Below are 72,089 nucleotides of genomic sequence, written 5' to 3' on the forward strand. Positions count from 1 at the left end.
TGGTAGCATTGCTACCTCTTAAGCACTGCGTTGGTTTTCCCCGAAGAGGAAGGGATGATGCAGCAAACTAGCGTAAGTATTTCCCTCAGTTTTTGAGAACCAAGGTATCGATCCAGTAGGAGGCTACGCGCGAGTCCCTCGTACCTGCACAAAACAAATAAATCCTCACAACCAACGCAAAAATAGGGGTTGTTAGTCCCTATAAGGCCACTTACGAGAGTGAGATCTGATAGATATGATAAGATAATATTTTTGGTATTTTTATGATAAAGATGCAAAGTAGAATAAAGGCAAAGTAAACAGCAAAGGAAATAACTAAGTAGTAGGAGATTAATATGATAAAGATAGACCCGGGGGCCATAGGTCTCACTAGTGGCTTCTCTCAAGAGCATAAGTATTCTACGGTGGGTGAACAAATTACTGTTGAGCAATTGACAGAATTGAGCATAGTTATGAGAATATCTAGGTATGATCATGTATATAGGCATCACATCCGAGACAAGTAGACCGACTCCTGCCTGCATCTACTACTATTACTCCACTCATTGACCGCTATCCAGCATGCATCTAGAGTATTAAGTTAAAAATAGAGTAACGCCTTAAGCAAGATGACATGATGTAGAGGGATAGACTCATGCAATATGATGAAAACCCCATCTTGTTATCCTCGTTGGCAACAATACAATACATGCCTTGATGCCCTTACTATCACCGGGAAAGGACATCGCAAGATTGAACCCAAAGCTAAGCACTTCTCCCATTGCAAGAAAGATCAATCTAGTAGGCCAAATCAAACTGATAATTTGAAGAGACTTGCAAAGATAACAAATCATACCTAAAAGAATTTAGAGAAGATTCAAATATTATTCATAGATAGACTTGATCATAAACCCACAATTCATCGATCTCAACAAACACACCATAAAAAAAGATTACATCAAATGGATCTCCACAAGAGAGGGGGAGAACATTGTATTGAGATCCAAAAAGAGAGAAGAAGCCATCTAGCTACTAACTATGGACCCGTAGGTCTGAGGTAAACTACTCACACTTCATCGGAGAGGCTATGGTGTTGATTAGAAGCCCTCCGTGATCGATGCCCCCTCCGGCGGAGCTCCGAAACAGGCCCCAAGATGGGATCTCGTGGATACAGAAAGTTGCGGCGGGGAAATTAGGGTTTTGGCTCCGTATTTGATCGTTTGGGGGTACGTAGGTATATATAGGAGGAAGGAGTACGTCGGTGCAGCAACAGGGGGCCCACAAGGGTGGAGGGCACGCCTAGGGTAGGCAGGCGCGCCCCCTACCTCGTGGCCTCCTCGTTTCTTTCTTGACGTAGGGTCCAAGTCTCCCGGATCATATTCTTCCTAAAAATCACGTTCCCGAAGGTTTCATTCCGTTTTGGACTCCGTTTGATATTCCTTTTCTTCGAAACCCTAAACAGGCAAAAAACAGCAATTCTGGGCTGGGCCTCCGGTTAATAGGTTAGTCCAAAAAATAATATAAAAGTGGATAATAAAGCCCAATAATGTCCAAAACAGTAGATAATATAGCATGGAGCAATCAAAAATTATAGATACGTTGGAGACGTATCAAGCATCCCCAAGCTTAATTCCTGCTCGTCCTCGAGTAGGTAAATGATAAAAACAGAATTTTTGATGCGGAGTGCTACTTGGCATAATTTTAATGTAATTCTTCTTAATTGTGGTATGAATATTCAGATCCGAAAGATTCAAGACAAAAGTTCATATTGACATAAAAACAATAATACTTCAAGCATACTAACAAAGCAATTATGTCTTCTCAAAATAACATGGCTAAAGGAAGTTATCCCTACAAAATCATATAGTCTGGCTATGCTCTATCTTCACCACACAAAATATTTAAATCATGCACAACCCTGATGACAAGCCAAGAAATTGTTTCATACTTTTGACATTCTCAAAACTTTTTCAATTTTCACGCAATACATGAGCGTGAGCCATGGATATAGCGCTATAGGTGGAATAGAATGGTGGTTGTGGAGAAGACAAAAAGGGAGAAGATAGTCTCACGACAACTAGGCGTATCAACGGGCTATGGAGATTCCCATTAATAGATATCAATGTGAGTGAGTAGGGATTGCTATGCAACGGATGCACTAGAGCTATAAGTATATGAAAGCTCAAAAAGAAACTAAGTGGGTGTGCATCCAACTTGCTTGTTCATGAAGACCTAGGGAAATTTGAGGAAGCCCATCATTGGAATATACAAGCCAAGTTCTATAATGAAAGATTCCCACTAGTATATGAAAGTGATAACATGAGAGACTCTCTACTATGAAGATCATGGTGCTACTTTGAAGCACAAGTGTGGTAAAAGGATAGTAACATTGTCCCTTCTCTCTTTTTCTCTCATTTTTTTCTTTTTTTCTTTTTTTATTTGGGCCTTTTCTCTCTTTTATGGCCTCTTTTCTTTCTTTCTTTTATTTTTCGTCCGGAGTCTCATCCCGACTTGTGGGGGAATCCTTGTCTCCATCATCCTTTCCTCACTGGGACAATGCTCTAATAATGATGATCATCACACTTTTATTTTTCTTACAACTCAACAATTACAACTTGATACTTAGAACAAAATATGACTCTATATGAATGCATCCGGCGGTGTACCGGGATATGCAATGACTCATGAGTGACAAGTATGAAAGAATTATGAACGGTGGCTTTGCCACGAATACTATGTCAACTACATGATCATGCTAAGCAATATGACAATGATGGAGTGTGTCATAATAAACAGGACGGTGGAAAGTTGCACGGAAATATATCTCGGAATGGCTATGGAAATGCCATAATAGGTAGGTATGGTGGCTGTTTTGAGGAAGGTATATGGTGGGTGTATGATACCGGTGAAGGTGTGCGGTATTAGAGAGGCTAGCAAAGGTGGAAGGGTGAGAGTGCGTATAATCCATGGACTCAACATTAGTCATAAAGAACTCATATACTTATTGCAAAAATCTACAAGTTATCAAAGCAAAGTATTACGCGCATGCTCCTAGGGGGATAGATTGGTAGGAAAAGACCATCACTCGTCCCCGACCGCCACTCATAAGGAAGACAATCAATAAATAAACCATGCTCCGACTACATCACATAACGGTTCACCATACGTGCGTGCTACGGGAATCACAAGCTTCAACACAAGTATTTCTCAAATTCACAACTACTCAACTAGCATGACTTTACTATCACCATCTCCTTATCTCAAAACAATTATCAAGTATCAAACTTCTCATAGTATTCAACACACTCATAAGAAAGTTTTATTGTTAATCTTGCATACCAAACATATTAGGATTTTAAGCAAATTACCATGCTATTAAGACTCTCAAAATAATCTAAGTGAAGCATGAGAGATCAATAGTTTCTATAAAACAAATCCACCACCGTGCTCTAAAAGATATAAGTGAAGTACTAGAGCAAAATTATATAACTCAAAAGATATAAGCGAAGCACATAGAGTATTCTAACAAATTCCAAATCATGTATGGCTCTCTCAAAAGGTGTGTACAGCAAGGATGATCGTGGTAAACTAACAAGCAAAGACTCAAATAATACAAGACGCTCCAAGCAAAACACATATCATGTGGCGAATAAAAATATAGCTCCAAGTAAAGTTACCGATAGAAGTAGACGAAAGAGGGGATGCCTTCCGGGGCATGCCCAAGCTTTGGCTTTTAGGTGTCCTTAGATTATCTTGGGGGTGCCATGGGCATCCCCAAGCTTAGGCTCTTGCCACTCCTTGTTCCATAATCCATCAAATCTTTACCCAAAACTTGAAAACTTCACAACACAAAACTTAAAGTAGAAAATCTCGTGAGCTCCGTTAGCGAAAGAAAACAAAAGACCACTTCAAGGTACTGTAATGAACTCATTCTTTATTTATATTGGTGTTATACCTACTGTATTCCAACTTCTCTATGGTTTATAAACTATTTTACTAGCCATAGATTCATCAAAATAAGCAAACAACACACGAAAAAAAAAGAATCTGTCAAAAACAGAACAGTCTGTAGTAATCTGTAGCTAGAGCAAGATCTGGAACCCCAAAAATTCTAAAATAAATTGCTGGACATGAGGAATTTATCTATTAATCATCTGCAAAAATAATTAACTAAATATCACTCTTCAAATAAAAATGACAGCAGTTCTCGTGAGCGCTAAAGTTTCTGTTTTTTACAGCAAGTTCAACAAGACTTTCCCCAAGACTTCCCAACGGTTCTACTTGGCACAAACACTAATTAAACACAAAAAACACAACCAAAACAGAGGCTAGATAATTTATTTATTACTAAACAGGAGCAAAAATCAAGGAATAGAAATAAAATTGGGTTGCTTCCCAACAAGCGCTATCGTTTAACGCCCCTAGCTAGGCATAACAAGCAAGAATAGATCTAGGTATTGCCATCTTTGGTAGGCAATCCATAAGTGGCTCTCATAATAGATTCATAAGGTAATTTAATTTTCTTTCTAGGAAAGTGTTCCATTCCTTTTCTTAATGGAAATTGGAATCTAATATTTCCTTCCTTCATATCAATAATTGCACCAATCGTTCTAAGGAAAGGTCTACCAAGAATAATAGGACATGAACGATTGAATTCTATGTCAAGAACAATAAAATCTACGGGCACATAATTCCTATTTGCAACAATAAGAACATCATTAATTCTTCCCATAGGTTTCTTAATAGTGGAATCCGCAAGGTGCTAGTTTAGAGAGCAATCATCAAAATCACGGAAACCTAACAAATCACACAAAGTCTTTGGAATCATGGAAACACTAGCACCCATATCACATAAAGCATAGCATTCATGATATTTAATTTTAATTTTAATAGTTGGTTCCCACTCATCATAAAGTTTTCTAGGGATAGAAACTTCCAATTCAAGTTTTTCTTCATAAGATTGCATCAAGGCATCAACGATATGTTTAGTAAACACTTTATTTTGATTATAAGCGTGAGGAGAATTTAGCACGGATTGCAACAAGGAAATACAATCAATCAAAGAGCAATTTTCATAGTTAAATTCCTAGAAATCCATAATAGTGGGTTTAGCAACATCTAGGGTTTTAATTTCTTCAATCCCACTTTTATCAAATTTAGCATCAAGATCGACAAATTTAGAATTCTTGGAACACCTTCTAGGTAAAGGTGGATCATATTCAGTCCCATCATTATCAAGATTCATATTGAAAAACAAAGATTTAATAGGGGACACATCAATAACTTTTAGATCTTCATCTTTATTTTCATGGGAATCTGGTTTAGCGGCCATCTTATTAACTAAGGTAGCCTTCCTATCCGAAATTTCAGCAGTTAATTTCTCAAGATGAGCAATTTGGGATCTTAAACCATCAAATTCTTTAGACATATCATCAAGCTCTTTATTCATAAAACTCATAAAACTTTTCTGTTCTTTAAGCTCGTTTCTGAAGAAACTATTATGTTCAAATTGCAAGACCATGAAACTCATGACATTGCTTTCGATCTCTTCTAACCTTTTAAGGTGAAGGTCACCAAATTTAGGTAGAGCCATCGTGACAAGCAAGTAAACTAACACACAAGCAAACAAAAAGCAAGCGGGCAAAAAGAGGCAAATAGAGAAAGAGAGGGAGGATAGAGAGAGAGGGCGAATAAAACAGCAAGGGTGAAGTGGGGGAGAGGAAAACGAGAGGCAAATGGCAAATAATGTAATGTGGGAGATAAGGGTATGCGATGGGTACTTGGTATGTTGACTTTTGCGTAGACCTCCCCGGCAACGGCGCCAGAAATCCTTCTTGCTACCTCTTGAGCACTGCGTTGGTTTTCCCCGAAGAGGAAGGGATGATGCAGCAAAGTAGTGTAAGTATTTCCCTCAGTTTTTGAGAACCAAGGTATCAATCCAGTAGGAGGCTACGCGCGAGTCCCTCGTACCTACACAAAACAAATAAATCCTCGCAACCAACGCAAATAGGGGTTGTCAGTCCCTATAAGGCCACTTACGAGAGTGAGATCTGATAGATATGATAAGATAATATTTTTGGTATTTTTATGATAAAGATGCAAAGTAAAATAAAGGCAAAGTAAACAGCAAAGGAAATAACTAAGTAGTAGGAGATTAATATGATAAAGATAGACCCGGGGGCCATAGGTCTCACAAGTGGCTTCTCTCAAGAGCATAAGTATTCTACGATGGGTGAACAAATTACTGTTGAGCAATTGATAGAATTGAGCATAGTTATGAGAATATCTAGGTATGATCATGTATATAGGCATCACGTCCGAGACAAGTAGACCGACTCCTGCCTGCATCTACTACTATTACTCCACTCATTGACCGCTATCCAGCATGCATCTAGAGTATTAAGTTAAAAACCGAGTAACGCCTTAAGCAAGATGACATGATGTAGAGGGATAGATTCATGCAATATGATTAAAACCCCATCTTTTTATCCTCGATGGCAACAATACAATACGTGCCTTGCTGCCCTTACTGTCACCGGGAAAGGACACCGCAAGATTGAACCCAAAGCTAAGAACTTCTCCCATTGCAAGAAAGATCAATCTAGTAGGCCAAACCAAACTGATAATTCGAAGAGACTTGCAAAGATAACCAATCATACATAAAAGAATTCAGAGAAGATTCAAATATTATTCATAGATAGACTTGATCATAAACCCACAATTCTTCGGTCTCAACAAACACACCGCAAAAAGAAGATTACATCGAATAGATCTCCACAAGAGAGGGGGAGAACATTGTATTGAGATCCAAAAAGAGAGAAGAAGCCATCTAGCTACTAACTATGGACCCGTAGGTCTGAGGTAAACTACTCACACTTCATCGGAGAGGCTATGGTGTTGATGTAGAAGCCCTCTGTGATCGATGCCCCCTCCGGCGGAGCTCCAGAACAGGCCCCAAGATGGGATCTCGTGGATACAGAAAGTTGCGGTGGTGGAATTAGGGTTTTGGCTCCGTATCTGATCATTTGGGGGTACATAGGTATATATAGGAGGAAGGAGTACGTCGGTGGAGCAACAGGGGGCCCACGAGGGTGGAGGGCGCGCCTAGGGTAGGCAGGCGCGCCCCCTACCTCGTGGCCTCCTCGTTTCTTTCTTGACGTAGGGTCCAAGTCTCCCGGATCATAATCTTCCTAAAAATCACGTTCCCGAAGGTTTCATTCCGTTTGGACTCCGTTTGATATTCCTTTTCTTCGAAACCCTAAAAAAGGCAAAAAACAGCAATTCTGGGCTGGGCCTCCGGTTAATAGGTTAGTCCCAAAAATAATATAAAAGTGGATAATAAAGCCCAATAATATCCAAAACAATAAATAATATAGCATGGAGCAATAAAAAATTATAGATACGTTGGAGACGTATCAAGCATCCAAGGAAACCCGCTCTAAAATCAGAGCGGCGAAGGAGGAGCTTCGTCAAGCCGGAGATATCACGGCTAGGAAGCCCTTTTTGTTACGGACGAAGTTTGGAGATTCGAAGTATGCCCCTCTGGATCAATTATGGAGTGCTGCAGACGCATACTTGGACTTGGCAACGAGTGCTGCTGATGCGACTGAGTTTTTCAGAGATCAAAAAGATCACGAAGTGGAAAAATTGTTCTGGTCGCAGTTCAGTGCTCCAACGCGTCCGCTGCTGTTAAATGAGAAAATGGCCGAGTGGGCTGAGCTCCATAGGTTGTCCGGGCTTGCCATGAGGTCTGTCGTGGATCATCTTTGGCCGAAGGGCCAAGGCCGAATAGTTATTTTGGTCTAGTGCAACGATTCCTTGGTGTTGTGCCGCATATCGACGCTGTAAAGAGGTCGGTGTGCATAGAGGGTGCGCGGATGGCTCTTGCCCGTGTGAAGACATACTCGGCAGAGGTGGATGCTACCGCTATTGCAACCTGGGGTCCGGCCGTAGGCCAGGTCTCGGCCGAGCACTATTTTGAAGAAGTCCTAGAAGGCGCTCGGTTAATAGAGGCTCGGTGCTCGAAGAGTATCATGTAGAGTGACATGTATCCCAATTGTAAAAACAATGCTATTTGGATTATAAAGGCTGTGTTTATAATTTTGCCTGAAAGTATTATGATGCCTCCTGTGCGGTCGTTTATGTATGTATATAACCTGAAAGTTTGCAGTCGGCGACTTCAGCCCCCACGCATATAATGTGGGGGTGTTCGGAAAAGCGCGTATTCACACTTAATCCAACGTCTTGGTCCATTAAGGAGGTGATGGTGTGGCGAACAAGGCAATCATACTATATAGCTTTGACACTTTCACTTAGCCATAGGAGTTTGACGGTGGGGCTACTATATATCCCATGGTACTTCCGCGCTCATCCGAATACGGGGTGCGTGCATACATGACCGGGAAACCGGCCCTTCGTTAATGCGGAGGAATCACGAAGATTCCGCTGAGTCATCGAGTGGTTGATCAGTCTCGCGCTTTATCATGACAGTCAATTTTCGGCTTTCTCTACTGAGGTGCTCGTCCAGATGAACCAGGGCACAATAGCAGTAGTTCTCCCGGTGCCACCTTAGCCGATAGAGTGGAACGTAAGGTAGCAAAACACGGGAGCCGGGCAAACCCAACTATTGACCAAAGACATGATTCGGAGCTGATGCGTATAAGGACAAACTCGCGACGCCGAACACTCCCTAATGTATTCGGTATTTACAACGTATACTGGGCTGAGTAATGCCCTCGATAATAAGCCCTAAATCTCTAGGTACGTGCATTAGTCTGACATGACGAAATGCCAATAACACCAGCATCCCACTTGGTTATGTTGAGTATCCAGAGGGTGTGAAGCAACAAGAGACAGTAAAAAGGTTTACACAGGGTCTTAATCTAAAAAGAAACCTTTGAGCGGGGCCCTGCTGCACGTCTGTGCATGTTTCTCCGTTGTGCCGTATCCTGGAAGGGTGTAGCACGATTATCATCTGTACACGAGAAAATCCCAGGTGAAAATCTTCGTGCGAAAAATTGGTTATTCTTAATAAACCATCAAAATTTAATCTAAATAAGGTCCAGCCGAACTATAGTTCTTTTTACATGCGGGAAGCCCCTAGCACCACCTATGGGGGTATATCCATCGACCCAATTGTTGGGGAACGTAGTAATTACAAAAAAAATCCTACACACATGCAAGATCGTGGTGATGCATAGCAACGAGAGGGGAGAGTGTTGTCTACGTACCCTCGTAGACCGGCAACGGAAGCGTTGACACAATGTAGAGGAAGTAGTCGTACGTCTTCCCGATCCGACTGATCCAAGTACCGAACGTACGCCACCTCCGAGTTCTGCACACGTTCAACTTGGTGACGTCCCTCGAGCTCTGATCCAGCAAAACGTTGAGGGAGAGTTTCGTCAGCACGACGGCGTGATGACGGTGATGATGTTCTACCGATGCAGAGCTTCGCCTAAGCACCGCTACGATATGACCGAGGTGGAATATTGTGGAAGGGGGCACTGCTCACGGCTAAGGAACGATCACGAGGATCAACTTGTGTGTCATGGGGTGCCCCCTTGCCTCAGTATATAAAGGACGGAGATGGGGAGGTGCGGCCAGCCCTATGGGTGCGCCTGGAGGAGTCCTACTCCAACCGGGAGTAGGACTCCCCCCTCTTGCCTTATTGGAAAAGGAAGGAGGAAGGGAGAAAGAGGAAAGGGGGGCACCCCCCCTTCCTTGTCCTATTCGGACTAGGGGAAGGGACGCACGGCCTGCCCTGGCCGTCCCTCCTCTTCTCCCTTATGGCCCATGTATGCCCAATAACCCCCGGGGGGGTTCCGGTAACCCCCCCCCCGGTACTCCGATAAAATCCTGATTTCACCCGGAACGTTTCCGATATCCCAATATAGGCTTCCAACATATCAATATTTATGTCTCGACCATTTTGAGTCTCCTCGTCATGTCCGTGGTCACATCCGGGACTCCGAACAACCTTCAGTACATCAAAACACAAAAACCCTAATTACGATCGTCACCGAACTTTAAGCGTGCGGACCCTACGGGTTCGAGAACTATGTAGACATGACCGAGACATGTCTCCGGTCAATAACCAATAGCGGAACCTGGATGCTCATATTGGCTCCTACATATTCTACGAAGATCTTTATCGGTCAGACCGCATAACAACATACGTTGTTCCCTTTGTCATCAGTATGTTACTTGCCCGAGATTCGATCGTCGGTATCTCAATACCTAGTTCAATCTCGTTTCCGGCAAGTCTCTTTACTCGTTCCGTAATACATCATCCCGCAACTAACTCATTAGTTGCAATGCTTGCAAGGCTTATAGTGATGTGCAGTACCGAGTGGGCCCAGAGATACCTCTCCGACAATCGGAGTGACAAATCCTAATCTCGAAATACGCCAACCCAACAAGTACCTTTGGATACACCTGTAGAGCACCTTTATAATCACCCAATTACGTTGTGACATTTGGTAGCACACAAAGTGTTCCTCTGGTAAACGGGAGTTGCATAATCTCATAGTCATAGGAACATGTATAAGTCATGAAGAAAGCAATAGCAACAAACTAAACGATCAAGTGCTATGCTAACGGAATGGGTCAAGTCAATCACATCATTCTCCTAATGATGTGATCCCGTTAATCAAATGACAACTCATGTCTATGGTTAGGAAACATAACCATCTTTGATCAACGAGCTAGTCAAGTAGAGGCATACTAGTGACACTCTGTTTGTTTATGTATTCACACATGTATTATGTTTCCGGTTAATACAATTCTAGCATGAATAATAAACATTTATCATGATATAAGGAAATAAATAATAACTTTATTATTGCCTCTAGGGCATATTTCCTTCAGTCTCCCACTTGCACTAGAGTCAATAATGTAGTTCACATCTCCATGTGATTTAACACCAATAGTTCACATCACCATGTGATTAACACCTATAGTTCACATCGACATGTGACCAACACCTAAAGGGTTTACTAGAGTCAATAATCTAGTTCACATTGCTATGTGATTAACACCCAAAGAGTACTAAGGTGTGATCATGTTTTGCTTGTGAGAGAAGTTTAGTCAACGGGTCTGCCACATTCAGATCCGTAAGTATTTTGCAAATTTCTATGTCAACAATGCTCTGCACGGAGCTACTCTAGCTAATTGCTCCCACTTTAAATATGTATCCAGATTGAGACTTTGAGTCATCTAGATCAGTGTCAAAACTTGCATCGACGTAACCCTTTACGACGAACCTTTTGTCACCTCCATAATCAAGAAACATATCCTTATTCCACTAAGGATAATTTTGACCAATGTCCAGTGATCTACTCCTAGATCACTATTGTACTCCCTTGCCAAACTCGGGGCAGGGTATACAATAGGTCTGGTACACAGCATGGCATACTTTATAGAACCTATGGCTGAGGCATAGGGAATGACTTTCATTGTCTCTCTATCTTCTGCCGTGGTCGGGTTTTGAGTCTTACTCAACTTCACACCTTGTATAAAAACAAAGAACTTCTTCTTTGACTGTTCCATTTTGAACTACTTCAAAATCTTGTCAAGGTATGTACTCATTGAAAAACTTATCAAGCGTCTTGATCTATCTCTATAGATCTTGATGCTCAATATGTAAGCAGCTTCACCGAGGTCTTTCTTTGAAAAACTCCTTCCAAACATTCCTTTATGCTTTGTAGAATAATTCTACATTATCTCCGATCAACAATATGTCATTCACATATACTTATCGGAAATGCTATAGTGCTCCCACTCACTTTCTTGTAAATACAGGCTTCACCGCAAGTCTGTATAGAACTATATGCTTTGATCAACTTATCAAAGCGTATATTCCAACTCCGAGATGCTTGCACCAGTCCATAGATGGATCGCTGGAGCTTGCATATTTTGTTAGTACCTTTAGGATTGACAAAACCTTCTGGTTGCATCATATACAACTCTTCTTTAATAAATCCATTAAAGAATGCAGTTCTGTTTATCCATTTGCCAGATTTCATAAAATGCGGCAATTGCTAACATGATTCAGATAGACTTAAGCATAGATACGAGTGAGAAACTCTCATCGTAGTCAACACCTTGAACTTGTCGAAAACCTTTTTGCGACAATTCTAGCTTTGTAGATAGTAACACTACTATCAGCGTCCATCTTCCTCTTGAAGATCCATTTAATCTCAATGGCTCGCCGATCATTGGGCAAGTCAATCAAAGTCCATACTTTGTTCTCATACATGGATCTCATCTCAGATTTCATGGCCTCAAGCCATTTCGCAGAATCTGGGCTCATCATCGCTTCCTCATAGTTCGTAGGCTCGTCATGGTTAAGTAACATGACCTCCATAACAGGATTACCGTACCACTCTGGTGCGGATCTCACTCTGTTTTACCTACGAGGTTTCGGTAGTAACTTGATCTGAAGTTACATGATCTTCATCATTAGCTTCCTCACTAATTGGTGTACTAGTCACATGAACAGATTTCTGTGATGAACTACTTTCCAATAAGGGACCAGGTACAGTTACCTCATCAAGTTCTACTTTCCTCCCACTCACTTCTTTCGAGACAAACTCCTTCTCTAGAAAGGATCCATTCTCAGCAACGAATATCTTGCCTTCGGATCTGTGATAGAAGGTGTGCCCAATATTTTCTTTTGGGTATCCTATGAAGACGCACTTCTCCGATTTGGGTTTGAGCTTATCAGGTTGAAACTCTTTCACATAAGCATTGCAACCTCAAACTTTAAGAAACGACAGCTTGGGTTTCTTGCCAAACCATAGTTCATACGGTGTCGTCTCAACGGATTTAGATGGTGCCCTATTTAACATGAATGCAGCTGTCTCTAATGCATAACCCCAAAACGATAGTGGTAGATCGGTAAGAGACATCATAGATCGCACCATATCTAATAAAGTACGGTTACGACGTTCGGACACACCATTACACTTTGGTGTTCCAGGTGGCGTGAGTAGTGAAACTATTTCACATTGTTTTAATTGAAGGCCAAACTCGTAACTCAAATATTTTACTTCTGCGATCATATCATAGAAACTTTTATTTTTGTTACAATGATTCTCCACTTCACTCTGAAATTCTTTGAACTTCTCAAATGTTTCAGACTTGTGTTTCATCAAGTAGATATACTCATATCTGCTCAAATCATCTGTGAAGATCATAAAATAATGATACCTGTCGCGAGCCTCAATATTCATCGGACCACATACATCAGTATGTATGATTTCCAACAAATCTGTTGCTCACTCCATAGTTCCAGAGAACGGAGTCTTAGTCATCTTGCCCATGAGGCACGGTTCGCAAGCATCAACTGATTCATAATCAAGTGATTCCAAAAGCCCATCACCATGGATTTTCTTCATGCGCTTTACACCAATATGACCTAAACGGCAGTGCCACAAATAAGTTGCACTATCATTATTAACTTTGCATCTTTTGGCTTCAATATTATGAATATGTGTATCACTACGATCGAGATCCAATGAACCATTTTCATTGGGTGTGTAACCATATAAGGTTTTATTCATGTAAACAGAACAACAATTATTCTCTAACTTAAATGAATAACCATGTTGCAATAAACATGATCAAATCATACTCATGCTCAACGCAAACACCAAAAACACTTATTTAGGTTCAACACTAATCCCGAAAGTATAGGGAGTGTGTGATGATGATCATATCAATCTTGGAACCACTTCCAACACACATCGTCACTTCACCCTTAACTAGTCTCTGTTTATTTTGCAACTCCCATTTCGAGTTACTACTCTTAGCAACTGAACTAGTATCAAATACCGAGGGGTTGCTATAAACACTAGTAAAGTACACATCAATAACATGTATATCCAATATACCTTTGTTCACCTCGCCATCCTTCTTATCCGCCAAATACTTGGGGCAGTTCCGCTTCTAGTGACCAGTCCCTTTGCAGTAGAAGCACTCAGTCTCAGGCTTAGGTCCAGACTTGGGCTTCTTCACTTGAGCAGCAACTTGCTTGCCGTTCTTCTTGAAGTTCCCCTTTCTTCCCTTTGTCCCTTTAATTGAAACTAGTGGTTTTGTTTACCATCAACACTTGATGCTTTTCTTGATTTCTACCTTTGTCGATTTCAGCACCACGAAGAGCTTGGGAATCATTTCCGTTATCCCTTGCATAATATAGTTCATCACGAAGTTCTACTAACTTGGTGATGGTGACTAGAGAATTCTATCAATCACTATTTTATCTGGAAGATTAACTCCCACTTGATTCAAGCGATTGTAGTACCCAGACAATCTGAGCACATGCTCATTGCTTGAGCTATTCTCCTCCATCTTTTAGCTATAGAACTTTTGTTGGAGACTTCATATCTCTCAATTCGGGTATTTGCTTGAAATATTAACTTCAACTCCTGGAACATCTCATATGTTCCATGACGTTCAAAACGTCTTTGAAGTCCCGATTCTAAGCCATTAAGCATGGTGCACTAAACTATCAAGTAGTCATCATATTGAGCTAGCCAAACGTTCAGAACGTCTGCATCTGCTCCTGCAATAGGTCTGTCACCTAGCGGTGCATCAAGGACATAATTCTTCTGTGCAGCAATGAGGATAATCCTCAGATCACGGATCCAATCCGCATCATTGCTACTAACATTTTTCAACTTAGTTTTCTCTAGGAACATATAAAAATTAAATGGGGAGCAACATCGCGAGCTATTGATCTACAACATAGATATGCTAATACTACCGGGACTAAGTTCATGATAAATTAAAGTTCAATTAATCATATTACTTAAGAACTCCCACTTAGAAAGACATCCCTCTAATCTTCTAAGTGATCACGTGATCCAAATCAACTAAACCATAACCGATCATCACGTGAAATGGAGTAGCTTTCAATGGTGAACATCAATATGTTGATCATATCTACTATATGATTCACGCTCGGCCTTTCGGTCTTCGTGTTCCGAGGCCATATATGTTATATGCTAGGCTCGTCAAGTTTAACCTGAGTATTCCGTGTGTGCAACTGTTTTGCACCCGTTGTATTTGAATGTAGAGCCTATCACACCGGATCACATGGTGTCTCAGCACGAAGAACTTTCGCAACGGTGCATACTCAGGGAGAACACTTGTACCTTGATAATTAGTGAGAGATCATCTTATAAAGCTACCGTCAAACTAAGCAAAATAAGATGTATAAAAGATAAACATCACATGCAATCAAAATATGTGACATGATATGGCCATCATCATCTTGTGCCTTTGATCTCCATCTCCAAAGCATCATCATGATCTCCATCGTCACTGGCATGACACCATGATCTCCATCATCTTGATCTATATCAATGTGTCGTCACGTGGTTGTCTCGCCAACAATTGCTCTTGCAACTATTGCTATCGCATAGCGATAAAGTAAAGCAATTATTTGGCGCTTGCATCTTATGCAATAGAGCGATAAACATATGGCTTTTGCCAGTTGCCGATAACTTCAACAAAGCATGATCATCTCATAAAACAACTTATATCTCATCACGTCTTGACCATATCACATCACAACATGCCCTGCAAAAACAAGTTAGACGTCCTCTACTTTGTTGTTGCAAGTTTTACGTGGCTGCTACAGGCTGAGCAAGAACCGTTCTTACCTACGCATCAAAACCACAATGATAGTTTGTCAAGTTGGTGCTGTTTTAACCTTCGCAAGGACTAGGCGTAGCCACACTCGGTTCAACTAAAGTTGGAGAAACTGACACCTGCCAGCCACATGTGTGCAAAGCAAGTCGGTAGAACCAGTCTCGCGTAATCGTACGCGTAATGTTGGTCTGGGCCGCTTCATCCAACAATACCACCGAACCAAAGTATGGCATGCTGGTAAGCAGTATGACTTATATCGCCCACAACTCACTTGTGTTCTACTCGTGCACAACATCAACACATAAAACCTAGGCTCTGATGCCACTGTTGGGGAACGTAGTAATTACAAAAAAATTCCTACGCACATGCAAGATCATGGTGATGCATAGGAACGAGAGGGGAGAGTGTTGTCTACGTACCCTCATAGACCGGCAACGGAAGCGTTGACACAACGTAGAGGAAGTAGTCGTACGTCTTCCCAATTCGACAGATCAAAGTACCGAACGTACGGCACCTCCGAGTTCTGCACACATTCAACTCGGTGACGTCCCTCGAGCTTCGATCCAGCAAAACGTTGAGGGAGAGTTTCGTCAGCACGACGGCGTGATGACGGTGATGATGTTCTACCGATCAGAGCTTCGCCTAAGCACCGCTACGATATGACCGAGGTGGAATATGGTGGAAGGGGGCACCGCACACGGCTAAGGAACGATCACGAGGATCAACTTGTGTGTCATGGGGTGCCCCCTTGCCTCGGTATCTAAAGGAGGGAGATGGGGAGGTGCGGCCGGCCCTATGGGTGCGCCTGGAGGAGTCCTACTCCAACCGGGAGTAGGACTCCCCCCTCTTGCCTTATTGGAAAAGCAGGAGGAAGGGAGAAAGAGGAAAGGGGGGCGCCACCCCCCCTTCCTTGTCCTATTCGGAATAGGGGGAGGGGGCGTGCGGTCTGCCCTGTCCGGCCCTCCTCTTCTCCCTTATGGCCCATGTAGGCCCAATAACCCCCGGGGGGTTCCGGTAACCCCCCGGTACTCCAGTAAAATCCCTATTTCACCCGGAACGTTTCCGATATCCAAATATAGGCTTCCAATATATCAATATTTATGTCTCAACCATTTCGAGACTCCTCATCATGTCCGTGATCACATCCGGGACTCCGAACAACCTTCGGTACATCAAAACACAAAAACCCTAATTACGACCGTCACCGAACTTTAAGCGTGCGGACCCTACGGGTTCGAGAACTATGTAGACATGACCGAGACATGTCTCCGGTCAATAACCAATAGCGGAACCTGGATGCTCATATTGGCTCCTACATATTCTATGAAGATCTTTATCGGTCAGACCGCATAACAACATACGTTGTTCCCTTTGTCATCGGTATGTTACTTGCCCGAGATTCGATCGTCGGTATCTCAATACCTAGTTCAATCTCGTTACCCACAAGTCTCTTTACTCGTTCCGTAATACATCATCCCGCAACTAACTCATTAGTTGCAATGCTTGCAAGGCTTATAGTGTTGTGCATTACCGAGTGGCCTAGAGATACCTCTTCGACAATCGGAGTGACAAATCCTAATCTTGAAATACGCCAACCCAACAAGTACCTTTGGAGACACCTGTAGAGCACCTTTATAATCACCCAGTTACGTTGTGACGTTTGGTAGCACATAAAGTGTTCCTCTGGTAAACGGGAGTTGCATAATCTCATAGTCATAGGAACATGTACAAGTCATGAAGAAAGCAATAGCAACAAACTAAACGATCAAGTGCTATGCTAACGGAATGGGTCAAGTCAATCACATCATTCTCCTAATGATGTGATCCCGTTAATCAAATGACAACTCATGTCTATGGTTAGGAAACATAACCATCTTTGATCAAAGAGCTAGTCAAGTAGAGGCATACTAGTGACACTCTGTTTGTCTATGTATTCACACATGTACTATGTTTCCGGTTAATACAATTCTAGCATGAATAATAAACATTTATCATGATATAAGGAAATAAATAATAACTTTATTATTGCCTCTAGGGCATATTTCCTTCACCAATATCGGGTTTATCCGAGCTGTTACAGCTAGTGGTTCGCCGGACTCGTCTAGCCGTGTCCGCGGTCTTGACGACCGATCATTTATTCTGGTTGAAGAGGCCGTTCAGTATTTGGCTGCTAAAGCCGCCACGCATTCTTCCTGTTGGGGAACGTAGTAATTTCAAAAAAAATTCCTACGCACACGCAAGATCATGGTAATGCATAGCAACGAGAGGGGAGAGTGTGATCTACGTACCCTTGTAGATCGACAACGGAAGCGTTTGGTTGATGTAGTCGTACGCTCCACGGCCCGACCGATCAAGCACCGAAACTACGGCACCTCCGAGTTCTAGCACACGTTCAGCTCGATGACGATCCCCGGACTCCGATCCAGCAAAGTGTCGGGGAAGAGTTCCGTCAGCACGACGGCGTGGTGACGATCTTGATGTACTACCGTCGCAGGGCTTCGCCTAAGCACCGCTACAATATTATCGAGGACTATGGTGGAAGGGGGCACCGCACACGGCTAAGAATATGATCAGACGGATCAACTTGTGTGTCTAGGGGTGCCCCCCTGCCCCTGTATATAAAGGAGCAAGGGGAGGAGGCCGGCCGGCCCCTATAGGCGCGCCAGGAGGAGTCCTCCTCCTAGTAGGAGTAGGACTCCTACTAGGAGGGGGAAGGAAGTGGGGAGGGAGAGGGAAAGGGGGGCGCCGCCCCCCCTCTCCTAGTCCAATTCGGACCAGGGGGGAGGAGGCGCGCGGACCACCCTGGCTGCCCCTCTCTCTCCACTAAGGCCCATAAGGCCCATTACTTCTCCCGGTAGGGTTCCGGTAACCCTCCGGCTCTCCGGTTTTCTCCGAAATCACCCGGAACACTTCCGGTGTCCGAATATAGCCGTCCAATATATCAATCTTTATGTCTCGACCATTTCGAGACTCCTCGTCATGTCCGTGATTACATCTGGGACTCCGAACTAACTTCGGTACATCAAAACTCATAAACTCATAATATAACTGTTATCGAAACCTTAAGCGTGCGGACCCTACGGGTTCGAGAACAATGTAGACATGACCGAGACACGTCTCCGGTCAATAACCAATAGCCGAACCTGAATGCTCATATTGGCTCCTACATATTCTATGAAGATCTTTATCGGTCAGACCGCATAACAACATACGTTGTTCCCTTTGTCATCGGTATGTTACTTGCCCGAGATTCGATCGTCGGTATCTCAATACCTAGTTCAATCTCGTTACCGGCAAGTCTCTTTACTCGTTCCGTAATAGTTCATCTTGCAACTAACTCATTAGTTGCAATGCTTGCAAGGCTTATGTGATGTGTATTACCGAGAGGGCCCGGAGATACCTCTCCGACAATCGGAGTGACAAATCCTAATCTCGAAATATGCCAACCCAACATGTACCTTTGGAGACACCTGTAGAGCACCTTTATAATCACCCATTTACGTTGTGACGTTTGGTAGCACACAAAGTGTTCCTCTGGTAAACGGGAGTTGCATAATCTCATAGTCATAGGAACATGTATAAGTCATGAAGAAAGCAATAGCAACATACTAAACGATCGGGTGCAAAGCTAATGGAATGGGTCATGTCAATCAGATCATTCACCTAATGATGTGATCCCGTTAATCAAATAACAACTCTTTGTTCATGGTTAGGAAACATAACCATCTTTGATTAACGAGCTAGTCAAGTAGAGGCATACTAGTGACACTATGTTTGTCTATGTATTCACACATGTATTATGTTTCCGGTTAATACAATTCTAGCATGAATAATAAACATTTATCATGATATACTGAAATAAATAATAACTTTATTATTGCCTCTAGGGCATATTTCCTTTAGTCTCCCACTTGCACTAGAGTCAATAATCTAGATTACACAGTAATGATTCTAACACCCATGGAGCCTTGGTGCTGATCATGTTTTGCTCGCGGAAGAGGCTTAGTCAACGGGTCTGCAACATTCAGATCCGTATGTATCTTGCAAATCTCTATGTCTCCCACCTGGACTAGATCCCGGATGGAATTGAAGTGTCTCTTGATGTGCTTGGTTCTCTTGTGAAATCTGGATTCCTTTGCCAAGGCAATTGCACCAGTATTGTCACAAAAGATTTTCATTGGACCCGATGCACTAGGTATGACACCTAGATCGGATATGAACTCCTTCATCCAGACTCCTTCATTTGCTGCTTCCGAAGCAGCTATGTACTCCGCTTCACATGTAGATCCCGCTACAACGCTTTGTTTAGAACTGCACCAACTGACAGCTCCACCGTTTAATGTAAACACGTATCCGGTTTGCGATTTAGAATCGTCCAGATCAGTGTCAAAGCTTGCATCAACGTAACCTTTTACGATGAGTTCTTTGTCACCTCCATATATGAGAAACATATCCTTAGTCCTTTTCATGTATTTCAGGATGTTCTTGACCGCTGTCCAGTGATCCACTCCTGGATTACTTTGGTACCTCCCTGCTAGACTTATAGCAAGGCACACATCAGGTCTGGTACACAGCATTGCATATATGATAGAGCCTATGGCTGAAGCATAGGGAACATCTTTCATATTCTCTCTATCTTCTGGAGTGGTCGGGCATTGAGTCTTACTCAACTTCACACCTTGTAACACAGGCAAGAACCCTTTCTTTGCTTGATCCATTTTGAACTTCTTCAAAACTTTGTCAAGGTATGTGGTTTGTGAAAGTCCAATTAAGCGTCTTGATCTATCTCTATAGATCTTAATGCCTAATATGTAAGCAGCTTCACTGAGGTCTTTCATTGAAAAACTCTTATTCAAGTATCCCTTTATGCTATCCAGAAATTCTATATCATTTCCAATTAGTAATATGTCATCCACATATAATATCAGAAATGCTACAGAGCTCCCACTCACTTTCTTGTAAATACAGGCTTCTCCAAAAGTCTGTATAAAACCAAATTCTTTGATCACACTATCAAAACGTTTATTCCAACTCCGAGAGGCTTGCACCAGTCCATAAATGGATCGCTGGAGCTTGCACACTTTGTTAGCTCCCTTTGGATCGAAAAAACCTTCTGGTTGCATCATATACAACTCTTCTTCCAGAAATCCATTCAGGAATGCAGTTTTGACATCCATCTGCCAAATTTCATAATCATAAAATGCGGCAATTGCTAACATGATTCGGACAGACTTAAGCATCGCTACGGGTGAGAAGGTCTCATCGTAGTCAATCCCTTGAACTTTCCGAAAACCTTTTGCGACAAGTCGAGCTTTGTAGACAGTATTATTACCGTCAGCGTCAGTCTTCTTCTTGAAGATCCATTTATTCTCAATTGCTTGCCGATCATCGGGCAAGTCAACCAAAGTCCATACTTTGTTCTCATACATGGATCCCATCTCAGATTTCATGGCTTCAAGCCATTTTGCGGAATCTGGGCTCACCATCGCTTCTTCATAGTTCGTAGGTTCATCATGATCTACTAGCATGACTTCTAGAACAGGATTACCGTACCACTCTGGCGCGGATCTCACTCTGGTTGATCTACGAGGTTCAGTAGTATCTTGTTCTGATGTTTCATGATCATCATCATTAGCTTCTTCACTAACTGGTGTAGGTGTCACTGAAACAGTTTTCTGTGATGCACTACTTTCCAATAAGGGAGCAGGTACAGTTACCTCGTCAAGTTCTACTTTCCTCCCACTCACTTCTTTCGAGAGAAACTCCTTCTCCAGAAAGTTTCCGAACTTAGCAACAAAAGTCTTGCCTTCGGATCTGTGATAGAAGGTGTATCCAATAGTCTCCTTTGGATATCCTATGAATACACATTTCTCCGATTTGGGTTCGAGCTTATCAGGTTGAAGCTTTTTCACATAAGCATCGCAGCCCCAAACTTTCAGAAACGACAACTTTGGTTTCTTGCCAAACCACAGTTCATAAGGCATCGTCTCAACGGATTTTGATGGTGCCCTATTTAACGTGAATGCGGCTGTCTCTAGAGCGTATCCCCAAAACGATAGCGGTAAATCAGTAAGAGACATCATAGATCGCACCATATCTAGTAAAGTACGATTACGACGTTCGGACACACCATTGCGCTGTGGTGTTCCGGGTGGCGTGAGTTGCGAAACTATTCCGCATTGTTTCAAATGTACACCAAACTCGTAACTCAAATATTCTCCTCCACGATCAGATCGTAGAAACTTTATTTTTCTTGTTACGATGAATTTTAACTTCACTCTGAAATTCTTTGAACTTTTCAAACGTTTCAGACTTATGTTTCATTAAGTAGATATACCCATATCTGCTTAAGTCATCTGTGAAGGTGAGAAAATAACGATATTCGCCACGAGCCTCAATATTCATCGGGCCACATACATCTGTATGTATGATTTCCAACAAATCTGTTGCTCTCTCCATAGTACCGGAGAACGGTGTTTTAGTCATCTTGCCCATGAGGCACGGTTCGCAAGTACCAAATGATTCATAATCAAGTGGTTCCAAAAGTCCATCAGTATGGAGTTTCTTCATGCGCTTTACACCGATATGACCTAAACGGCAGTGCCACAAATAAGTTGCACTATCATTATCAACTCTGCATCTTTTGGCTTCAACACTATGAATATGTGTGTCACTACTATCGAGATTCAATAAAAATAGACCACTCTTTAAGGGTGCATGACCATAAAAGATATTACTCATATAAATAGAAAAACCATTATTCTCAGATTTAAATGAATAACCGTCTCGCATCAAACAAGATCCAGATATAATGTTCATGCTTAACGCTGGCACCAAATAACAATTATTTAGGTCTAATATTAATCCCGAAGGTAGATGTAGAGTTAGCGTGCCGACTGCGATCACATCGACTTTGGAACCGTTTCCCACGCGCATCGTCACCACATCCTTAGCCAATCTTCGCTTAATCCGTAGTCCCTGTTTCGAGTTGCAAATATTAGCAACAGAACCAGTATCAAATACCCAGGTGCTACTGCGAGCATTAGTAAGGTACACATCAATAACATGTATATCACATATACCTTTGTTCACCTTGCCATCCTTCTTATCCGCCAAATACTTGGGGCAGTTCCGCTTCCAGTGACCAGTCTGCTTGCAGTAGAAGCACTCAGTTTCAGGCTTAGGTCCAGGTTTGGGTTTCTTCTCTTGAGTAGCAACTTGCTTGCCGTTCTTTTTGAAGTTCCCCTTCTTCTTCCCTTTGCCCTTTTTCTTGAAACTAGTGGTCTTGTTGACCATCAACACTTGATGCTCCTTCTTGATTTCTACCTCCGCAGCTTTCAGCATTGCGAAGAGCTCGGGAATAGTCTTATTCATCCCTTGCATATTATAGTTCATCACGAAGCTCTTGTAGCTTGGTGGCAGTGATTGGAGAAATCTGTCAATGACGCAATCATCTGGAAGATTAACTCCCAATTGAATCAAGTGATTATTATACCTAGACATTTTGAGTATATGCTCACTGACAGAATTGTTCTCCTCCATCTTGCAGCTATAGAACTTATTGGAGACTTCATATCTCTCAATCCGAGCATTTGCTTGAAATATTAACTTCAACTCCTGGAACATCTCATATGCTCCATGATGTTCAAAACGTCGTTGAAGTCCCGATTCTAAGCCATAAAGCATGGCACACTTAACTATCGAGTAGTCATCAGCTTTGCTCTGCCAGATGTTCATAACATCTGGTGTTGCTCCAGCAGCAGGCCTGGCACCCAGCGGTGCTTCCAGGACGTAATTCTTCTGTGCAGCAATGAGGATAATCCTCAAGTTATGGACCCAGTCCGTGTAATTGCTACCATCATCTTTCAACTTTGCTTTCTCAAGGAACGCATTAAAATTCAACGGAACAACAGCACGAGCCATCTATCTACAATCAAGCATAAACAAGCAAGATACTATCAGGTACTAAGTTTCATGATAAATTTAGGTTCAATTAATTTACTTAAAGAACTCCCACTTAGATAGGCATCCCTGTAATCCTCTAAGTGATTACGTGATCCAAATCAACTAAACCATGTCCGATCATCATGTGAGATGGAGTAGTTTCATTGGTGAACATCATTATGTTGATCATATCTACTATATGATTCACGCTCGACCTTTCGGTCTCCGTGTTCCGAGGCCATATCTGTATATGCTTGGCTCGTCAAGTATAACCTGAGTATTCCGCGTGTGCAACTGTTTTGCACCCGTTGTATTTGAACGTAGAGCCTATCACACCCGATCATCATGTGGTGTCTCAGCACGAAGAACTTTCGCAACGGTGCATACTCAGAGAGAACACTTCTTGATAATTAGTGAGAGATCATCTTATAATGCTACCGTCAATCAAAGCAAGATAAGATGCATAAAAGATAAACATCACATGCAATCAATATAAGTGATATGATATGGCCATCATCATCTTGTGCTTGTGATCTCCATCTTCGAAGCACCGTCGTGATCACCATCGTCACCGGCGCGACACCTTGATCTCCATCGTAGCATCGTTGTCGTCTCGCCAGTCTTATGCTTCCATGACTATCGCTACTGCTTAGTGATAAAGTAAAGCATTACAACGCGATTGCATTGCATACAATAAAGCGACAACCATATGGCTCCTGCCAGTTGCCGATAACTCGGTTACAAAACATGATCATCTCATACAATAAAATTCAGCATCATGTCTTGACCATATCACATCACAACATGCCCTGCAAAAACAAGTTAGACGTCCTCTACTTTGTTGTTGCAAGTTTTACGTGGCTGCTACGGGCTTAAGCAAGAACCAATCTTACCTACGCATCAAAACCACAACGATAGTTTGTCAAGTTGGTGCTGTTTTAACCTTCGCAAGGACCGGGCGTAGCCACACTCGGTTCAACTAAAGTTGGAGAAACTGTCACCCGCAAGCCACCTATGTGAAAAGCACGTCGGGAGAACCGGTCTCGCGTAAGCGTACGCGTAATGTCGGTCCGGGCCGCTTCGTCCAACAATACCGCCGAACCAAAGTATGACATGCTGGTAAGCAGTATGACTTATAGCGCCCACAACTCACTTGTGTTCTACTCGTTCATATAACATCAACATATAAAACCTAGGCTCGGATGCCACTGTTGGGGAACGTAGTAATTTCAAAAAAATTCCTACGCACACGCAAGATCATGGTGATGCATAGCAACGAGAGGGGAGAGTGTGATCTACGTACCCTTGTAGATCGACAACGGAAGCGTTTGGTTGATGTAGTCGTACGTCTCCACGGCCCGACCGATCAAGCACCGAAACTACGGCACCTCCGAGTTCTAGCACACGTTCAGCTCGATGACGATCCCCGGACTCCAATCCAGCAAAGTGTTGGGGAAGAGTTCCGTCAGGATGACGGCGTGGTGACGATCTTGATGTACTACCGTCGTAGGGCTTCGCCTAAGCACCGCTACAATATTATCGAGGACTATGGTGGAAGGGGGAACCGCACACGGCTAAGAATATGATCACACGGATCAACTTGTGTGTCTAGGGGTGCCCCCTGCCCCTGTATATAAAGGAGCAAGGGGAGGAGGCCGGCCGGCCCCTATAGGCGCGCCAGGAGGAGTCCTCCTCCTAGTAGGAGTAGGACTCCTACTAGGAGGGGGAAGGAAGTGGGGAGGGAGAGGGAAAGGGGGGCGCCGCCCCCCCTCTCCTAGTCCAATTCGGACCAGGGGGAGGAGGCGCGCGGCCCACCCTGGCTGCCCCTCTCTCTCTCCACTAAGGCCCATAAGGCCCATTACTTCTCCCGGTAGGGTTCCGGTAACCCTCCGGCTCTCCGGTTTTCTCCGAAATCACCCGGAACACTTCCGGTGTCCGAATATAGCTGTCCAATATATAAATCTTTATGTCTCGACCATTTCAAGACTCCTCGTCATGTCCGTGATTACATCCGGGACTCCGAACTAACTTCGGTACATCAAAACTCATAAACTCATAATATAACTGTCATCGAAACCTTAAGCGTGCGGACCCTACGGGTTCGAGAACAATGTAGACATGACCGAGACACGTCTCCGGTCAATAACCAATAGCGGAACCTGGATGCTCATATTGGCTCCTACATGTTCTACGAAGATCTTTATCGGTCAGACCGCATAACAACATACGTTGTTCCCTTTGTCATCGGTATGTTACTTGCCCGAGATTCGATCGTCGGTATCTCAATACCTAGTTCAATCTCGTTACCGGCAAGTCTCTTTACTCGTTCCGTAATACTTCATCTCGCAACTAACTCATTAGTTGCAATGCTTGCAAGGCTTATGTGATGTGTATTACCGAGAGGGCCCAGAGATACCTCTCCGACAATCGGAGTGACAAATCCTAATCTCGAAATACGCCAACCCAACATGTACCTTTGGAGACACCTGTAGAGCACCTTTATAATCACCCATTTACGTTGTGACGTTTGGTAGCACACAAAGTGTTCTTCCGGTAAACGGGAGTTGCATAATCTCATAGTCATAGGAACATGTATAAGTCATGAAGAAAGCAATAGCAACATACTAAACGATCGGGTGCAAAGCTAATGGAATGGGTCATGTCAATCAGATCATTCACCTAATGATGTGATCCCGTTAATCAAATAACAACTCTTTGTTCATGGTTAGGAAACATAACCATCTTTGATTAACGAGCTAGTCAAGTAGAGGCATACTAGTGACACTCTGTTTGTCTATGTATTCACACATGTATTATGTTTCCGGTTAATACAATTCTAGCATGAATAATAAACATTTATCATGATATATGGAAATAAATAATAACTTTATTATTGCCTCCAGGGCATATTTCCTTCACTATCACTTGGTGACTACAAGTTTCTGGTCTCCAACGGTTCTTGTGACTCGGATATTGATCTTATTCTCGGAATGGATTGGCTTTCTAAGCACAAGGCGCATCTTGATTGTGCAGCCAGGCAGATTCAATTGACTCATTCGTCTGAGGATGTAATTGTCTTTGCCGCTCGTGATGATACCATCCGTCTATTTTTCTCTCAATGAGAAGGGTGAATTGGATGCTATTTCGCAGATTCCGGTTGTTTGTGAGTATCAAGACGTTTTTCCAGAAGAACTCCTAGGGATGCCTCCAAACCGGCCGGTTGAATTTGTTATTGAACTTGAGCCCGGTACGGAACCTGTGTGCAAACGTCCCTACAAGCTCGGCCCCGAAGAGTTGAAGGAGCTGAAGAAACAACTTGATGAGCAAGAAAGATTGGGTCTCATCCGGCCTAGTACTTCTCCGTGGGGTTGTGGTGTTCTTTTTGTGAAGAAGAAGGATGGATCGAGTCGACTTTGTGTTGACTACCGTCCAGTGAACAAGAAGACCATCAAGAACAAATACCCACTTCCCAACATCAATGAGCTGTTCGAACAACTCAAGGGTGCCCAAGTATTCTCCAAGCTTGATCTCCGTATGGGTTATCACCAGATTCGTATTCGTGAGCAAGATATTCCCAAGACGGCGTTCAGAACAAGCTTTGGTTCATATGAATACACCGTCATGTCTTTTGGTCTCGCCAACGCTCCTCCGACGTTCTCTCGCATGATGAACTTCATCTTCAGCCCCTACACCAATGACTTTGTTTTGGTCTATCTCGACGACATTCTGGTTTTCTCGAAGAACAAGGAAGATCATGCCAAGCACTTGCGTTTGGTTCTTGACAAGCTCAGGGAACATCAGTTCTACGCCAAGTTCTCCAAGTGTGAATTTTGGCTCGGTGAGGTTCTTTATCTTGGTCATATCATCTCTGCCAAGGGCATTTCCGTGAATCCTGAGAAGGTGTCTGCAATTGTGAATTGGGAACCTCCTCAGAATGTGAAGCAACTCCGCAGTTTCCTCGGTCTCGCAAGCTATTCAGAAGATTCGTTGAAAACTTTTCTAAGATCGCCAAGCCTCTTTCAAATCTTCTTCAGAAGCACGTCAAGTATGTTTGGTCTCCGGAGTGTGATATTGCTTTCAACACTTTGAAAGAGAAGTTGATCACTGCTCCAGTTCTGACTCCGCCTGATGAAACCAAGCCGTACGAGGTCTTTTGTGATGCCTCTCTCCAAGGTCTCGATGTTGTACTGATGCAAGAGAAGAAAGTTGTTGCTTATACTTCTCGCCAGTTGAAGCCTAATGAGAAGAACTACCCCATTCATGATCTCGAGTTGGCGGCAGTTGTGCACGCTTTGTTGACTTGGAGACATCTTCTCTTGGGAAGGAAAGTGGACATTTTCACTGATCACAAGAGTCTCAAGTACATCTTCACTCAGCCTAATCTCAACCTCAGGCAGACTCGATGGGTCGAAATGATTCAAGAGTACAATCCGAGTATTGAGTATACTCCAGGCAAGGCCAATGTGATTGCTGACGCTTTGAGCAGGAAAGCATATTGCAACAGTCTGATTCTCAAGCCTTATCAACCCGAGCTCTGTGAAGCTTTCCGCAAGCTTAATCTGCAAGTTGTTCCTCAAGGTTTCCTCGCCAACCTTCAAGTTTCTCCTACCTTGGAAGACCAGATTCGCCAAGCCCAGCTTCTTGATGCTATGGTGAAAAAGGTGAAGATTGGTATTGCAAAGAGTCATTCCAAGTACAAGTGCTACCGACTTGATGACAAGGATACTCTCTTCTTCGAGGATCGAATTGTTGTGCCCAAAGGTGAACTTCCTAAGGTGATCATGAACGAGGCTCACAACTCTCTCCTCTCCATCCACCCTGGTAGTACGAAGATGTATCAGGATCTCAAGCAAACTTATTGGTGGACTCGAATGAAGCGCGAGATCGCTCAATTCGTGAACGAGTGTGATGTCTGCAGAAGAGTGAAGGCAGAACACCAAAGGCCAGCAGGTCTCCTCCAACCTCTTGCCATTCCAGAATGGAAGTTTGACCACATTGAAATGGACTTCGTGACTGGGTTTCCAAAGTCCAAGCGTGGCAATGATGCTATATTTGTTGTCATCGACAAGCTCACCAAAGTGGCTCATTTTCTGCCTATCAAAGAGTCGGTCAATGCAGCTCAATTGGCGGAACTCTATACCTCTCACATTGTCTCTCTCACGGTATTCCTCAAGTGATATCTTCAGACCGTGGCAGCATCTTTACCTCCAAGTTTTGGGATTCTTTTCAGAAAGCCATGGGCACCAGTATCCGCTTCAGCACTGCTTTCCATCCTCAAACGAGCGGTCAAGTCGAGCGTGTCAACCAGATTCTCGAAGACATGCTCAGGGCTTGTGTGATTTCTTTCGGCATGAAGTGGGAGGACTGTCTTCCGTATGCTGAATTCTCATACAACAACAGCTTTCAAGCAAGTTCGGGCAAGGCCCCATTTGAAATTCTGTATGGCAGGAAGTGCCGTACCCCTCTCAACTGGTCTGAAACCGGTGAACGTCAGCTGCTGGGTAATGACCTGATCACAGAGGCAGAAGAAATGTGCAAGGTCATTCGTGATAACCTCAAAGCAGCCCAATCCCACCAGAAGAGTTACTATGATAGTAAGCACCGTGATTTGGCTTTCGAGATCGGAGATCACGTTTACCTCCGCGTCTCTCCTATGAAAGGTACTCGTCGCTTCGGTATCAAAGGGAAGCTTGCCCCCAGATATGTCGGGCCTTTCAAGATTGCTAGCAAGAGAGGCGACCTCGCCTATCAGCTCGAGCTTCCTTCAAACTTTGCCAATGTTCATGATGTGTTCCATGTCTCCCAACTCCGAAAGTGCTTCAAGACGCCTGAACGCACAGTAAACTTCGAGGACATTGAGCTCCAAGAAGATCTCTCCTATCGTGAGCACCCAGTTGCCATTCTTGAAGAGACTGAACGCAAGACTCGCAACAAGTCAATCAAATTTCTCAAAGTCAAGTGGTCTCACCATTCCGATCGTGAAGCTACCTGGGAATGCGAGGATCACCTCCGTTCTGAGTACCCGGAGTTCTTTCAGTCCTAGATCTCGGGACGAGATCTTTTCATAGTGGTGGAGTGTTGTAACGCCCCAGATTTACTTTCCATATTTGTATCCAACTCTTGCCGTCTCCGGCGCTAAGTTATATTTATTTCTCGGGTTCGGGTCTTTGTATCCGTGTGTTGTTTTTCTTTTCGTGCATCTCTTATCATGTCATCTCGTGCATTGCATTTGCATACGTGTTCATCTCATGCATTCGAGCTTTTTCCCCGTTGTCCGTTTTGCATTCCGGCGCTTCGTTCTCCTCTGGTGGTCATTTCTACCTTTCTTTCGTGTGTGGGGATTAAACATTTCCGGATTGGACCGAGACTTGTCATGCGGCCTTGGTTTACTACCGGTAGACCGCCTGTCAAGTTTCGTATCATTTGGACTTCGTTTGATACTCCAACGGTTAACCGAGGGACCGAAAAGGCCTCGTGTGTGTTGCAGCCTAACACCCCTCCAATTTGGCCCAAAACCCACCTAACTCTGCTCCATGTCCTAGAGCGTTCGATCACGATCGCGTGGGCGAAAACCGCACCTCATTTGGACTCTCCTAGCTCCACTTATGCCTATATATACCCCCTCCATTCGGATCTCCTCTTCCCCCGTTCAAAACCCTAAAAAAAAAGATTCCAGATCCGCCGCCGGACGCGTCCGCCCGGCGCCGGACGTGTCCGCCCCGCCTCCCCGCGTATCGCGCGCCGCCACTTGGCGGGCGGACCACCTCGCCGCCGGCCTGCAGGCCCGAGGCGGGCCCTCCTCTCCACCTCGCCGGGCCCGAGGAGCCCCGCCGCCGCCGCCCTTCTTCTCCTCCTCCGGCCGCCGCCCCGCCGTCGCTCGTCGCCTCGCCGGGCCGCCGCCGCCCGCCACCGGCCGGCGCCGCCCCGGACGCCAACCGCCCGCGGTCGCCGCCTCCTCCTCCGGCGCCGCCCGGCCTCGCCCCGGCTTCTTCTTCCTCCTCCCCGACCGGCGACCCCCGCGTCTCCGGCGAGCTACAGTAACTCCGGCGCCGCCTCGGGAAGCGTGCCGATCCAGATCTGGATCTGGGCATCGGTTGACTTTTTCCCCAAACCCTAGCTCATGATGCTTACTTTGACTGCTCATATCTCCGCATCCGTAGCTCCGTTTTGGACATATGATATATCAAAATCTTCGTCTCGACATGTACATCATTTCATTCCATTGCATCATTTGCATTTGAGGTCATCTTGTTTCCCAAAATGCTGTTAGAAGTAGGCTTCGTGAGTTAAATTGCAGATCCGTTAGTTCATCATGCACTTTTGTCATTTTTTCCATGTTTAATTCGTGCATGATATGCCTGTGCCCCTTTGGGATGAATTGTTAAGCATTTTGTCTTCTTTCCAGAGGTGCCACCCATGCATTTTTAGGATGTGTGTGTTGTCTTGTGCAAGCTTGCGAAGAGAGGTACCTGAGATTGCTGATTTCAGGGACTTAGTGATTTTCACTAAGTCTGGGATATTTTAGTTCATGATGCTATATGTCCAGCTTGTTTCCTAGTGATCCGTGCCTCTTTTGAGGATGATCAGTAAGGGAGTTTTGATATTTATGTTATGCTCTATCCATCCATGTCTTTTTTTGCATATGTGGAGTGTTCTAGGTTGACTCAATCGAGCTCACTTTTGCTTCGTTGTTAATCTGGACAGATCGTCAACTTGTTTGCAATTTTGCCGATGCTCCCGTTAGTGTTCCATGCATGCTATGCCTTTGTTCTTGCCATGTGTAGCTAGCATATTGTGTCTTCTTTCTGGATATATGCTTTCCTTGCCATGACTTGCACCGTAGTGAGTGCATCGAGCTCGTTTACATGCCTTCGTGAGTTATATTTCAGCATGTCTCAGTTTTCACTAAGTCTGAAAACTGATTGTGTTCGAGCTATGTTCGTGAGCTCGGTAGAGTATTTTGTGAACCCTTTTGGCCCCAGGTCACTTTGGGTCTTTTGTTAAGCTTGTTGAGTAGCTCCATGCCATGTTCTTACTTGTCATGTTCAGGTTATCTATCATGTTGTTTTGCTGCTCCGAAGAGGGCTTCGTGATCTGAAATTTCAGGCTAGTGTTAATTTCACTAAGTCTGGAATCTGTTTTGCATATTCATTTTTTCCATGCTTGTTTGAACCTCTTAATGGATGAATTTGCCTATCGCTCAGTGCTAGTGTTTTGTTAACCATCTTGTGTACATCACTGCCATGTCTTTTGTTTTCATGTTTGGTGGCTGTAGCATGTTCTTTTCGTTGCATTTAGGAGCCTACTTGCTGTAAATCGCAGATCGGTTCGTTTCGTAAAACGCTCGCCATTTCCAAACCGTAGCTCCGAATCCTATGATCTTTATATCGTTTTCAAGTGATTTCGTCCCCTCTATCCAGTGGCACACTTGGTTTTACAAGTTGAGGCCAAGTTCCTGCATTTTCTGTAACGTCTTGCATTTTGCATCCCGCATCGCATCCCGCATAGCATACCGTCTTTGCATATTATTGTTGCCCTTGCACGTGGTTGATTGTATCCTTGTTGCTTGTTTGTGTTGTTGGGTAGAGCCGGGAGACGAGTTCGCTAACGAGGAGCCCGTTGAGTGTGCTTTTGAGGATCCAGTCAACTCTGACAACTGTGCAGGCAAGATGATCATACCCTCGAAATCACTACTATCTTTGCTATGCTAGTTTGCTCGCTCTTTTGCTTTGCCACTGCTACGATGCCTACCACTTGCTTGTCAGCCTCCCAATTGCATGATTGAACCTCTAACCTCCCATTGTCCCAGCAAACCGTTGATTGGCTATGTTGCCGCTTCGCTCAGCCCCTCTTATAGCGTTGCTAGTTGCAGGTGATGATTGGAGCCGTTCCTTGTTGGAACATCTATTTACTTGTTGGGATATCATTATATTGCTATGTTATCTTATTGCATCTATATACTTGGTAAAGGGTGGAAGGCTCGGCCTCTCGCCTAGTGTTTTGTTCCACTCTTGCCATCCTAGTTTCTGTCATATCGGTGTTATGTTCCCGGATTTTGCGTTCCTTACGCGGTTGGGTTATAATGGGAACCCCTTGATAGTTCGCCTTGATTAAAGCTTTTCCAACAATGCCCAACCTTGGTTTTACCATTTACCACCTAGCCTTTTCTTTCCCTTGGGTTCTGCAGACTCAAGGGTCATCTTATTTTCCCCCCCCCCCGGGCCAGTGCTCCTCGGAGTGTTGGTCAACCTGTCAGCTGCCGGTGGCCACCAGGGGCAACTCTGGGCTGGTTTACCCGTACCTAAGACCATCTGAGTGTGCCCTGAGAAAGAGATATATGCAGCTCCTATCGGGATTTGTCGGCACATTCGGGCGGTGTTGCTGGTCTTGTTTTAACCTGACGAATTGTCTTGTTGTACCGGGTTACCGAGTCTGATCGGTGTGTCTCGGGTGGAGGTCTATTCCTTCGTTGACCGTGAGAGCTTGTCATGGGCTAAGTTGGGACCCCCTGCAGGGATTGAACTTTCGAAAGCCGTGCCCGCGGTTATGGGCAGAAGGGAATTTGTTAATGTCCGGTTGTAGATAACTTTAACTAAAATTAATTAAAATGAATCAACCGTGTGTGTTACCGTGATGGCCCCTTCTCGGCGGAGTCCGGAAGTGGACACGGTGTTGGAGTTATGCTTGCGCAGGATGTTCCTCTAGCTTCTCGCTCGTGCTTCGCCCTCTCTTCTCGCTCTCATTTGCGTATAAGTTAGCCACCATATATGCTAGTCGCTTGCTGCAGCTCCACTTATATTGCCGTACCTGTCCTATAAGCTTAAATAGTCTTGATCGCGTGGGTGTGAGATTGCTGAGTCCCTGTGGCTCACAGATACTACAACTCCAGATGCAGGTCCAGGTGTTTATGCTCCAGTTGACGATTACGAGCTTAAGTGGGAGTTCGACGAGGACTCTCAGCGATACTACGTGTCTTTTCCGGATGATCAGTAGTGGTGCCTAGTTGGGGTTATCGATTCAGGGGCCTTGTCGCATGTTGGGGGTCTTTTCTATTTTGGCACCGTAGTCGGGCCATGAGTGATTTGTATGATGGATGTTATTTATGTACTTTGATGTGACGTGGCGAGTGTAAGCCAACTATGTACCTCCCCTTTATCTTATTTATGTACATGGGATGTGTGATGATTTCCTGACTTGCGACATTGCTTTCAATGCGGTTATGCCTCTAAGTCGTGCCTCGACACGTGGGAGATATAGCCGCATCGAGGGCGTTATCATGGAACAACCTTCAACTTCACCTGCAACCAACAACGCTATAAGAGGGGCTGAGCAAAGCGGTAACTTAGCCAAACAATGGTTTGCTAGGATGGTGGGTTAGAGGCTTGACATGGCAATATGGGAGGCATGATAAACAAGTGGTAGGTAGCGTGACATAGCGATAGAGTGAACAACTAACAAGCAAAGATAGAAGTGATTTCGAGGGTATGGTCATCTTGCCTGAGATCCCGCAAGGAAGAAGAACGAGTCCATGAAGAAGACAAACGGACGAAGTCGAACGAATCCTCGCAAACGCGACATTACCGGAACCAACCCGAAGAAGCAACATCGGAAAGAAGCAAAAAACATGGTAAACAACCATCACATAAGCATGACATGATGCACAACCAAGTATGATGCATGTCTGGTTTAATGAGGCATGGCATGGCAATATGCACAAGCAAAACTACAAGTTAAGTGGAGCTCAATATGCAACGAGTTGCATTTTGACGAAACACCACAACAATTATTTAGTTCTCTCCCATTTAAGTACTCAACAAAATTAAATGTTGGTTAGCATGGCAAGGGGTGAAGCATAATAAAACTACTTAACTAGGCAAGTTTAAATGAGGCCGGAACAACGAACAACAAGTCCGGAGAATCCCCATATGTAAATCATGGATTTGGTACTGTTCTGCCCTAAACATAATTTTAGAGTTGTTAAACATGCAATAAGAGTGCACCATGTTAAACTAGGCAATTTTTGTTGGGGAACATAGTAATTTCAAAATTTTCCTACGCACACGCAAGATCATGGTGATGCATAGCAACGAGAGGGGAGAGTGTGTCCACGTACCCTCGTTAGACCGAAAGCGGAAGCGTTAGCACAACGCGGTTGATGTAGTCGTACGTCTTCACGATCCGACCGATCAAGTACCGAACGCACGGCACCTTCGAGTTCAGCACATGTTTAGCCCGATGACGTCCCTCGAACTCCGATCCAGCCAAGTGTTGAGGGAGAGTTCCGTCAGCACGACGGCGAGGTGACGATGATGATGTTCTACCGACGCAGGGCTTCGCCTAAGCACCGCTACAGTATCATCGAGGTGGACTATGGTGGAGGGGGGCACCGCACACAGCTAAAGTATCAACTGATCAATTGTTGTGTCTCTAGGGTGCCCCCCTGCCCCTGTATATAAAGGAGCAAGGGGGGTGCGGCCAGCCAGGAGAGAGGGCGCGCCAGGAGGAGTCCTACTCCCACCGGGAGTAGGACTCCCCCCCCCCTTTCCTAGTTGGATTAGGACTTGGGACGGGGAAAGAGGAGGGAGAGACGAAGGAAGGGGGGCGCTGCCCCCCTCTCCTTATCCTATTCGGACTAGGGGGAGGGGCACGCGGCCCAGCCCTGGCCGCCTCTCCTCTTCTCCGTAAAGGCCCACTAAGGCCCATTAACCTCCCGGGGGGTTCCGGTAACCTCCCGGTACTCCGGAAAAATCCTGGTTTCACCCGGAACACTTCCGATATCCAAACATAGGCTTCCAATATATCAATCTTTATGTCTCGACCATTTCGAGACTCCTCGTCATGTCCGTGATCACATCCGGGACTCCGAACAAACTTCGGTACATCAATACATATAAACTCATAATATAAATGTTATCGAAATGTTAAGCGTGCGGACACTCTCCGGTCAATAACCAATAGCGGAAGCTGGATGCTCATATTGGCTCCCACATATTCTACGAAGATCTTTATCGGTCAGACCGCATAACTACATACGTTGTTCCCTTTGTCATCGGTATGTTACTTGCCCGAGATTCGATCGTCGGTATCTCAATACCTAGTTCAATCTCGTTACCGCCAAGTCTCTTTACTCGTTCTGTAATACATCATCCCGCAACTAACTCATTAGTTGCAATGCTTGCAAGGCTTAAGTGATGTGCATTACCGAGAGGGCCCAGAGATACCTCTCCGACAATCGGAGTGACAAATCCTAATCTCGAAATACGCCAACCCAACAAGTACCTTCAAAGACACCTGTAGAGCACCTTTATAATCACCCAGTTACGTTGTGACGTTTGGTAGCACACAAAGTGTTCCTCCGGTAAACGGGAGTTGCATAATCTCATAGTCATAGGAACATGTATAAGTCATGAAGAAAGCAATAGCAACAAACTAAACGATCAAGTGCTATGCTAATGGAATGGGTCAAGTCAATCACATCATTCTCCTAATGATGTGATCCCGTTAATCAAATGACAACTCATGTCTATGGTTAGGAAACATAACCATCTTTGATCAACGATCTAGTCAAGTAGAGGCATACTAGTGACACTCTGTTTGTCTATGTATTCACACATGTATTATGTTTCCGGTTAATACAATTCTAGCATGAATAATAAACATTTATCATGATATAAGGAAATAAATAATAACTTTATTATTGCCTCTAGGGCATATTTCCTTCAGTCTCCCACTTGCACTAGAGTCAATAATCTAGTTCACATCGCCATGTGATTTAATACCAATAGTTCACATCACCATGTGATTAACATCCATAGTTCACATCGACATGTGACCAACACCCAAAGGGTTTACTAGAGTCAATAATCTAGTTCACATCGCTATGTGATTAACACCCAAAGAGTACTAAGGTGTGATCATGTTTTGCTTGTGAGAGAAGTTTAGTCAACGGGTCTGCCACATTCAGATCCATAAGTATTTTGCAAATTTCTATGTCAACAATGCTCTGCACGGAGCTACTCTAGCTAATTGCTCCCACTTTTAATATGTATCCAGATTGACATTTAGAGTCATTTGGATTAGTGTCAAAATTTGCATCGACGTAACCCTTTATGACGAACCTTTTTGTCACCTCCATAATCGAGAAACATATCCTTATTCCACTAAGGATAATTTTGACCGTTGTCTAGTGATCTACTCCTAGATCACTATTGTACCCCTTGCCAAAAACAATGTAGGGTATACGATAGATCTGGTACACAGCATGGCATATTTTATAGAACCTATGGCCAAGGCATAGGGAATGACTTTCATTCTCTTTCTATCTTCTGCCATGGTCGGGCTTTGAGTCTTACTCAGTTTCACACCTTGTAACATAGGCAAGAACTCTTTCTTTGACTGTTCCATTTTGAACTACATCAAAATCTTGTCAAGGTATGTACGCATGGAAAAACTTATCAAGCGTCTTGATCTATCTCTGTAGATGTTGATGCTCAATATGTAAGTAGCTTCACCGAGGTCTTTCTTTGAAAAACTCCTTTCAAACACTCCTTTATGCTTTGCAGAATAATTCTACATTATCTCTGATCAACAATATGTCATTCACATATAGTTATCAGAAATGCTGTAGTGCTCCCACTCACTTTCTTGTAAATACAGGCTTCACCGCAAGTTTGTATAAAACTATATGCTTTGATCAACTTATCAAAGCGTATATTCCAACTCCGAGATGCTTGCACCAGTCCATAGATGGATCGCTGGAGCTTGCATATTTTGTTAGCACCTTTAGGATTGACAAAACTTTCTTGTTGCATCATATACAACTCTTCTTTAATAAATCCATTAAGGAACGTAGTTTTGTTTATCCATTTGCCAGATTTCATAAAATGTGGCAATTGCTAACATGATTCGGACAGACTTAAGCATAGATACGAGTGAGAAACTCTCATCGTAGTCAACACCTTGAACTTGTTGAAAACCTTTTTCGACAATTCTTAGCTTTGTAGATAGTAACACTACTGTCAGCGTCTGTCTTCCCCTTGAAGATCCATTTAATCTCAATGGCTCGCCGATATTTGGGCAAGTCAATCAAAGTACACACTTTGTTCTTATACATGGAGCTCATCTCAGATTTCATGGCCTCAAGCCATTTCGCGGAATCTGGGCTCATCATCGCTTCCTCATAGTTCGTAGGTTCGTCATAGTCAAGTAACATGACCTCCAGAACAGGATTACCGTACCACTCTGGTGCGGATCTCACTCTGGTTTACCTATGAGGTTCGTTAGTAACTTGATCTGAAGTTACATGATCATCATCATTAGCTTCCTCACTAATTGGTGTAGTAGTCACAGGAACAGATTTCTGTGATGAACTACTTTCCAATAAGGGAGCAGGTACAGTTACCTCATCAAGTTCTTCTTTCCTCCCACTCACTTCTTTCGAGAGAAACTCCTTCTCTAGAAAGGATCCATTCTCAGCAATGAATATCTTGCCTTCGGATCTGTGATAGAAGGTGTACCCAACATTTTCTTTTGGGTATCCTATGAAGACGCACTTCTTCGATTTGGGTTTGAGCTTATCAGGTTGAAACTTTTTTCACATAAGCATTGCAACCTCAAACTTTAAGAAATGACAGCTTAGGTTTCTTGCCAAACCATAGTTCATACGGCGTCGTCTCAACGGATTTAGATGGTGCCCTATTTAACGTGAATGTAGCTATCTCTAATGCATAACCCCAGAACGATAATGGTAAATTGGTAAGAGACATCATAGATCACACCATATCTAATAAAGTACGGTTACGATGTTCGGACACACCATTACACTTTGGTGTTCCAGGTGGTGTGAGTAGGGAAACTATTTCACATTGTTTTAACTGAAGGCCAAACTCGTAACTCAAATATTTTACTTCTGCGATCATATCGTAGAAACTTTTATTTTTTGTTATGATGATTCTCCACTTCACTCTGAAATTCTTTGAACTTTTCAAATGTTTCAGACTTGTGTTTCATCAAGTAGATATACTCATATCTTCTCAAATCATCTGTGAAGATCAGAAAATAATGATACCTGCCGCGAGCCTCAATATTCATCGGACCACATACATCAGTATGTATGATTTCCAACAAATATGTTGCTCGCTCTATTTTTCCAGAGAACGGAGTCTTAGTCATCTTGCCCATGAGGCATGGTTCGCAAGCATCAAGTGATTCCAAAAGCCCATCAGCATGGATTTTCTTCATGCGCTTTACACCAATATAACCTAAACGGCAGTGCCACGAATAAGTTGCACTATCATTATTAACTTTGCATCTTTTGGCTTCAATATTATGAAAATGTGTATCACCACGATCGAGATCCAACAAACCATTTTCATTGGGTGTATGACCATAGAAGGTTTTATTCATGTAAACAGAACAACAATTATTCTCTAACTTACATGAATAACCGTATTGCAATAAACATGATCCAATCATATTCATGCTCAACGCAAACACTAAATAACATTTATTTTAGGTTTAACACTAATCCCAAAAGCATAGGGAGTGTGCGATGATGATCATATCAATCTTGGAGACATTTCCAATACACATCGTCACTTCACCCTTAACTAGTCTCTGTTCATTCTACAACTCCCGTTTCGAGTTACTATTCTTAGCAACTGAACTAGTATCAAATACTGAGGGGTTGCTATAAACACTAGTAAAGTACACATCAATAACATGTATATCAAATATACCTATGTTCACTTTGCCATCCTGCTTATCCGCCAATTACCTGGGGTAGTTCCGCTTCCAGTGACCAGTCCCTTTGCAGTAGAAGCACTCAGTTTCAGTCTTAGGTCCAGACTTGGGTTTTTTCATTTGAGCAGCAACTTGCTTGCCGTTCTTCTTGAAGTTCCCCTTTCTTCCCTTTGTCCCTTTACTTGAAACTAGTGGTTTTGTTTACCATCAACACTTGATGCTTTTCTTGATTTCTACCTTCATCGATTTCAGCATCATGAAGAGCTTGGGAATCGTTTCCGTTATCCCTTGCATATTATAGTTCATCACAAAGTTCTACTAACTTGGTGATGGTGACTAGAGAATTCTGTCAATCACTATTTTATCTGGAAGATTAACTCCCACTTGATTCAAGTGATTATAGTACCCAGACAATCTGAGCACATGCTCACTGCTTGAGCTATTCTCCTCCATCTTTTAGCTATAGAACTTGTTGGAGACTTCATATCTCTCAACTCAGGTATTTGCTGAAATATTAACTTCAACTCCTGGAACATCTCATATGGTCCATGACGTTCAAAACGTCTTTGAAGTCCCGATTCTAAGCCGTTTTAGCATGGTGTACTAAACTATGAAGTAGTCATCGTATTGAGCTAGCCAAACATTCATAACATCTGCATCTGCTCCTGCAATTGGTTTGTCACCTAGCGGTGCATCAAGGACACAATTCTTCTGTGCAGTAATGAGGATAAACCTCAGATCACGGATCCAATACGCATCATTGCTACTAATATCTTTCAACTTAGTTTTCTCTAGGAACATATCAAAAATAAAACAGGGGAGCTAAATGCAAGCTATTGATCTACAACATAGATATGCTAATACTACCAGGACTAAGTTCATGATAAATTTAAGTTCAATTAATCATATTACTTAAGAACTCCCACTTAGATAGACATCCCTCTAATCCTCTAAGTGATCACGTGATCCATATCAACTAAACCATGTCCGATCATCACGTGAGATGGAGTAGTTTCAATGGTGAACATCACTATGTTGATCATATCTACTATATGATTCACGCTCGACCTTTCGGTCTCAGTGTTCCGAGACCATATCTGTTATATGCTAGGCTTGTCAAGTTTAACCTGAGTATTCCGCGTGTGCAACTGTTTTGCACCCGTTGTATTTGAACATAGAGCCTATCACACCCGATCATCACGTGGTGTCTCAGCACGAAGAACTTTTGCAACGGTGCATACTCAGGGAGAACACTTGTACCTTGATAATTAGTGAGAGATCATCTTATAAAGCTACCGTCGAACTAAGAAAAATAAGATGTATAAAATATAAACATCACATGCAATCAAAATATCTGACATGATATGGCCATCGTCATCTTGTGCCTTTGATCTCCATCTCCAAAGCACCGTCATGATTTCCATCGTCACCGGCATGACACCATGATCTCCATCATCTTGATCTATATCAATGTGTTGTCACATGATCGTCTCGCCAACTATTGCTCTTGCAACTATTGCTATCACATAGCGATAAAGTAAAGCAATTATTTGGCGCTTGCATCTTATGCAATAAAGTGACAACCATAAGCCTTCTGCCGGTTGCGGATAACTTCAACAAAACATGATCATCTTATACAACAACTTATATATCATCACGTCTTGACCATATCACATCACGACATGCCCTGCAAAAACAAGTTAGACGTCCTCTACTTTGTTGTTGCAAGTTTTATGTGGCTGCTACGGGCTGAGCAAGAACCGTTCTTACCTACGCATCAAAACCACAACGATAGTTTGTCAAGTTAGTGATGTTTTAACCTTCTCAAGGACCGGGCATAGCCACACTCGGTTCAACTCAAGTTGGAGAAACTGACACCCTCCAGCCACCTGTGTGCAAAGCACGTCGGTAGAACCAGTCTCCCGTAAGCGTACGCGTAATGTCGGTCCGGGCCTCTTCATTCAACAATACCGCCGAACCAAAGTATGACATGCTGGTAAGCAGTATGACTTATATCGCCCACAACTCACTTGTGTTCTACTCGTGCATATTACATCTACGCACAAAACCAGGCTCGGATGCCACTGTTGGGGAACGTAGTAATTTCAAAAAAATTCCTACGCACACGCAAGATCATGGTGATGCATAGCAACGAGAGGGGAGAGTGTTGTCCACGTACCCTCGTAGACCGAAAGCGGAAGCGTTAGCACAACGCGATTGATGTAGTCGTACGTCTTCACGATCCGACCGATCAAGTACCAAATGCACGGCACCTCCGAGTTCAGCACACGTTCAGCCCGATGACGTCCCTCGAACTCCGATCCAGCCGAGTGTTGAGGGAGAGTTTCGTCAGCACGACAGCGTGGTGACGACGATGATGTTCTACCGACGCAGGGCTTCGCCTGAGCACCGCTACAGTATTATCAAGGTGGACTATGGTGGAGGGGGGCACCGCACACGGCTAAAAGATCAACTGATCAATTGTTGTGTCTCTAGGGTGCCCCCCTGCCCCCGTATATAAAGGAGCAAGGGGGGGTGCGGCCAGCCAGGAGAGAGGATGCGCCAGGAGGAGTCCTACTCCCACCGGGAGTAGGACTCCCCCCTTTCCTAGTTGGATTAGGACTTGGGAGGGGGAAAGAGGAGGGAGAGAGGAAGGAAGGGGGGCGCCGCCCCCCTCCCCTTGTTCTATTCGGAGTAGGGGGGAGGGGCGCATGGCCCAGCCCTGGCCACCTCTCCTCTTCTCCGTAAAGGCCCACTAAGGCCCATTAACCTCTCGGGGGGTTCCGGTAACCTCCCGGTACTCCGGAAAAAATCCCGATTTCACGCAGAACACTTCCGATATCCAAACATAGGCTTCCAATATAACAATCTTCATGTCTCGACCATTTCGAGACTCCTCATCATGTCCGTGATCACATCCGGGACTCCGAACAACCTTCGGTACATCAAAACATATAAACTCATAATATAACTGTCATCGAAACGTTAAGCGTGCGGACCCTACGGGTTCGAGAACTATGTAGACATGACCGAGACACGTCTCCGGTCAATAACCAATAGCGGAACCTGGATGCTCATATTGGCTCCTACATATTCTACGAAGATCTTTATCGGTCAGGCCGCATAACTACTACCGACGCAGGGCTTCGCCTAAGCACTGTAACGGTATGATCGAGGTGGAATTTGGTGGCAGGGGGCACCGCACACGGCTAAGGAACGATCTCAAGGATCAACTTGTGTGTCTTGGGGTGTCCCCTGCCCCCGTATATAAAGGATGAAGGGGGGAGGCTGGCCGTCCAAGGAGGGAGGCGCAGGAGGAGTCCTACTCCTACCGGGAGTAGAACTCCCCCCCTCAATCCTATTCCTAATAGGATTCCTTAAAGGGGAGAGGGAGAGAGAGGTGGCCGGCCCCTCTCCTAGTCCTAATAGGAATAGGGAGAGGGGGGGAGGCGCAGCCCTATGTGGGCTGCCTTCTCACCTTTCCACTAAGGCCCATGTTAGCCCATTTGGCTCCCGAGGGGTTCCGGTAACCCTCCCGGTAATCTGGTAAAATCCCGATTTCACCCGGAACACTTCCGATGTCCAAACATAGGCTTCCAATATATCAATCTTTACGTCTCGACCATTTCGAGACTCCTCGTCATGTCCGTGATCACATCCGGGACTCCGAACAACCTTCGGTACATCAAAATGCATAAACTCATAATAACTGTCATCGTAACGTTAAGCGTGCGGACCCTACGGTTCGAGAACAATGTAGACATGACCGAGACACATCTCCGGTCAATAACCAATAGCGGGACCTGGATGCCCATATTGGCTCCCACATATTCTACGAAGATCTTTATCGGTCAGACCGCATAACAACATACGTTGTTCCCTTTGTCATCGGTATGTTACTTGCCCGAGATTCGATCGTCGGTATCTCAAAACCTAGTTCAATCTCGTTACTGGCAAGTCTCTTTACTCATTCCGTAATACATCATTCTGCAACTAACTCATTAGTTGCAATGCTTGCAAGGCTTAAGTGATGTGCATTATTGAGAGGGCCCAGAGATACCTCTTCAACAATCGGAGTGACAAATCCTAATCTCGAAATACGCCAACCCAACAAGTACCTTCGGAGACACCTGTAGAGCACCTTTATAATCACCCAGTTACGTTGTGACGTTTGGTAGCACACAAGGTGTTCCTCCGGTAAATGGGAGTTGCATAATCTCATAGTCATAGGAACATGTATAAGTCATGAAGAAAGCAATAGCAACAAACTAAACGATCAAGTGCTGTGCTAACGAAATGGGTCAAGTCAATCACATCATTCTCCTAATGATGTGATCCCGTTAATCAAATGACAACTCATGTCTATGGTTAGGAAACATAACCATCTTTGATCAACGAGCTAGTCAAGTAGAGGCATACTAGTGACACTCTGTTTGTCTATGTATTCACACATGTATTATGTTTCCGGTTAATACAATTCTAGCATGAATAATAAACATTTATCATGATATAAAGAAATAAATAATAACTTTATTATTGCCTGTAGGGCATATTTCCTTCAGGGGCGCCGCCCCTCCCCCTAGTCCAATTCGGACTAAGCCTTGGGGGGCGCAGCCTCCCCTCTCTCTTTCCCCTAAAGCCCAATAAGGCCCATATACTCCCCAGCAAATTCCCATAACTCTCCGTTACTTCGAAAAATACCCGAATCACTCGGAACCTTTACGATGTCCGAATATAGTCGTCCAATATATGGATCTTTACGTCTCGACCATTTCAAGACTCCTCGTCATGTCCCCGATCTCATCCGGGACTCTGAACTACCTTCGGTACATCAAAACACATAAATTCATATTACCGATCGTCACCGAACGTTAAGCGTGCGGACCCTATGGGTTCGAGAACTATGTAGACATGACCGAGACTCGTCTCCGGTCAATAACCAATAGCGGAACCTGGATGCTTATATTGGCTCCTACATATTCTACGAAGATCTTTATCGGTCAAACCGCATAACAACATATGTTGTTCCCTTTGTCATCGGTATGTTACTTGCCCAAGATTCGATCGTTGGTATCTCAATACCTAGTTCAATCTCGTTACCGGCAAGTCTCTTTACTCATTCCGTAATACATCATCCCGCAACTAACTCATTAGTTGCATTGCTTGCAAGGCTTAAAGTGATGTGCATTACCAAGAGGGCCCAGAGATACCTCTCCAACAATCAGAGTGACAAATTCTAATCTTGATCTATGCCAACTCAACAAATACCGTCAGAGACACCTGTAGAGCACCTTTATAATCACCCAGTTATGTTGTGACATTTGGTAGCACACAAAGTGTTCCTCTGGTATTCGGGAGTTGCATAATCTCATAGTCATAGGACATGTATAAGTCATGAAGAAAGCAATAGCAACAAACTAAATGATCATCGTGCTAAGCTAACGGATGGGTCAAGTCAATCACATCATTCTCTAATGATGTGATCCTGTTAATCAAATGACAACTAATGTCTATGGTTAGGAAACATAACCATCATTGATTCAACGAGCTAGTCAAGTAGAGGCATACTAGTGACAATCTGTTTGTCTATGTATTCACACATGTATTAAGTTTACGGTTAATACAATTCTAGCATGAATAATAAACATTTATCATGATATAAGGAAATATAAATAATAACTTTATTATTGCCTCTAGGGTATATTTCCTTCAGATAATGTTGCTTGTATTGCATAAATGCAAACGGGTTATATTAAGAGCAATATTACAAAGCATATTTCTCCTAAATTATTTTATCCCCATGATTTGCAAGAAAAGGGCGAGATAAGTATTTTGCAAACAATCATGCGATAATCTCGCTGATCTATTTACTAAGTCCTTACCAAGTTCTCTGTTTCATAAATATATAACTAGAATTGGTACGAGACGACTTCGAGACTTGCAAAATACAGGGGGAGAAATCTCCTAAAATATAACTTGTTAAGATCATGAGATCTTTAATATTGCACTCTTTTCCTTTGTGAGTTTTTCCAAATGGTTTCTCGTGTAAGGTTTTTAATGAGGCAATATCAATGCAAGCATGGACGATGTATGTCATTTTCTCCTTATTTCCCCACTGGGTTTTTGGAATGAGTTTTTCATGGCATGCTGTTTATTTTCTTCTCGTTTTCCCAGGTTTTGGAGAAGAATGTTTCAAGGATGATCAGAGAATATTCCAAGGGTGATCAGTATCAAAGACAAGCGAGGATTAGGGGGATTTTTAGGATTAATTTAATTTGATAATTAAGGATAATCCTCCCTTGTACAAACCGACCGTGCAGATTGCTAGCCAACCGACGCGGCGGTTTTCCCACGCCCCCACGACAGACACATCTTTTCTATCGCGTCTGTTCTGCTTGTTTATAAACTGTGATCCTTAATGAAATAGTGGCTAGTTCGATCAAATCATACTTTTGCATATTTTACTAGTAGTATAAATTGTGCTAAACAACCAATGTTTACCTTAGTTTTAGGACGACGATAACTGCCACACATGTGGCATGTAGTAACACCGCCCACACGTTTTTTACACTAAAGTTGCCATCCAAAAAAACAAATCTCAAAAAACTGCAACTTGCCATCCAAACAAAAAGTTGCCATGCTTCACAACTAAAGTTGTCATCCTCTTGTAACCAAAGTTGCCATAAAAATGTGTGGATGAAATTGCTTCATGACACACGTGTGGGTGTTATCATTTGGATAGTTTTATTAGGTAGGTATGTAGTGTCTTATATTAAGCCCATCATGTTCCATGTAATTAGGAGAACACAATAAAAAAATGTTTTACAATGAGTTGTTTCCTAGTCGCATCTCGGACAACTAGATAGGCTGGTGGTACGCGTCGGCCGACAGTGGCGTCAGATGGTGACCTTACGCACCGTCAGATCCTCTCGTGTGATCTCCCCCCTCCCTGGTATGTCTGGCATCCCCTGCCGCCCTCCCGCACGGCGCAGCCCCCCTCCCCCCAACACACACAATGCTAGCCACCGCTTTGGCCGCCCTTGCAGAACCTGCCTGAAGAGCTTGCGCACTTGTGGCCCACCGTCACTCCTCGCGGCACCGGCGGTCACCTTCACATCTTCGTTGCCAAAAAGTTTGTTGCACGACTGTCAATGGGTTGTAGCTCACACCGTCAGGAGTTGCAGCCTCGTCGTCCGCCGCCCGCAGCTTCTCCGTTGTCGCTTCCATCATGGCCACTCAGCGCGTGGCAACACGACAGATTGGCGGTCCCATTACGAGCACCCGCTGGTTGCAGCTTATCTGCTTGTCGGTTCTAGCATAGCCATCCACGCGTCACAACACGGGCGGTACCTCGATGTCGCAAACATTTGGCAGCCATCCCAGCATCCTGCGATCACCATCCCAACACCCCGGGCTTTGTTGTAGTTGTGCCTAGGCAGCACCCGGCTTTGCAGTGATGTTGCAGGTAGAGGCGGAGGTTGGTTCCAACTCTCTGTGGTTCATGTTGTAGCACTGGCATGCAGCATCCCCTGTGTCACCTTTGTAGCAACGCCCGACGCGGGTCGTAGCACCCTCGATGGATGGTTCCAGCTCCCACTAGTGCCCGTCGTAGCACCCCGATGGCTCGATTGCAGCATCCCGCGTTGTCGTCGAAGTACCCTGTGGCCGCATACCAGCACCAGCTGCCTCCATCTCCAGCATCGGCTCTCGCCATCTCTAGCAGTAGCGGCCGCTGCTCGTAGCATACCAACATACGGTTGTCGTCGTCACAACATGGGTGTCTGCCATCTTTAGCACATGCAGCAGCAGCTTGGAGCACGCCAGGTTCCCGGTGGGTCATCGTTGTAGCACAGGTGGTTGTCATCTCCAGCGTCGACTCTCACCACTTGTAGCTCCCAGCGGTCGCCGTCGCTGAGCTGGCTTGCAGCGGCGATAGAGATTTGGGTGTGTCGGCCTTGCTCGAAGAATATGTCACTCATAGCCGCAGTCAGTTGCCCGCCCGCACCTATCGTGTATGCCGATCTTGTGAGGTGTGCAGTCCTTGCGCCTCAATTCGGAGCAAGGCGCGTGCGGGGAAAGAGAATGCGCGAAAAGAAAAAAGAGCGATGGAGAGCCTGGGAGAAGATGCGAGGAGGAGCTAACAGTGGTGGCCAGCTAGGGCCAAGCCCATCCCAAGAATATGGGCGCGACTGATATTTGAAAATAGAGAAACCTTTCCCCACGGCGCGCCGGCCGAATCATTGGGTCGATCGCACCGCTCGCTCCGCAACTCGCTTAGTCTGCACGTAGGCCCAGCACCGAACGACCACCTCCCATGTTATCTTATCTCTTTAGGGACAACGCCATCCGCTCATTGCACATCTCGTCTACACTGCAACCTCCGCTCTTCCCCTTTTCTTTCTCTCTGTAGATGCTCGCGCCTCCCCCACCGATGACTGGCTGTGCCGCCGGCCATGGCCACCTCGCCTCCCCGCTGTGGCTGCCCCCACCCCGCCCCCTCACTCCCCACCAGCGACCAATGCTTCAAACCAATACCCACCTTTTGATGTCGATGGCGGCGACAAGTGATGGAGAGCCGCGGCGGCTAGCGTTGGGGCGTTGCAACCACGGCGACAAGTGATGGAGATCCGGCCTTTCTTTTCTTGGAAGCAACCCCAATTTTTGATGCCGACGCCCTTGCCTTTTGCTGGAACTAAGATTTTGCTACCACCATGTTTGTTTTTTGATGGAACCAACCAAATTCTTGCTGCCATGTCATTTGCTTTTTGGTACAACCAGTGTACAATTTTGCTACCACTATCTTCAGTTTTTGCTGAAACCAATCAATTATTTTGCTATCACCATGTTCGTTTTTTTATGGAACCAACCCAAATTTTTGCTACCATGTCATTTGTTTTTGGTACAACCAGCGTACAATTTTGCTACTACCATCTTTGGTTTTTGCTGGAACCAATCAATATTTTTGCTACCATGTTGTTTTGGTGGAACCAGTGCATCACTTTTTTTGCTACCACCGTTTGAGTTTTTGCTACAACCAATGTTCTCAATTACATGACACGCATCACGGCATCATGTAATTTGCTGGAACCAGCAAAAAGTTGTTCGAAGCAACATGATTTTTTGTCCGAACCAGCGTTTCTTTTTGCTGAAACTAGCTAATTTGTTTGCTACAAATCGACTACTGAAATTTTTCTGTTGCTGAGATTTTTGCTGACACCGTCATTATTTTTGTTGGAAGCGACAAATCTTTTTTGCTTCAACCCAGCACTAGAGTTTTTGTAGCTTTTTCTTGCTAGACATGGCGGTGTAAGTCGACAACGGCGGCGAGCCGGAGACGGGGCGCTGCAACCATGATGACAGCACGCTAGGAACCCTCCTGTGTTCGATTTGCAACCATAGCGAGCGAAGGCAACCAAGAAGTGATGTGCACGAGCGACGGGCGAGCGCGGTAGCAAGGGTGGCAAGCAAGCACGGGAAGATGAGGGCACGGGCGGCCGGCGAGCGCACGGGATCTGGCATGTGCGCACGTTGCCTTTTTTTTCCTTTTTTTTCTGTGTGTGTTTGACTTTTAAAACAAAGCAATCAAACGGTTGGGAAAGTATATACGAATGGCTGAGGCTTGACCGACCCAACTGTTCGGCCGGTGCGCCGGGGCCTATAAGCGCCCTTGAAAATATGAGCACTCTGTTTTCATGATAACCGGCAAGTTGCTCCATTGGAACGTGACTGAAGCCAACCATCGACTTTAAGTTTAACTAGCCGGGAGTTCGACTTTAAGTTTAACTAGCCGGGAGTTGGCTTGTCCTCATTTTTAATAGATACTCGAATGAAAAAATACGATATGTTCAGTTACTACCTGCTTCCCTTTGGTCAGATCTCTGTTTTACTGCTCACGTGAAGTACACCGCGCGCATGACCTATCAAAGAGCTCGAAAGAAAGACACGGCCATCTCAGGGAATTCCAATCTATCGGATATCCCACACTAGTAATCGACAAAGAGGACACATTTTACTGAGCAGAGGGGCAAGAACAAACTAGAAAAGCACAAACTTTCGATCAACGAACACTGTATCCGATGGCAAATGTAGACTAACAATGTACGCTCATAGCTAGACGGCAAATGTATGTAGACTAATAATGTGCGCTCATGCTAGACGTCAGCGATCAACCTGTGAGGGTAAATCCTCTACCAATAAACTCACCGGCACGAAGCCATGCATACAACTCAATGCCAAACAATGCGGCAACCCCGGCTTGCTCAGCCTTCAGGTCCTTTCTGTTTTTCAGCAAGAGCTTTACAGCATCAACCTCTTTCCAGAAAGCCTTGTAACGGCCAGGAATGCTGCAACAAACGTGTCCTCCATCAGTAAATATATCAAACTTCTGATAAGTGATTACAGCACCATAAATGAAGTACGCCTGTTAAATTGTCCTAGGGCACATCTAGATGTGCTCTAGTTATTGCACATCTAAATGATAGAATCATGCAGAAAGAGAAAAAAAAAGAAAAAAAATATCCACATGAATCTCAACATAAGATCAATGACATAGAAGTTAGATGTGTAATACTTATGACATATCTAGATGTGCTTTAGCAAAACTGTTTTTGTTTCGAACCAGTTGTCATACAGTTAAATGGTTAAATAGGAACGGACATACAAATAACCCAGATGCAGAAACCAGACATAACCCAGAATACCAATATGCATAAACCAACATCATAAAGAATCCAGGATCCCTACAGTCTAATCCAGAGTGGAACTCATGAATATTGTGTCATATTTACGATATTGTTTCTTCATCAAGGAATCAAATTCTAACAATTCATAGTTTATCTTGCACGTCCTTGCGGGCTTGGACAGGTTCGAAACAAAAGACCGAGATCAAACTAATGTTGCCACCTCCTAACTCTAATACTTAGGAGGTGACAACCAACTGTAAAAGATTATCACCCAACCATAAGAACTTCAAAGTTATGCATGTAATTTGCTATCCATAATTCCATATAAGCTCAATATAAACTGACATGACCAAGCAGTGCGATTCCCAATAGACAAGGCAGCAAACCCAACTGAAGTATTTTATAAATAAAGCAGATTTCATTCAGCATTAAGACACCCCGCATAGTTAATGAACATCCATCCAGTAGAAGCCATATGATCAATCAAAAGGAAAGATAATCTGAAATGAAAGACTCCTACTCTATTCTTAATTAAGGTGGTGTTCACAAGTAGCCTCTAGTTGAAACCTCACACAAGCTAGAATTTACATTGGTTAGAAAACCTGAATCCTCAATATCTTGAGTGATACAAATCAGCACACAAGGGATAACAACTAGGCGGGCCGTAAAATTTGTTGTAGTCCATTTTCAAGAGAGAGCATCATGGCTGCCTGGACGCAAGGCAACAATAGGATTTCGCTACAAAGCCTGAAACTCCCTTTTGGATTTTGGTTCTTGAAACCTTGCTACTAGTAAAAATAAAAACAAACAAGGAACAGTTAACTTTATTTCAGGGTGCCCAAACCAAGCTATATAGAGTCCATGGCTATACGGCAAACCATCAGCTAGAGCCCTTTTGCATCCCCAATTCCCCCATCCGACCACTAAACCTCGCAAGCTGCAACAAGAAAAACCCACAATACACCATCCGTGGCACGCAAGCTGACAAATCGAAATTGGCATACCCAGACCAAACAAGCACCAATGAACCCTACAAAGGCGTAACGTTAACTACTTATCGCAACTGAATCGGAAGCTGCAACTGAATCACAAGCTAGTAGGCACATCAGCTGGCAGATCAACATCAGGAAACAATCTATGATGCAGGAGCACAGGAGAGATGGATGGTAGGGGCTAGGGATCGTCCGGACCTGGCGAGGCGGGTGTAGAAGAGCTGCTTGGAGAGCTCCTGGCACTTTTCGACGGTGGGCGGGTCGACGACGTACTGCCTGTTCCTCTCCATGAGCGTCTTGTGGTACTCGCGCCCTTGCTTGGCCGCGGAGCTCGCCGCCTCGGCCGCCTTGGACTGCATCGCGCTCCCTTGCTTGGCCGCGAAGCTCGCCGCCTCGGACGCCTTGGACTGCAGCGTGGCCCCGTGCTTGGCCGCGATGCTTGCCGCCTCGGACGCCTTGGACTGCAGCGCGCCCCCGTGCTTGGCCGCGAAGCTTGCCGCCTCGGACGCCTTGGACTGCAGAGTGGCCCCGTGCTTGGCCGCGAAGCTTGCCGCCTCGGACTGCAGCGCACCCCCGTGCTTGGTCGCGAACCTCGTCACCTCGGCCGCCTTGGACTGCAGCTGCGCCATCCTCGAGGCCAACGCCGCCCTGGACTGCAGCGCCATCCTCGACGCCAGCGCCGCCATGGATCTGCCCGCCGTTCGCAGGTGCAATGCGGAGGAGAAGGTTAGAGGTAGATCGGTACGCACAAACTCGCGACCAATTTGATGACGGTTTCGCTGGTTGGTTCACCTCTGCTTTCTTGGTGAGGGGGTTTGGAGGACGGAGCCGAAGAGATTCTAGAAGGCGTAACGCAGGCAGAGCCGTAAGGGCCGACGGGATGTGTTCTATAGGGGCGCTTTGCACAAGTAGATCCCGTTTCCCGCAAAAAAAAAAAAACAAGTACTCCGTCCGTTCCGAATTATTTGTCTTAGATTTATCCAGATATGGATGTATCTAGACTCATTTTAATGCTAGATACCTTCGTATCTAGACAAATCTAAGACAAGTAATTCGAAACGGAGGGAGTAGATCCCATTAATCGTACGATTGGTAAGTTTACAACCGCCTATGGTAAATAAATACTTGCAGCACAAGATTTAGAGTCCTTAAAAGTTTGTAGCAGATAAGATAACAATTGTGTGCAAATCATGATGACATAAACATGTACAGTAGCAATTTTTTTAATTTTGTTTTAAAATAGTTTGAATTGCTTACCACATATACTGTAGCAAATTTGCATCATACAAGAACGAAGTCATAAAGGTGTATTACAATATGTAGAGCAAAAGCAGTTACAGCAACACCAAGTACACGAGTCCATGCTCATCAGCACAGCCCGGGCATACATCCAACCAGGCACAAACAACAGCAAGTTTTGCACGTCCGAGCACAACGTCCTTATTTCAGTGTAGAATCAAAAACAAATATAACAAGCCAGAACAGTAACAAACGGCGCTTCACTTAGTCCACCAGTGAAGGAAATCCTTGCGCCTGTTGATCTTCTTCTGGAGCTGGAGAACACCGTATAGTAGGGCCTCAGCGGTTGGGGGGCATCCAGGGACGTAGATATCCACCGGAACAATGCGGTCGCATCCACGCACAACAGAGTAGGAGTAGTGGTAGTATCCACCACCGTTGGCACAGCTGCCCATCGATATGACCCATCGAGGCTCGGGCATCTGGTCATAAACCCTGCAGAGGAAGTTACAATAACATGAGCATTAGAAAAAGACAATGAGATTGTGACCTTAAAGCAAACCATCCTGAATATTGATTGCTACAGTCAGAAGACGTTCACCAATTCTTCTCAAGTACAGAAACGTCTCCAAAAGGAGAAGCATGGACCATACTAAGAAGCTAAGTATTCCCTCCGTTCCATAATTCTTGTCGTGGTTTTAGTTCAAATTATGGAACGGAGGGAAGATAAATCTAGCTTTGTTCCTAGGGGATGAAACCAACAGCACACTCATTTCCATGTAAACCGAGACCTATGTTTTTAAGGCGTCCAGGCGCTTTAAGGCGCTGGGGGGCGCCTCACCGCCTAGGCGCTCAAAGCGCGAGGTAAATATGGCAGCCATGAGTAGAGGGGGAGCTTGGCCGGAGAGGGGGAGGGCCAGCGGAGGAGGATCTTGGCCGGAGAGGGGAAGGGCCGGCGGAGGAGGAGCTTGGCCGGAGAGGGAGAGGCCGGCGGAGGAGGAGCGGATCTGGGCCGGCGGCGTGGGAGGAGAGAGCTCCTCTCTCTTTTCCCCTCGATTGGTGTCCCAGGTGTGTTTCCCTCTTCCTCCCGCCTCTGTTTACCCTCTCTCTCCCGCCCAATTTCTCTTCCATCCCCGCCAATTTCTCTTTCTCGCGCCGCCAGTTTCTGATTCACGCTCGACCTACCCACACATGTCCAGGGCGTCCAGAATCGGCCAAAGCGACGCCTTCTCCGCCTAGGCGACGCCCTGGACGCCTCAACAACCCTCGGACGCCTTAGACAGAAAACTAAGGCGAGGACGACGCCTTGACATTGCCCTCTTACGCCTAAGCGTCACCTAGGCGACGCCTTAAAAACATAGACCGAGACATTCACATGTCACAATCATATACTTCCTCCGATAATGTAAGCAGTTTTTGATCATCACTATGTAACAAATTACCAATATGAATAATATCAAATTGATATTACTAAATTGATCATGAAATATATAATCATTATATACAATTGCTTTTGTTTGACGGACAGGTCTGGCACAGTGGTGAAGTTGCCTCGTGTAAAGAGGTCCTGGGTTCAACACAGCCTCTCTGCATTGCACTGTGCAGGGGAAAGAGTTGCCTCGTGTAACCCTTCCCCAGACCTCACCTAGGGTGGGAGCTTCTAGCACTTGGTAAAATTGCTTTTGTTTGAAACAGCATGTTTTTCTGAGAAGTTATACTTTGACAACCGTGTCAATGTGCTAAACTACTTACAATGTGATAATTCTTAAGGTGACACAGAAGCACATCAATTGGTTACAAAAATGGTTAGATTTAAATTCCTTTATGTTCCAATCTCTTGGCTAAGCAAGTTCATGCATATATATAGTAGCCTGTGCATGTTTTCTTCCTTTTTGATACTAATTGTGTTGAAATACAGAAATATTTGGATATTAACAGCAGCACATTATCACAGGAAATAGGATATTGAAACTTAGCAAGCCTAAATAACCTATGTTCACACTCTACCTAACAAGTCAGCAAATGCTTCTTCACTTGTAAGATTGAGTAATCAATAGTCTAAGAGCCTAAGAACTAATCATGGGATTGGCCCAACCTAAACATAAAAACAACTTATGTTGTGAAATCTCTTCAGCCATACAGGGAGGATACTTCAATTAAATTATGGTGTTCGTCGCAGACTTCTGCTTTTAGCGATATGCAGACAACATGCTTGCAGTCATGATGTATTGATAGTGCTTAGCACTAGGGATGCTGAAATGTATAAGCATTTCTGTGTTCCATCCTCTGAAGTGGTCCATTTACACAAACCAAACATTCCAGCGATCAGAGTTGGTGTTGTTTCTGACAGGTCTCCAAATCAAATACACAGATTAGGAAAAAGGACTTAGGACGAGCTGTTGTTCATTCTGTGACATGTTTCCAAATCAAAATTTAAAATGGCGAACGTCAACTCCGTACACTATTAGAGCATAGAAATCACATTAGTAGTCTGTGCCTGCGGGAAGATCCCCACAAAGGTTTGAGCAAGAACTTCTTTCAGATTCAATTGAAATCTACTTAAATTATGGTGTTCATCACAGGCTCTAGTTTTAGCAATATGCAGTAGGCAGGCTTGTAGTCATGATGTATTGATGGTATTTAGCAATATGGATGCTGGAATGTAAGCATTTCTGTGTTTCATCCCCTGAAGTGGTCCCGTTATGCAAACCACGCATTCTAACGATCAGAGTTGGTGTTGTTTCTAGCAGGTCTTCAAATCAAATACATAGATGGGGAAAATGGAGTTAGTACGAGCTGGTGTTCATTTTGTGGCGGGTTTCGAAATCAAATTCGAAAATGGGGAACAAGAACTTTGTACACTAGAACGTGGATAACATTCACATTCGTGGTCTGTGCCGATGAGAAGATCCTCACAAACAGCGAATTCAATAAATATTTGAGCCAGAACTTCTATCCGATTCAATCCCTTCCGAGATCTAAGCGCATGCATGGGAAATCTGAGCGGCAACGGAGGAGGGAGTTTGGTACCGACTTGCGGAGGGCGGGCGCCATCTTGTTGGTGAGCGTGCCGGCGACAATCATGCAGTCGGACTGGCGCGGGGACGGGCGGAAGATGACGCCGAATCGGTCGAAGTCGTAGCGGGCCGCGCCGGCGTGCATCATCTCGACGGCGCAGCAGGCCAGCCCGAAGGTCATGGGCCAGATCGAGCCCCGGCGCGCCCAGTTCATGAGGTCGTCCACCTTGGAGACGACGAACTCGGCCGCCTTGGACCCCGCCGCCGGCGGAGGCACGCCCGCGTACGGCGCCGGTGGGGTGGGCGAGGCGCCCGCCGCGGCGGCGGCGGAGTAGGTCCGCGGCGACGCGGAGAGGAGGGCCAGCCGGGCCGTGCGCGGGAGCAGCGCCATGGTCGTTGCCTAGGGTTTCCTTCCTTGCCTCGTGGAGGGGGAGGTGGAAGCGTGGGCGATTGGGCGTTGCCTTCTCCGAGCTCTCTCTCGCAGTCGGACGCGGCTCGTGGTGTGCAGTGTGGGGTGCCCCGTGCCGGGTCGGGGTCCGTGCCGGGCGCACGCCTGGACTGGACTGGTGGAGTGTGGAACTGTGGATTGCCCAAGCCCAGCTCCGTTTGACGGTGGGCCGGACGCAGTTGGTACAACAACCAGGCCCAGCACTCGGTTCCGAAAGGATACATGAATGGGCCCAATCATCTAAAAAAACATGAATGGGCCCAAAGTTTTTTTTCGAGCAAAATGGGCTGAAAGTTAGAATTCGAGCTTTCGTGACAAAATGGTTCATTCGAGCATGGCCTTAGCTGCCTCGTCGTGGACTCGTGGTCGAGTGCTCCTCGCTGGCGCCTTATGCGCCCGCAGAGGAAACCAGCGCCCGTGCGCTTGGCTACGTGGGCCGGCCCAACAACAAGCCGACGAGCTCGCGTACGATGCGCGCTTCCCTGCCTTTCCTGCTCGACCGTCGTGGTTGACTGGTAGTGGTAGATTCGGTCAACCGTTGGTGATTGACTTTTGAGATTTTTTTTTGAAATTTCAGAAAAAGAATTCGAAAATAAAATTCTCACGGATTCTAAAAAGTTCACTGATTTTAGAAAAAAGTTCATCAAACTTATAAAAAAGTTCACCGATTTTCAAAAAAAGTTCATGACTTTGAAAAAAAGTTCAGTGATTTTGGGAAGAAGTTCACAATATTTTGAAAAAGTTCATCGAGTTTGAAAAAAGGTTCATCAATTTTAAAAAACCGCTACTTTGAAAAAAAAGTTCATCTACTTTGAAGAAAAAAGTTCACAAATTTTTAAAAAGTTCATGGATTTTGAAAATAGTTCATCTACTTTCAAGAAAAAATTCATAAATTTCTTTCGCAATTGTTTTTCACGAATTTGATAAAAGAAGAAAAAAAGAACCAAAGGCAAAACAACCCACAACGTAAACTCTCGAAGGTAGTTGGTCTGGTGATTCTGGCGTCCCACTTGTAGGAAGAGCGTCGCTGGTTCGAACCCTGGCTCGCACTCGCTTTTTGCAGTTTACAGAAACAGAAAAACAGAACAAAAGAAAGTGGAATGGGCCCACTATAAAATTAAGCATACAGGAGGGGTGTGCGTCCTGTACCAAATACACTATATTCGGCGCTTAAGGCGCCGAATAGGATTTGGCCTCGTGGTCACCGGCGACGATCCCTGTTAGCGCCCTGGCGGCTTGGCCCCACCTGCCAACAAGGACCGGGCTCGGCCCAGCCGCGCCCGACGCAGCAACCAGCGCTACTTCGGCCCAGAATGGCACAACCAGCCCAGCCCAACAGCTTCTACTACTCAAGGCACTGCTCCCAGCTTTCCCTTCATCCAGTGGATCACGAACCCCTGGTTCTTCCTTTACCGATCCATTCTTGTAATCAAACTTGTATCCCGACTATATTGCCACCGAGAGAAATACTAGATCGATCATTCCCCTTGCTTGTCCCTAACATATGGTATCAGTCGCCAGAAATCCACTCTTCCCTCCGCCCGATCTGGCTCATCTCATCGAGACAAGAGGGATTCGCCACAGCCGCCACATCGTCGAAGCCATGGATCCAGCAGCGAAGGCTTATCTCGACAAGCTCACGGCGACGATACAAGCCAATATCGTGGCTCTCACCGTGGTCACCTCCCGTCTCGATGATCTCGTCGCCTAGCGGCCGGATCTGGAGCGCCGCGTCTCCGATCTGGGCAACGCGGTCACCGCTCTGCAACAAGCGCGCCCAAACCCCACCACCGACACCAACGGGGGTGCGCCGCCGCTACGCTCTACGGCGCCACCGCCCGCGTTGCCCACCGACAAATTGGGCCTGGCGGGAGGCGATGAGGACACCCCTCAAGGATCTAAGGACCAAGGCGAATTCCATCTACAGCGGGGGGCGGTGTCGTTCCAGACGCCGCCGCCACTCCCGGCCAACGGTCAGATCGAGCTCTTATCTTCCCCTTTTGCACATGCTAGCCAGATGCTTGCGGGATTGGGACAAGCCCACCCTTCCATTTCGTTTTCTCAATTTTCGGGCGAGAACCCGAACATGTGGAAAACGATGTGTGAGCAATATGTTTCCATGTTGGCATTCACAAATCCTTCTGGGTTCCCATGGCCGCCCTCAACTTCTCAGGGGCCGCGGCCATTTGGTTACAATCTGTCCAAAAGAAGCTCAATAGCTTCGATTGGAAATCCTTCTCAGCTCTGCTAACTACGTGATTCGGTCGCGATCGCCATCAACTTCTCATTCGTCAGTTTTATACCATTAAGCAGACATCCACTGTAGCTGATTTTATCGAGCGCTTTGAATTGATCATTAATCATTTGAGCTCTTATTCAGACATGATTCACCCATTTTATTTTCTCACCCGTTTTGTGGAAGGATTGCGGGCGGACATCCGAGCGATGGTCATGGTTCAGCGGCCGCCCGATTTGGATATGTCATGTGATTTGGCGCTGCTCCAGGAGGAGGTGGCCGACAACGCTTGTGCGGAGGTGCAGCACCCCACTCCAACGCGCCCTCCCGACGCATCGCTGCAGCCCAACATACCACTACCACTACCACCTCCACCGGCGCGCGCAACACCAGCAGCTCCAGCCACGGATCGCCGCGGCACGGACGCCACACGAGCCGACTCCTCCAAGCTCAAGGCCCCGCGCGACTACCGACGAGCACGCGGGTTGTGCTTCAAGTGCGGCGAGCGCTGGGGTCCCGACCATGCCTGCCCCACTTCAGTCCAACTCCACGTCGTCGAAGAACTTCTGGAGCTCTTCGGCATCGACGCGACGACAGCGCCAACGCAAACAGAGGCCGCACCAGATGAAGTGGTCATGGCCATCTCCAAGCCAGCCCTGACGGGGGGCGTATCGAGCAAGGCGTTCCAGCTGCGCGCATGGATCCAAGGGCAAGAAGTGTTGATGCTTGTGGATTCCGGCAGCACCACTTCGTTCATCAACGAGTGGCTGGCGACAACCATCCAGGGGGTTCAGCCTCTCCCGCACGCGTACCAGGTGCATGTGGCCGACGGGGGCGCGCTCGCTTGCTCTGCAAGTGTGCCATAGTGCCAGTGGTGCACACAAGGCCACCAGTTCGCGACGGACATGAAGGTGCTGGCTCTCGGGACGTACGACGCGATCTTGGGCATGGACTGGCTCGAGGAGCACAGTCCCATGACTGTGGACTAGCGTGCGAAGCTCATCTAAATTCCGTCGCCCCACGTCACAATTCGCCTCCGTGGGCACGAGGCTACTTTTTCAACTTGCACGGTCATCAACGCCCTCCAACTACAACAACTGTGCAACACTGGCGCCATCACTCACATGGCGCTGATCTACGCGACCGACAGCGAGGACAGCAACAACACCACCAACTCACCAGAAATTCAGGCGGTGCTCGAGGAATTCGCTGATGTGTTCAAAGAACTAGAAGGGTTGCCACCCCGACGCGACTACAATCACAAGATCCCGCTCATTCTAGGAGCCCAACCTGTGAACATCCGGTCCTATCGGCACAAGCCAGAGCACAAGAAGGAGATTGATGCCCAAGTTGAAGAGCTTCTCCGAAAGGGCATTGTTCAAAAAAGCAGCAGTCCCTTCTGCTCCCCAGCTATCCTTGTCAAGAAGAAGGACGGGACGTGGAGGCTCTTCATCGACTACAGACACCTCAACGCCATCACTTACATCACCAAGTACCCCGTGCCTATCATCGAAGAGTTGTTGGACGAGCTGCACGGCGCAGCCTGGTTCTCTAAGCTGGATCTTCGCTCAGGCTATCACCAGATTCGCTTGGCAGAAGGCGAAGAATAAAAGACAGCGTTCCAGACGCACTCAGGCCACTATGAATTGTTGGCGGTGTCTTTCGGTTTAGCTGGCGGGCCGACCACATTCAACGGAGCCCTGACAACCACCCTCAAACCAGTCGACCGCAAGTGTGTGCTCCTCTTTTTCGACGACATCCTCGTGTTCAGTCAGACTCTACGCGACCACATCAGCCACCTGTGACAGGTTCTACAACTCTTGCGCCAAGATCAATGGCGCATGAAGATGTCCAAGTGTGAGTCCGGCCAGCACAGCCTATCGTACCTTGGGCATGTCATCAGCAACCGAGGAGTGTCCACGGAACCAGCCAAGATACAAGCTGTGTCCAACTGGACGACACAACCGACGTCAAAGTAGTACACAGCTTCTTGGGACTCGCCGGATACTACCGACGATTCGTCAGAAACTTTGGAATCATAGCTCACCCTTTGTTCAACCTGCTGAAGAAAGGGGTGCCATTTGTTTGGACACCAGCTACAGAAACATCATTCCAACTGCTTAAACAACACCTGAGCGAAGCTCTAGTTCTAGCGCTTCCCAACTTCTGAAGTACTGCTCACAATCAGTGTATGCCAACCAGCATGGCTTGAAGATATTGTCGCCAGCTACAACAATAACCCACAGGCGCAAAAACTCCTTGAGCAGCTGGCTGTTAGGGAGGACCCAAAAGGAAGATTCCAACACCAGAACGGACTGCTTCTCTTCCGTGGCCGAATCTGGCTGGGAGGAACCACAGCTATGCAACAACACATCATCGCGGCCTTCCACGACAGCCCGATGGGTGGCCACTCCGGCTTCCCGGTGACATATCGCCGCATTCGCAGGTTGTTTGCTTGGCCCAAGATGAAGGCACACATACAACAATATGTGTGGTGCTGCCAGGTCTGTCAACAGGCCAAACCAGACCATGCAGCTTCACCAGGACTGTTGGAGCCGTTACCAATTCCCAAGGAGTCATGGGATCTGATCACAATGGACTTTGTGAAGGGATTGCCGCAATTGGGACAATACAACTGCCTACTCGTGGTGGTCGACAAGAGAACTCGGTTTGCCCCCTTCCTACCTCTGGCTCATCCCTATATAGCAACTAAAGTGGCCATCCTCTACATGCAGCAACTGTATAAGCTCCATGGATTTCCGGGGGCAATTGTGTCGGACCGTGACCCTGTTTTCACCAGCCATTTTTGGCAAGAATTGTTCAAATATGCAGGCACAGAGTTGAGAATGAGCACGGCGAACCACCCGCAGACTGACACCCAAACCGAGAGGGTGAACCAGTGCATCGAACCTTACCTACGCTGCTTTGTACAGGCATGCCCGAAGCGGTGGAGTTTTTGGGTACCACTGACGTAATTCTGGTACAATTCATCACATCACTCGGCCATCGGGATGACACCCTTCAAGGCCATGTTTGGAAGGGAACCAAGACACTGGGGGATCACTGCATCTACATCATCTTTAGTTCCGGCGCTGCAAACCTGGCTCGAGGAACGGGCAGTTATGCAAGACCTCATTCAACAACAACTCCATCGCGTGCGTCAGATCATGCAAGACAAGGTGAACAAGAAGCGCTCCTTCCGACAGTTCCAAGTCAACGATCAAGTCTTCCTCAAGCTGCAACCATACATCCAAACCTCAATGGCTCCTCGTGCTAATCACAAGCTCAGCTACAAGTACTACGGTCCGTTCAAGATAATCGCCAAGATCAATTACGTCGCCTACAAGCTGCAACTTCCTCCCCAAGCAACGGTGCACCCTGTTGTGATATAGGGTGGAACCCTAAGTGGAGATCTTTCACGAATTGGAGGGGGGATCCCCAAGAACAAGATGAACACAAGAGGGAAAACAAGAGGAACACTCAAGAACAAGACCAATCACACATCCACTAGACAATCAAACACACAAGATCCACAAGGTACATGAACAATCAAAGGGAAATGAGATACATGGTAGAGTTCATCCCAAATCCTATGAAGGAGATGAGGGCTTGATGATCTAGATAGATCCTTCCCACAAGGGGGTCTTCATCCACTAGGGATCTTCTCCAATGGAGGCCTTGAACTCCAATGGAGTGTCTCTCTCTCAAGAGGAATCCCACAAGGGGAGATACATGAGCTAAGCTCTACCTTTTAGATCTATTCTTAGCTAAGTCTAAATGGAGGAGATGAAGGAGTATATATAGGTCCAAGGGATGAAGGGGTAAGCAGGGGCGAAATGGGGATTACATGGGCAAAGCCCGCAGCAACACACAAGGGGCCCCGTGCGCACGGGGTAAGTGGAGCCCGTGCGCACGGGGTATCCAGAGACCTGACGCAAGGGCCCGTGCGCACGGGGTCCGTGAGGCCCGTGGGCACGGTACACGCCCGTGCGCACGGGGGCTTCAGGACCGCCAGCCTGGGAGGCCCGTGGGCACGGGGTCGGAGGGGCCCGTGCGCACGGGGTTGCCTGGGAGCTTCTGCCTTCTTCTTGGCGCTTCCTTCTCCGCTTCCAAGCTTCCCTCTTGGATGGTGTAGATGTTCTCTTCTTCTTAGACTCCTCGATGAATGTGTAGATCCGCTCACACCTATGTATGCATACGAGAGAGGGGTCAAGTAGTATACCATCCTCGAGAGGTACAAGTGGACACGTGTAAAGGAGATGATTCACCTTTGTATGTATGAAGTAGATGTGGCACGTGTCACTTGCCTAATGGACTCTTGACATGGTGATGTCCATAGGATGCTCCGCATCATCCCCTCCCCCTTGGGAAATATCCGACCTCGGATCGAAATCCAAATCACCATGGGAAAGAGATGATGTTGCCGTGTAGTAGTGGACGATCACCAAGCATTCATCATCTTGTAGTTCCAAATGGGCACTCTCCGATGCCGTACCGTCTTGTAATTCCTTCAAAAGGAGCAAAGATAACAAGCACTTGGAAAAACAAATGTGGTTGGCGTAAGAGCAAAACCAAGCATTCAAGAGGTGATTCACCCAACAAGTGTTGTCATCAAGCATAGCATATGGTTTGACAAAGAAGTGTGGCATGGCATTTAAGCATATAAGGTGAGTACAATCAAGGACATCATGGAAACAAGTGTGCAAATGGGAGGTAAAGATGCTAATATGTGTGACAAGTGAACAAGCATCAACCTCAAGATCATAGCAAGAATGCGCAATGTGCTCAACAAAAGGTCTATGGTAGGCATAGGAATCATTCACAACACCAAGTAGAATGAGGTGTCTAAACACATGGGTCAAGCGCAAGACAATCCAAGCATAATGTGCATGGGGTGTAGTGAATATAGTGTGGCACTCAACACGATAGAAAGAGCAAGTATGAGTCATCGGTGATGCAACAAGGCAAGCAATCATAGGAAACAAGTCGTGCAAGCTAGTAGTGCAAAGATGCAACATACTAGAGGAGATCATGGCAATCATGTCATGTGAGCAAATAATAGGCATAGGCAATGCACACGACATATCGCAAGCACGAACACAAAGCAAGATCATAGTATAATCATAGGCATGGGGCACAAAGCAAATATGGCAATAACAAGTGGTATCTCCACCAAGCTTGCAAATACACATACAAGTATTAGAATCAATGATCATGTGTAATGCAAAGCATGGGTCACAAATGCATGGCAAAGGCATAGTAATGAACATATCATGCAAAGTGAACATGGCAAGATGGGCATAGAATAGGTAATGGATAATAACCCATAGCCAAGGGAGGGCCATGTAGAAGAAATGCGCGAAGTCTTTGCGCGAAGAGAGCAGTGGGAAAGACAATCCATGGGATCTCAAGTCATCGTTGCTCTCTAGAGCTCGTTTTGTCAACTCGTGGGATTGCGAGGTTGACAAGTATTCATGGGTACCTACACAAAAGAGACACAAACCAAAGAAATTGTGCGCGTGGTAAATGTACACATCATCCATCATGATGTGTATGTGCACGTGTGAGTTAGCACAAGATAAGCATCGTTCAAAGAAATTTGATGCATGGTATAAGAACATGTCATCCATCATGAAAGAATAGTTATGGTATATGACACGATGGGGATGCAAATTTAGCATACAAGTATATGGCACATCAATAGCATGTTTATTCATGGAAAGCATATTATGCACACAAGTATGAGGACCATGCAATGGATGGGATGGATCCAAATCTCCTAAAATGTATGAGGGAACTATGGGGGACTCCTCATGAGAAATATCGGAAACATCATATGGAGAAAATGGACAACATCCAAAACAATGCATATCCGAAACTAGGTGGTCATGGCATGGCATATGAGAGAAATGATGCAAAGGGAGCATACAATATCATCACAAGAAAAACAAATGCCAATAACCATGGGCTTGTCATCTATGCCGTAAGTGCAAATTGGGTTAATCTGAATGGCATATGCATAGTCACTATGAAGAGATTGCAAATATGACATATGATTGATCTCATGCATAGCATATGACAAGTCAAGCGGATTGGCAACCATGATGTGACCGAGAGAATTAGCACAAGAAATCCTATGTAACATGGCATCACAACTAATAGACTCCACATGGCAATTATCATACTCATCATAAATGGGTAAATCATCGCATGGGGAAGTCACACTAGCATGAAGCATGGAAATAGGTTGATCAACATCATGCAAGCAATCAATGATAAGATAGTCCACCAGTGGGACAAGAGCATCACCTTCACCTATGTTACCTTTGTCATTCCACTCAAGTGGTGTTGGTGAGGTGGTAAAGACCAAATGGTGGTCATCATCATCAACTTGATGGAACCATGTGGGGGGTGCATCATGTTCCACCATGGCCATCATCTTGTCCAAGGGTAGGACGTAGTCGTCGTGAATCGGCGCGTCATCATATAAGGGACCTAGCACCAAATGAGAAGACACAATAGAGGTAGAGGTCAAGTCGTTAGTGTTGAAAGTGGCCTTGCATGACCTATCAACTATCTCACCCTCTCTATGTGGTGGTTCACTCATTCCCTCAAAATAGGTGCACTCAAACTCACATATGGTGGAGTCACTCATGTCACTCAAGAGGTGGGGGTTGTGGCTCTCCTCACATGGGAATAGTGGAAACACCTCATATATGGGGCTAGTGGTGAAATCACTCCCACTCTCAATATGGTGGCTAAAGTCACTCAAGTCATCACATGTCGCAGTGGTCGAAGGGAAAACCCCATGCTCAATCATCTCATTGTCGTCGCCGTGGATGAAGGCCGAAGATGGCACATCATCACTCTTGCCTCCTAAGATGGAAGCATCATCCTTGCTCGCCACCCTGTCGCTCGCCTCCAAAACTTGGTCCTTGAGGGTCTCCGTAGTCGTACTCGTCATCGCACCGTCTTGAAAAAGAGTCATGGAGGACTCGACATCATCAATGCCACAAAGAGGGATGGCGGTGAAGTCGGACTTGGGAGCGTCGTCTTGGAGCTCGTCGGGCTTGGACATCTTGGTGGTACTAGCCTCATGCTCATTCTCATGGAGCTTGGTCGTCGCGAAGTGTGCTTGGGGTGGAGAAGCCTTAGCCTTCATGAGTTCTTGTTCCGCCTTGAGAGCACCAATGTAGTTGTCGTCGAGGGACTTGTAGTTCTCGAGGAAGATAGGCTTGGAGATGTCGTTGTTCAATCCCATCATGAAGTGGAACTTCATTGACATGTGGTCGTCCACGCCGGCACGTCGCAAGGCATGCTTCATCTCCTTGAAGTACTCGTCGATGGACTTGGATCCTTGGATGGTGTTCTCCAATTGGCGTAGAAGTTGTTCGGTGTAGGTTGGAGGCACAAACTCTCGCCGCAAAACTCTCTTCGTCTTGGGCCAACTCATGCCGTAGTTCTCCAAAGGTGTGTGAAGCCACCATGTGGACGCGTAGTCGTGGAAGTTTCTTGAGGCGCACTTCACTTGATCTTCGGGAGGGACTTGATGTAGCTTGAGGTAGTCGTCCATCAAATGCTCCCACTCGAGATACTCCTCGGGTTCTTGAGTCCCATAGAAAGGAATCTTATGGTTGGTGTCGAGGTCGTAGTAGCTCGTGGAAGTCGCGGACTTGAGCTTGGGGAGCTTCTCTTGAGGTGCTTGTGGGCGAAGATGCCGTATATCCGTAGGCGAAGATGCCTTGAAGTCACTTGGCGAAGATGCCAAAGGTGTTGAAGAAGCCGTAGCTGTGTAGTCGATGTTGCTGTACTGTATGGCCCGTGCGCACGGGGGTGCTGGAGGCCGTGTGCACGGGGGTCGAGGGCCCGTGTGCACGGGGGTCGAGGGCCCGTGTGCACGGGGGTGACAGAGAAGCCAACTCTCGTCCAGTAGGTCGCTCTTCATGGTCTTGTCGATGTCGATGCTTGTGTGTACTTGCCGGAGATGGTAGCACGAAAGTCTTTGCACTTGAGCGTCTTCTCGAAGATGAGGAAGACCGTTTGCCGTTCTTGATGAGGACCTTGAGCTCCTCCATGTGCTTGTCCATCTTGGCGTCGATGACGTTCTTCAGAGCATCAAACTCGTTGTCGTGGTTGTAGACCGGAGGTGAAATGCCTTGCCTATCCATCACAAACTCGAGCAAAGGTGAGTAGGAAATGAGATAAACAATACCAAGCTACCTTTTCCCAAAGTTGAGGATGTATCTCGTATCACTCAATGTGAGATGAAAGAATAGTGGAATTGGTACCGGACTTGTTCACTCACACCTATCAAGTAAAGCTTATGGTGGAGCTCGGTGAGGATAGTGGCACAAAAATTTGATGCAAAGTGTTAGCAAGAGTCAATAATGTTGGAAAAGATTCACAAATTCACAAGTGAAACAAGTAAACTAATAGCAATATGTGGTACATGGAAACACACACACGGATAGATAAAATGGGGTCGTGCAACCAAGGATGAGCTCAAAATGTGGAATCCACGGAAAACACTCGTGTTGCACAACTCAGGAGAGACGCTAGCACGATTGCTCAATAGGCGGATACGACACTTGTGCACAACCTATAAGATGCAAAATGTATGAGCTTTCTATCCCAAGTATGATATGTGTGTGATGTTCCCGTTGTTCTTCTCAAGGTGATCCAAGATGATCGGATATGACAATCTTATGCGCAATGTGGTATGATGCTATGGCACTTGCTTACAAGCTCTTTGCTCTCTTTTCTTTTGCTTAAAAGCTTATTCTCTTTTTTTATGGCCACTATGCGAAATGCACAAACCAAGATAGCAATTGTGTATATGTGGGAACAATCTTGTGACACAAGAGATGATATGATGATACCAATATGGTATGGTATGTATGCAATGGAAGGCGTAGATCACTAATGTGCACAAGTAACGTTGCCGGCAATACTCAAATGGCTAGTCTCGATAGGCAAGTGACGCAAAAGGGGCTAGGGGTTATCAATGCAATTGCAAGGGGAATGTACAATGGTGTCGTCGAGGTTACCATCCTTGAAGATGGTGAGTGGCGGTGTTCTTGATATAGATACCAAGATGATGGAGACTCGTCCCTAAGTAGCCGAAACACCTTAGGAAACGGTAAAAACCGCGAACTCAAAATCTCACGGACAAAAGTCAAATGGTGGTAGCAGGATGCGGTGGTGGTGTTGCGGAAGCTCAATGGGAATTGCGAAATGCAATGATGGGTTATGCAAGTAGGCAATGCGGAAGAGGAGGGTAAGGTAGTGGACTACACACGGTGTCGGAGTTGGAAGCTCGGTCCCTAAGTAGCCGAAACACCTTAGGAGACACAACTCACAACACAAACAAAATTGGGTTAAGTTGGGGTGGAAGAAGTGTATGGTGTAAGCCTATGCGGGAGTTATGGTGGTGGTGGTGGTTGGTCAAGAAACAATCGTCCCTAAGTAGCCGAAACACCTTAGGAGACTCGAATCGCTACTCAAACAACCACAAATGCTATAAGGAACAAAATTGGTTAGGTTGCGGAAGTTTATGGTGGTTATGCGGAGGTTGTGGTGGGAGCCCTAGGCAAAGATGCCAAAATGTGAAAATTTTGATGGAGTCAAATGGTGATGGAACCTATCTAGGTGGATGGGGATGTCAATAGCTACAATGAGCTAAAGAACGCGAAAATCGGACTCCGGATGTGAAAGTTATGGCCGAAACGGAGAAGCACTCGCGGCTGTCCTGGGGGGGGGGGGGGGGGGGGGGGGGGGGGGGGGGGGGGGGGGGGGGGGGTCGTGCGCACGGGGGTAGGAGCCCGTGGGCACGGGGTCCCGTGCGCACGGTACAGGTCCGTGGGCACGGGGTGCCCAGAGAGTTTTCGGGGGCCCGTGCGCATGGGGTCTGGGGTCCGTGGGCACGGGGTGGGCGGAAATTTCTTGATTTCGTGGCGGAAAATGGAGATTTCTTGGGCAAAATTGGGGAGATTTTGGGGATGGATGGTGGGGAAAAGATGGGGGAAAGCTAGATCCACTTGAAACCAAGCAAATCCATGGGTCAAATCCAACAAAACATCATCAAAACCAACAAAATCACAAAAAAAAATTGGGGCTGTTTTTGGTGGGGAATTTTTGAAATTAGGACGAAATCAACAAAAATAGGCTAGAAAACAAAGAGGGGGACTCCAATTTCGTGAGAAACCTTGGCTCATGATACCAAATGATATAGGGTGGAACCCTAAGTGGAGATCTTTCACGAATTGGAGGGGGAATCCCCAAGAACAAGATGAACACAAGAGGGAAAACAAGAGGAACACTCAAGAACAAGTCCAATCACACATCCACTAGACAATCAAACACACAAGATCCACAAGGTACATGAACAATCAAAGGGAAATGAGATACATGGTAGAGTTCATCCCAAATCCTATGAAGGAGATGAGGGCTTGATGATCTAGATAGATCCTTCCCACAAGGGGGTCTTCATCCACTAGGGATCTTCTTCAATGGAGGCCTTGAACTCCAATGGAGTGTCTCTCTCTCAAGAAGAATCCCACAAGGGGAGATACATGAGCTAAGCTCTACCTTTTAGATCTATTCTTAGCTAAGTCTAAATGAAGGAGATGAAGGAGTATATATAGGTCCAAGGGATGAAGGGGTAAGCAGGGGCGAAATGGGAATTACATGGGTAAAGCCCGCAGCAACACACAGGGGGCCCCGTGCGTACGGGGTAAGTGGAGCCCGTGCGCACGGGGTATCCAGAGATCTGACGCAAGGGCCCGTGCGCACGGGGTCCGTGAGGCCCGTGGGCATGGGGGCTTCAGGACCGCCAGCCTGGGAGGCCCGTGGGCACGGGGTCGGAGGGGCCCGTGCGCACGGGGTTGCCTGGGAGCTTCTGCCTTCTTCTTGGCGCTTCCTTCTCCGCTTCCAAGCTTCCCTCTTGGATGGTGTAGATGTTCTCTTCCTCTTAGACTCCTCCTCGATGAATGTGTAGCTCCGCTCATATCTATGTATGCATACGGGAGAGGGGTCAAGTAGTATACCATCCTTGAGAGGTACAAGTGGACACATGTAAAAGAGATGATTCACCTTTGTATGTATGAAGTAGATGTGGCACGTGTCACTTGCCAAATGGACTCTTGACATGGTGATGTCCATAGGATGCTCCGCATCATGTTGTCTTCCACGTTTCTCAACTTCGACATGCGCTGCTCCCCGGCACAACGGCATCTCCAACCCTGCCATCAGACACAGGCGATACGGCGATCCCGATCAAGATTCTTCAGTCAAGGTGGCGCAAGAAGAACGGGGACATGTTTCAAGTGCAGTGGTCGGCGGGCGCATCGCTCGACACCATCTGGGAAGACAGACAGGCGCTCCAAACTCGTTTCCCCCATGCGAAGACTTGGGGACAAGCCTCGTCTCAGGAAAGAGGGGATGTTAGCGCCCCGGCGGCTCGGCCCCACCTGCCAACGAGGACCGGGCTCGGCCCAGCCGCGCCCGACGCAGCAACCAGTGCTACTTCGGCCCAGAATGGCACAACCAGCCCAGCCCAACAGCTCCTACTACTTAAGGCACTGCTCCCAGCTTTCCTTTCATCCAGTGGATCACGAACCCGACGATGGCACGAACCCTAGTTCTTCCTTTACCGATCTATTCTTGTAATCAAACTTGTATCCCGATTATGTTGCCACCGAGAGAAATACTAGATCGATCCTTCCCCTTGCTTGTCCCTAACAATCCCCGTCGCCGTCGGTCAGAATCAACATGTTTCTTACGTGACCGGCTTTGTATTCCGTGGCTCCTGTGGATTCAGGTCGGCAGCTGTCCCGTGGATCGATGAGGGCATATCCCAGGAATATGTGCCTAAAATTTTGGTGAGACGGGACCTTGTAGCGAACTTGCAGTGGAATATCCCTTTCAGTTTCACGGGCGCACGATTCGCCAGGATATGTTGGCGGCCGCGCAATAATGTCTGCCCTTCTCCCTGGAACAAGATTCAGCACTAGCAGGTTGCAGAAAAAAGCAAACGCCACGGTTTCTTGCAGCCTGAGACACGTTGGGCCAAAAAGGCTCACTATCTTACACCGTCTTTTAACTGATGATAATTCTCCCGCAAAATAGGGAAAAAAAACTTTATAAATGATGCTTGATGGCAAATGCACACGACCACAAATGCACAAATTCACATGTGCACGGTTGGACGTAGTACTCTTTATAACTGCCAAAAAAAAAGTGCCTATGACGGCGACCGGATCAATAGTAAACAAAGACGTGGCAAGTATGAGGATATATGCCTTCGGTTGTGCACGGAGGTTCATCAATTTGTGACCACAAAACAATTGTCATTTTCGTATACTACAAATCCACCAAAATGATAACTCGGCGAACGTCAGTTGGGAGAGGATGTCAAGCGAACGTTTTTTTGCAACTTTATTTGATAGGAGATGGCAAATTGTGCGCATTTTTTATGCAATTTTTTTCTTCTTTTCAGAAAATTTCATGTATCTCTGAAGAAATGTCTCAACCTCATACAACTAAATTGGACTTCTAAAACGTTCTCATATATCAACACCTCCTAACAAACGTTCGTCATATATTGTGGCCCCAAATTTATGAGTCAAACTGTTACGGATGGAATCAAACATGCAAAGTTGTCCGTCAATGACAAGCCAGCTTCTGAAAGACTAGCGAAATTGCTGCTAGATGTGTTGGCTGGAACCATGTGACACATGTGGTAAGCTATCAAATATGTTTCAACTAATCAATGTATACGTGCAATGCACGTTAATTTGGAAGTAGGATATTATTTGCGTGTTATTATGTGATTAGCATTATTTTTGGCATAAAATTAACTGCATGCCAAATGTGTTGAGCGCTCGACATTGAAACAATCTAGGTCGTTGGATTAACATGATTTAATGATTGAGATTAATTACATCTACCTCTTTGAGTCTTTTTACATTGATATAGATATAGATGATGTGTTTCCCGCAAAAAAAGAAAGATATAAACGATGTGTGGCTTGACAAATACGTGATTTTACTCCAATTTGTTTGCCCCTTCCGAGCTTCTTATATTTGCATACAACTAGGAACTTATTAAGGAGTATGTTAGACAAATTTAAGATAGAATTTTGGGATGGAGTGAGTACTTATGAAAGAAGAAAATGTTGGAATATCCAAGTAGTAGAAGGGGCATCATGCTTGAGACAATATCGATCAGCCGAAATTGACTTTCGTCGCATCAACTCATGTATTCTTTCATCAAATCAATAGATAGATGGGATACAGCGAGCCTTCACCATTGCCAGGCGGCACAAGGACGACACGCACAAATTAGTCGATACTACTATCGAGTTCGCCATTGGCGCTCGAACTCCTCACCCTTAATTAGTTTCCACCGACGCCCTACCCAAACTCGTACGCACTACACGCCAGCATATCAGGCAAGCAAATCAGAAGACAAGGTATCGATCCCCAAATTAATCGTAATGCAGCAGGGTTGGGCGGATCAGTTCTTGACGCCGAGCGGCATGGGCATGCCGTCCTGGACGGTCACCGGCAGCGACTCGAGCTTGCAGTCGAGCGGCAGCAGCGTGCTCTCCTCGACGAGCACCCGGCTGACGAGCCGCAGCAGCGTCTCCTCCATGTCCTTGCCGTCGCTCCATAGGTGCACCTCGGCCTGGAGCAGGCCGGGGTTCTCGCAGATGAGGTCCCACACGGGGAAGCCCTTGCGCGGCATCATGAAGTCCTCCCTGGCGAGCCGCAGGGACGGGCAGTAGTCGCCGCGGCCGTCGCCGAGGTAGATGAAGCGCTTCCTGCCGCCGTCCGCCGCGGCGGCGGAGGCGCGGATGCGGTCGAGCACCTGGCCCTTGCACATGTTGGGCGGGCATGTGCCGAGGCCGCAGCCGTGCGGGGCGGCGTGGAAATCGTGGTGCGGCGCGATGCGAAGGCGGCCGTCGGCGTCGACGCGGCTGGGGTTGGTGTTGATCTCGGAGAAGCAGCCCCGGAGGCCGTGGTGGTCGAGGACGGCCTCGATGAAGAAGCGGTTGGCGTCGCTGAGGACCCGGAGGTCGCAGCCGAGGCTGTAGGCGGCCCGGATGGCGGCGACGACGTGCGGGTCGATGGGCGCGGCCCGGAGCACGTCGGCGAC

The 72,089-nt window shown here is 45.8% G+C and overlaps 3 protein-coding genes across 4 annotated transcripts in view; all 3 read right to left on the reverse strand.

Moving 5' to 3' along the window:
- Nucleotides 1-49,347: 49,347 nt before the first annotated feature.
- Nucleotides 49,348-51,921, reverse strand: LOC125548605. 2 transcript variants are annotated; one of them, XM_048712171.1, is made up of 3 exons: nt 51,785-51,921; nt 51,191-51,682; nt 49,348-49,661 (listed from the first exon to the last, which is right to left on the reverse strand). In XM_048712171.1, the coding sequence occupies exons 2-3, from the start codon at nt 51,676-51,678 to the stop codon at nt 49,484-49,486; spliced, it is 666 nt and encodes a 221-aa protein (XP_048568128.1). In that variant the 5' UTR covers nt 51,679-51,682; nt 51,785-51,921; the 3' UTR covers nt 49,348-49,483. The 2 variants fall into 2 exon arrangements, with proteins under 2 accessions (XP_048568128.1, XP_048568127.1); XM_048712170.1 differs by having other exon boundaries at nt 51,191-51,858.
- A 337-nt stretch (nt 51,922-52,258) lies between these two features.
- LOC125544744 (NADH-quinone oxidoreductase subunit B 1-like) lies at nt 52,259-55,762 on the reverse strand. The gene is made up of 2 exons (XM_048708491.1): nt 55,266-55,762; nt 52,259-52,726 (listed from the first exon to the last, which is right to left on the reverse strand). The coding sequence occupies exons 1-2, from the start codon at nt 55,637-55,639 to the stop codon at nt 52,492-52,494; spliced, it is 609 nt and encodes a 202-aa protein (XP_048564448.1). The 5' UTR covers nt 55,640-55,762; the 3' UTR covers nt 52,259-52,491.
- A 15,393-nt stretch (nt 55,763-71,155) lies between these two features.
- Nucleotides 71,156-72,089, reverse strand: part of LOC125548607 (inorganic pyrophosphatase 1-like) — a 1,232-nt gene continuing 298 nt past the window's right edge. Inside the window, exon 1 of the mRNA XM_048712172.1 lies at nt 71,156-72,089. This exon is cut by the window's right edge and continues 298 nt beyond it. Within this exon, the coding sequence (XP_048568129.1) occupies nt 71,448-72,089 (642 nt within the window). The 3' untranslated portion in view covers nt 71,156-71,447.

This window comes from Triticum urartu, chromosome 3 (assembly GCF_003073215.2).
Source record: "Triticum urartu cultivar G1812 chromosome 3, Tu2.1, whole genome shotgun sequence".
NCBI lineage: Eukaryota > Viridiplantae > Streptophyta > Magnoliopsida > Poales > Poaceae > Triticum > Triticum urartu.

Excerpts from the sequence above, each read along its gene's own strand:
- LOC125548605 (XM_048712171.1), bottom strand. The coding sequence starts at position 51,678 with ATGGCGGCGCTGGCGTCGAGGATGGCGCTGCAGTCCAGGGCGGCGTTG. Across the intron at positions 49,662-51,190 it reads TTCTACACCCGCCTCGCCAG|CATTCCTGGCCGTTACAAGG; the intron begins GTCCGGACGATC and ends CGTTTGTTGCAG.
- LOC125544744 (XM_048708491.1), bottom strand. The coding sequence starts at position 55,639 with ATGGCGCTGCTCCCGCGCACGGCCCGGCTGGCCCTCCTCTCCGCGTCG. Across the intron at positions 52,727-55,265 it reads ATGGCGCCCGCCCTCCGCAA|GGTTTATGACCAGATGCCCG; the intron begins GTCGGTACCAAA and ends CTTCCTCTGCAG.